Raw genomic sequence first — 72,089 nt, 5'->3', positions numbered from 1 at the left:
TTCTATATTTGGCAGTTGCGAAGTGGTGATGACACCAGTCAACTGGTAGAAAGATGTTAGCAAAATCTCGGATTCTGCAGAGTGTCGTTGGCTATGTCCAATGGTTACACCAGTCGACTGATGTATATATGGACCAGTCGATTGGTGCTGAGATGAGTTGACTTTGTAATCGACTCTTTCCTCTTATTTAAGGGGAGCTTTAGGACATGAAGGAGGTTACTGATGCTCATTGAATAACTCCTAAGTTCTTGTCCAAAGCTCCCAAAAGCCTATACTCTTCTTCCAAAGCTTATTCTCAATCTTGTAAAGAAGAAGAGTATCTTGTGAGAGGTTTTTCTCCATCGAGAAGGAGCTTATCTAGCCAAAGATTGTCGAGGACTAATCCACCGAAGGATTGAATGTTCATCCATCTTAAGGACAAGTCATGGAGTAGAAGCAAGCAATCTCCGAACCATGTAAAAGGAATCGTGTTAGCGTTTGTATTCTTATTTCTTTCATTGTATTTGTATTTATATTTTCACTACGCACTAACCATCTTATAGAAAGAAAATTTAAATTTAGAGGTGACCTAGCTATTTAACCACCTTCTAACCAGCCACCGATTAACAAGAAGTAGTATTAGAGCCAGGTTACCCTTCTACGTGTTAGAGTGTATACTAAAAGCCTAGCTTTTGTAAACATTTATTTAAATAAAAGAATCACATTGGTCAATATCTGCATTTATTTGTTAAATGTAATTGTTCAATTAATTTATATAGTATACAACATGGAGTATGGTGTCACACTCAGAAGATCATATTGTAGGTTCTCTATAAATTATAAATAAGTTGCTCACGACTAAAATGGAAAGGAACAAACCATCAGAATAGTCGTAGTGTAATTAAGTATTAGTTTATCTTGACTAATAAATTACACTGATACACTTTAAGTGTATTGAGTAGGACCATTTAGGTAAGTTTTTTTTGTACTGATTTAGTAAAAGAACTAGACCTTAGTTATTATGGAAGTGTGTGCTCTTAATCCTAATATAATAACAAGCACATATATTTAATATTTATTTCTTTGACTTATCAAAGGGTGAGGTTTAGTTCGATAAATCAATATGTCCGATAAGTTGGGAAATGATATTACTTATAGTGTGTGTTGTTGATTATAGAAGGAATCTGTATCCTAGTTATCTAGGTTGAGAATGTCCCCAAGAGGATCTCATAAGGATTGCCATGTTAAACCCTGCAGGTGGACCTAGTCCGACATGACAATGAAGTTGAGTGGTACTACTCTTGGAGCTAGATATTAATTAAGTGAGTTGTCAGTAACTTAATTAGTGGACATTCGTAATCTTAAACACAGGGAGATTAACACACTCATGATAAGAAGGAGTCTATAATGTAATTTGGGATTGGTGCGGTAGTGCGGTAATAACTCTCTAGTGGAATGAGTTATTATCGATGAACTTGAGTTGTGTGTTTGGGGCGAACATGGGATACTCAAGCTCATCAGAAGGCCAAAACCAATTTCTCCTCTAGGTCCCTGTCGTAGCCTCATTAAAGCCTCAAGTCCATCCAAAGAAAGGCCCGTCTTGGTGTCCAAGAAGGGGGCCGACCCATTGCTTGGTGACCAAGCAATGGCTGGCCACATCTCCTCTTAATAGGGCCGACCCTATTGCTTGGTGACCAAGCATATAGGGGCCGACCACAATTATTTCAAATAGGAGGGGTGTTTTGAATTTTTAAAATCTTCTCTTTGTAGAAAACTATAAGTTTTAAAAGAGAGATTTTAATTTTTAAAACTTTCCTTATTTGAATTAGGCCACATGTTTTAATAGAGAGTTTTAAAAGTTTTAAAATTTTCCTTTTTTAACCATCCGCATGGTTTAAGAAAAAAAGGGAGATAAGTTTTAAAATTAAAATTTTCTATCATCATGTTAAAAAAAGGAAATTTTGTTAAAGAAGTTTTAAATTTTAAAACATGGTTTTAATTTTTAGAACTTTTCTTTTTTTTAACTCCTACTTTAGGAAAGAGAGCTTGTAAATTTTATAAGAGGATTTCTTCTTGTAAAATTTTTAAAAATTATATTTCCTTTATTCCCTTGATGAGGTGGCCGACCACCTTACTTGGTGCCCAAGCAAGGGGCCGACCATAATAAAATAAATTAAAATCATCACAAAATCAAATTTGGTGATTGATTCAATCAAGAGGAAAGAAAAGGAAAAATTAAAAGGGAAAAGGAAAAACTCTTGGATGATTTTATTTTTTGTAAAAAGTTTTTCCTTATTTTCCTTGGGCAAGTAATATAAAAGAAGGGGTGAGGGGGCTTCATGAGACAACAACTCTTATTCTCTTGCTTGGAGATCTCTTGGTGGCCGGCCCTCTCCCTTCTCCCTTTCCCTTTGCTCTCTTCTCCTTGGTGGTGGTGGTGACCGGATTTTAGAGGAAGAGGAAGGAAGCTTTTGGGTGGTGTTCATCTTGGAGGATCGTCGCCCACATGACGTCCAAGGCAAGGTGAGGAATACGACAGAAGATCTTGAGGTCATTAGCTTACAAAGAGAAGGTATAACTAGTAGTTTTCTTCCACATCATACTAGTTATTTTCTTTGTAAGAATTCTAAATACAAGAGGTAATTAGATCTAGTTTATCGAATTTATTTTTCAAGTTTGTGTTTTCTTCTTTTTCGAATTTGTGATTTGATTGTTCTTTTTGGTTAACCTAGAGTTATTTAAGGAAATTAAATATTAGCTTTCCTTAAAAGGCTTTGACTAGGCGGTGGTGGTTGCTCCCATATCCAAGAAGGTCATGTGTCTCGCCATGCAGTCCTGGAAGCCAATTTTTAAAATTAATATTTAATGAAATTAATAACATAGGTGGATTTGAATCAATAGTGTTAAGTTCTACTTGCGATTCAAATCTAAACCATTAAGAACAGATAAGTTAAATTTGAAATCAATGATGTTAAGTTCCGTCTGCGATTCCTAATTTAACTTCTAAAGAACACAATAGGTTATTTAAGGAAAGGTTCGATACTTATACAAAAAATTTTGTACAGTGGAACTAGTACGTTTTCCTAGGACTAACCAACACTACGGACTAATCGCCAAGAAGAGCTTCGTCATCAAAAATGACCGGCTCAAGCATTCATCCACCCAAATTTGAAGGAGACTTCTCTTGGTCAAAAAGGAGGATGGAGGTATTCTTTGATTCCGACTTTGATATTATGCTAATCATGAGAAGCAGTTTTGAAACGCCTAAGGATGAACACAATGAGACAATCGACATAACAAGATGGACCAAGAAGCAAAGGGAAGAGCATTTAGCAAACTCAAAGGCAATGCGTCACCTACTAAATGTGCTTCCCCAACAAGAGTGACTAGGATTGGAAATTACACAAGTGCCAAGGACTTATGGGAAAAGTTAATTGAGCATCATGAAGGGGCAACAGAAGCAAAATTAGCAAGAAGATATCTCCTTTGAACATAACTCAACAATATCAAACTAAAAAAATGAGAAAAGGTATTTATAATTTATGCTAGAATTAAAGAAAGTTTAAATGGACTAACAAGTGTAGGTGAGAAACTTTCCAACCAAGATGTCATAATGAAAGTCATTAATGCTTTTCCAAGAACCATAACATGGATGCCCATTGTAGATTCATTCTACTTCTCAAGGAATCTAGAGAAATCTTCTCTAGATAAATTCTTCTCAACCATGGAGCTTCATGAAACTCAAGTTGAAGGGTTGGATGGAGAAGCACATAGATAAAGAGGAGTAGCCCTTGTGGCAAACAAGGGAAAGGGTAAGAAGAAGAAGTCTTCATCCCCACCATCATTCGACTCTGAAGAATCAAGTGTCTCAATGGATAACGATCAAGAGGCGTATATGGTAAGAAAAATGAGAAGAGCATTTAAGAATTTTTCCACTAATAAATCTTATGCTAGGAGAAGTTCAAGAGGCAAGAGTAGGAGAAGAAGGGCCATTTGCTATAATTGCCAAGAAGAAGGACATATGAGGGATACATGTCCTCTCCTAAAGAGGAAAGAAGAAAAGAAGAAGGAAGAGAAGAAAAGGATAAAAGAAAAGGGGAAGAAGGTAAAAAATCTTAAGGCAACATGGGATGATCCATCATCATCGAAAGAAGAAGAAGAACACCATGTCTCCCATTTTTCCTTAATGGGAATTGATGACATAGCCTCCACTTCATCCGAAAATGAAGAAGGGAAGAGCTCAAGTGAAGAAAAAGAAGGGAGCTCAAATGAAGGGGGAGGATAATTTTCATATTCGGACTTCTCGGTAAGTGATGTCTACAATCTACCTACTCATACCTTAGTTAAGATTATTTCAAGTATAAATGAAGATTTATTAAAGACTAAAAATAAAAATAAAGTTTTAAAACATCATATTTGTATTCTTGAAGAAAAATTAGAATCCATGTCTTCTAAGGTTGATAACTCTAGTATGTATGCTTCTAGTTTAAATGTATCATGTTTAGAAGAAAAAAAAAATAAGAATTTAAGGGACAAGGTAGAATACTTTACCAAAGCCCTTAAAAAATTTGAAGTTGGCTCCAAAACCCTAAACATGATCATTGGGAGCCAAAGGGCAAGTTTCAACAAAAAGAGCTCAGGGTATAAAGAATCCAATAATAACAAGTCCTATCATTGTCTAATTGCTAGGGGCAATCAAAGACAAAGATTATAGATAGGAAATGGATCCCTAAGGAATACTTGGTTAACCTAATTAGGAAGCACTTCTATTGGATACCAAAGTCTGTAACAACCGGCATTCTGAAACCCTAACTTAGGGCACGAACGTTACTCATTTCATACCTTCTAAGGACATTGTTATTTGCACTTCGCTCGATTCAGAAATCTAGTATGAACTTGTTTCGACTGTTAAACCATGGTTTGGAGCGAAGCAGGGCTGTGAGGTACTCTATAGTTGCGGAGGGGTCTAGATCGTGTGACCCTAACCAGCCCTGTGGCCCTACTCGTGAAGGGGCATGCTATGGTCGTGTGGTGATGACCGACCGTGTGGCCTTACCAGACCCAAGTTTTGGCACAACCGTGTGCACCACACGGCCATGTAAGGCGTTCCCTGCTAGAGCAGGGCACGATCGTGTGGCTTCCACACGGCCGTGTCACCTGGAAGTGAGGAAGAGGGGCACGACCGTGTGTCTCACACGACTGTGTCACCTCGGCTGTGACAAAGGGGTGCACGGCCATGTGAAACCACACGGCCGAGTCATCTTACTCGAGAAGAAGAGGTGCACGGTCATGTGCTTTATACGGCCGTGTCACCTTGACTGAGACCAAAAGATATGCACGACCGTGTGAAGCCACATGACCGTGTCACTACGGCCGATAGGAAGAGGTGCACAACCGTGTGAAACCACACGGCCGTAGCACCCTGGCCGAGAGGGAGCAGGTGATGGCCGTGTGAATCCACACGACCATATCACCCTGACCGAGAGGGGGGTAGGTGATGGCCGTGTGAATCCACATGATCGTGTCATGGGCCGTGCAGGGGTCACACACAACACTACAAAGGAGGTTGGTTCTCCCCTTTGTACTCCCTCTTGGCTTACCGTTCTCTCCCATTTCTTTAGGAAGTGTCTTTGACATACTAATTACTAACAAACTGTCAATTTCATCATACACAACTCTTAATAACATTTTTATACTAAGAGGGATAAGACAATAGATCCATCAGTACCAAAATCTAACATATTCCATGCACTAGCAAGTTCCAAGATCACTTCCCACTGTTCCGTCACACACACCAGCAAACATTGCTCCTGCTGCCCCTCCTTACTCGAGCTTTCCTTTACCTTTATCTGTAGTATAAGGAAAAGTAATCTATAAGCAAATGCTTAGTAAGTACCATCTACTCACAAAATAATGCATTCAAAAAGTACATGTTTTTCAAACTGCTTGCGGAAACCAAAACATGCACTTAACAATCATTTATGATAAAATACATAACTCGGAAATATGTATATGACATGCATTTTAAAATTAGTCTATCAGGCAAAATATTCACTTAAAACCATGCAATGAAAAACACAAAATTTGCTATGCTATAGAGATCAAACCCTGCACTCTCTAACTCTAGTTCTCAACTTAATAATGTTTCACTTTAACAAATCAATGAGCTTTGAAAACTTTATCTTACATACTAGTGAAAATAATAATCATTTGCTTTGGGCCCGACATTGTACCACTTTGTGAGCATCCTTAATAAAGTTCGAGGTAGCTAATCCCAAACTTATTAAGGTACTACTAGGCGATCTAGGGGCCTAGGGGCGATCTAGGAGCCCACCCATGGACCTTGTGTCCAGTACATGTCATCTTAAAGTAAAATACTTTCTTTTAATACTTCTTTCTTATACTTGCATTAACTTGTCATTTCAAAAAACACCTTGTGTGTACTTAATCCCTCACACTTATAGGGAAGTACCTTGGAGCACTTGATTATGCTTCTTAGTCCCAAAATTTAATGGGAAGCAAATCAAATACTCTAAACATGCTCTTAATCCCAACCTTTAGAGGGAATCTTACAATCATAACATCTATCACCTTTAACATACATAAAACATATCATGGCATGAATCTTCTTTTAACTTATATAGAAAGATACTACAACATGTATCGACAAAGCAACTTATATCGCAGGTGAGAAGTACTTACATCCTTTCGCTAAATCTTACTAGTATAAGATGTAGGGAAGACTATCTTCTCTTGCCCTCCTTAATTTTCAAGACACCTTCCTGCACGTTCTACTTCCTTGAGAGAGACCCTCCCCTTAGATTCTTCCCTTGAAAAACTTAAAGACTTGAAGCCCTAGGTTTCTTGGCCGAAACTTGAAAGGAGGAAGGAGAGATTTCGACTAGAGAGGAGAAGAGGAAGATGAAAAGCTAGGTTTTCATCTCTTCTTTTCATTTTTATACTAGGTGGAAGTTGAAGCATCATTTCACACAAAATCTACTTATAATCAATTGTTTCCTATTCCCAATGTAATGCTTTACCACCACCCTAATGACAACTTCAACTAATCTTAAATAAAAGGTCTTGGGTTTAATTCTAGCCCAAGGCTATTTATAAATCTATTTTTATTTCTTTTATTGTCTCCTATTTTTTTTGCTCTTTTGACATAGAGGAAATTTATGGCATTATAATTCCCCATATCTTATAAAAAGTTCGTCCTCGAACTTAGAATAATTGTGGATACTTCTGTCTCATATCATCCTCGCGTTCCCATGTTGCTTCTTCATACTGTTGACTTTACGACAACTCTTTTACTAACGGTATCTCTTTATTTCTCAGTTTGTTAACTTCTCGCTCTATTATCTGAATAGGTCGACTTTCATAACTGAGATCCTCTTGAACTTGTACCGTCTGTGGTTCAATCAATTGGTTTACATCGGGAACATGCTTCTTCAGCATGGAGACATGAAATATATTATGAACAACTGACATTTCCTGAGATAGTTCCAACTCATAAGCTACCTTACCAACTCTTTTGGTGATCAAGTATGGCCCCACATATCGTGGACTCAACTTTCCTTTCTTCCCAAACCGCATCACTCCTTTCATAGGAGCTACTTTGAGGAACACTGAGTCCCCAATCTCAAATTCCAGCGGTCTACGGCGCACATTCACATAGCTTTTCTGCCGGCTCTGAGCAGTTTCTATTCTCTGGCGAATGTTCTGAATATCTTTGGTGGTGTCTTCGATGAGGTCTGTCTGGAGTCCCATTTCTTTCTTTTCACCACCTTCATACCAACAAATAGGAGATCTACAGCTCCTCCCATATAGGGCATCATAGGGTGCCATTCCGATAGTAGCTTGATAGCTATTATTGTATACAAATTCTGCTAAGCATAGGTATCGACACTAGCTCCCCTTGAAATCTAAGGCACAAGCCCGTAGCATATCCTCCAAAATTTGGTTCACTCGTTCTGTTTGCCTGCCAGTTTAAGGATGAAATGCAGTGCTGAATCGTAACTTAATGCCAAGAGCTCTCTGAACACACTCCCAGAAGTGTGAAGTAAAACACCATCTCTATCAGAAATTATGGTTTTGGGAACTCCATGCAATCTGATGACCTCTTTCACATACAATTGTGCTAACTGCTCAATAGAGTAGGATGTTCTGATTGCTAGGAAATGAGCAGACTTGGTCAATCTGTCTACTATTACCCAGATAGCATCATAATCATTCGTAGTTCTAGGTAATCTTACTATAAAATCCATAGATATATGCTCCCACTTCCACTCTGGGATCTGGATAGGCTGCAGAACTCCGCCTGGTCTATGATATTCTGTTTTAACTCGTTGACACGTCAGACAGGTACTGATGTATCTAGCAACATCTCTCTTCATTCCAGACCACCAGAAGCATTCCTTTAAATCTTGGTATATCTTGGTGGAACCAGGATGCATTTCATAGGATGTTCTATGGGCTTCATCTAGAATTTTCATTAGCAGTTCTTCTTAATTAGGGTCACAAAGATGATTTCCATAATATAGCATCCCATGGTTTGATATTCGAAACTCCCCATTTTCTCCTTCTTATATTCCCTGCTTGATCTTATGAATATTAGGATCTTCATCCTGCCCTTTCTGTATATCGTCAAGCAAGGTTGACACTAGTGTCAAAGTGGAGAGCTGCCCAGTAATAATTTCTAGCCCAAAATTTACTATTTCCTTCCGTAGGGGTTGGGACATGGCATATAAGGACAATAAAGTTGCGCAAGATTTTCTACTTAGCGCATCTGCCACCTTGTTCGCCTTCCCTGGATGGTAGAGGATTTCACAATCATAGTCTTTGGCTAACTCAAGTCATCTTCATTGTCTCATGTTTAGGTCTTTCTGAGTGAAGAAATACTTCAGACTCTGGTGATCTGTGTAAATCTTGCACAGAGTTCCATATAAGTAGTGCCTCCAGACTTTGAGAGCGAAGACTACTGCTGCTAACTCGAGTTCATGAGTGGGATAGTTCTTCTCATAATCTTTGAGTTGTCTTGCGACGTAGGCAATGACTCTACCATTCTGCATCAGTATAGCTTTGAGTCCCAATTTAGAAGCATCGCTATACATATTGAAGCTCTCGCCTTTTTATGGAAGAGTCAGGATTGGAGTACTGGTCAGTCTCCTTTTTAGTTCAATGAAACTCTTCTCACAATCCTCTGTCCACTCAAATTTTCTATTCTTTATGGTAAGTACTGTCAATGGAGAGGTAATCCTTGAGAAGTTCTCAATAAATTTCCTGTAATAGCCTGCTAATCCAAGGAAACTTCTGATTTCACTGACACTCCTGAGTCTATTCCAGTTACTCACAGCTTTTATTTTTGTCAGGTCTACCATGACCCCATTCTTGGAAATAATGTGACCTAGGAAGGACACTTGATCGAGCCAAAACTCGCACTTGGAGAACTTCGCGTACAACTATCTCTGCTGAAGAATCTGTAATACTATCTTCAGATGTTCAGCATGTTCTTTATGACTTTTGGAGTATATAAGAATATCGTCTATAAAGACGATTACAAACTTATCCAAATACGCTTTGAACACTCTGTTTATCAGATCCATAAACATAGCCGGAGCGTTTGTCACTCCAAAAGGCATGACTACAAACTCGTAGTGTCCATACCTCGTTCAGAATGTCATCTTCGGTACATCATCTACCCTCACTTTCACTTGATGATATCTGGACCGCAAGTCTATCTTGGAAAAGACTGTGGCTCCCTTTAACTAATCAAATAGATCATCAATCCTCGGCAAGGGATACCTGTTCTTGATTGTTACTTTGTTCAGCGCTCGATAGTCCACACACATTCGCATGGACCCGCCCTTTTTTCTTTACGAACAACACCGGAGCTCCCCATGGTGAGTGACTAGTTTGAATGAAACCCTTGTCAAGTATCTCCTATAACTGTCCCTGAAGTTCTTTCAATTCTGCTGGAGCCATGCGGTAGGGTGCTTTTGAGATTGGATGGGTACCAGGGATGAGTTCAATCTCAAATTCAATTTCCTTATCTGGAGCTAAGCCTGGAAATTCATCCGGAAATACTTCCGGGTAGTCACATATAACTCTAACTTCCTCTAACTTTTGGGCTCTCTCTTGCTGGGTGTTAACCACATGAGCTAGAAACCCAGCACATCCATCGGCTAACATCTTCTGAGCTTTCAGGGCTGATAAAAATTTCTGGGTTCTCTTCTTTGAATCTCCGATGAACTCAAACTTAGACTCTGCCTCAGGTTGGAATAGAACCCTTTGATTACGACACTCGATGGAAGCACCATACTTGCTCAGGAAGTCCATCCCAAAAATAACATCATAATCAGACATGTTCAGCAAGATCAGATCGCTGTGCAGTTCTCTGTCTGAAATTTTGACTGACACAACTCGCAGCCAGTGCGTAGATGTCATTATCTCTTCCGAGGGTAGTGTCATCAAGAATTGTCCACTTAGGACCTCCGGGGGTATACCTATTCTTTCCGCAAATACTAGGGACACAAACGAATGGGTTGCCCCAGTATCAAATAGCACAGTTGCATATTGATTAAAAATGCTTATCTGACCTATGACAACGGTGGAGGCATTTGCTACTTCCTCTCTTGTAAGGGAGAAAACTCAAGCATTTGTAGAACTTGGTGGAGCTTCCAGTCTGCCTTGACTAATATGGGGACCCTCCAACGCAGCCTACATCTGGTGTAGATGTGCCTACTTGCCTCCATATTGCACAGGTTGTGCAGGAGGAAGGTTGATCATGGTCAGGCAATTCTTGGCCATATGTCCCTCTTGACCACATGCATAACAGCCAATCGTACCCTTGCGACAGATTCCAGGATATATCTTTTCGCAGGTGGAACATGTGGCATACTTAGGTTGCTTGTTTACGGATCCTCCCTTCTTGTTACTCCACTGCTTCCTCTTGGAGCTTCCTTTTCAGGTTGACCCATGACTTTGGGGTTTCTGAGTGCCAGAACTCCCTTGACCTTTTTTCTCCATCAGTACTGGCTTTTGCTGCTTGATACTATTTAGATAATGCTCCGTGATCAAGGCACTACAAATCTGCTCTTCTGCAGTCTGTGGTTTATTAATTCCGCCAGCTACATTCAGAGCTATCTCTGACCTCAGCATCTTGAGCATTAGTCTTACCCTTTCTCTTTCTGTGCTGACCAGCTCGAGATATAGGCGAGCCAACCTATTGAATTTCTTCACGGCTTCATCTACTGATAAACTTCCTTGTCGGAATTGCGTGAACTCATCATAATGTTTGTTCGTGACTCGCATATGGAAGAACTCTTCGCAGAACTCAGTCTCGAAGTCAAACCAGGTCATTTGATCTACTTTTCATTTTGCCTTGACCCGTTCCCACCACATTCTTACATCCCCAGTGAAGCAGAAGGAGGCACACATAATCTTTTCTACCTCCGACCAGTCCAGTAGCTCCATTATACTCTCTAGGGTTGTGAACCATGCCTGAGCATCCCATGGTTCATTGGTACCAGAGAAATTCTCTAGTTTCAGTTTCTGCCACTGGATGAGGTATGCTTCTTGCCTCACCACCTTTGTTGGGGCTACAGGTGTAACAGATGATACTTCAGCTATAGTAGGTGTTACCGTATTGACTTCCGGTGGGACCACAGGGGAAGCTTGCTGGTTAGCAGTTAGGGCGGCAATTGTTAGGATATATACTACAAGCCTAGCTTTTGGTATAAACATTTATCTAGAAATAAGAATCACATTCGTCAAATGTCTACATTTATAATAAATATAGTTGTTCAATTATTTTATATTGTAGATAACATGGTGTGTGGTGTCACACACAGAGGATCATGTTATTAATACCTTATAAATTATAAACAGTAGCTCACGACCAAGATGGAAAGGAACAAACCATTGGAAGGTCGTAGTGTAATTAGGTATTAGTTTATCTTAACTATATAATTACACTAGTACACTTAGAGTGTATTGAGTAGGACCATTAGAGATCATTTCTTTTATACTGACTTTATAAATGGACAAAGACCTCAGTTATTATGGAAGTGTGTGCTCTTAATCCTAATATAATAACAAGCACATATATTTGATATTTATTTCTTTAATTTATCAATGGGTGAGATTTAGTTCGATAAATCAATAAGCCCGATAAGTTGGGAAATGATATCACTTATAGTGTGTGTTGTTGATTATAGAAGGAAACTGTGTCCTAGTAATCTAGGTTGAGAATATCCCCAAGAGGAGCTCATAAGGATTGTTATATTAAACCCTGCAGGTGGACTTAGTCCGATATGACGATGAGGTTGAGTGGTACTACTCTTGGACTAAGATATTAATTAAGTGAGTTGTCAGTAACTCATTTAATTAGTGGACATTCGACATCTTAAACACAGGGAGACTGGCACACTCATAATAAGAAGGAGCCCAAAATGTAATTTGGGATTGGTGCGGTAGTTCAATAATAGTTCTTTAGTGGAATAAATTATTAATGATGAAATTAAGTTGTGTGTTGGGGGCGAACACGGGATGCTTAATTTCATCGGGAGACCAAAACCAATTCCTCCTCTCGGTCCCTATCGTAACCTCTTGTATATAGAGATTTATCCCCACCACATACCCACCTTCTCACCCATCCAATGGGGTCGGCCAAGCTAGCTTGGAACCCAAGCTAGGGCCGGCCAAGACCAAGTGGATGAGCCAAGTTGGTGGCCGGCCAAAGCTTGGGTCCCAAACTTAGGTGGCCGACCACTAGAATATTAAAAAGGATTTTTATTAAAATTATTTCTTATGTGGATATCATGTTTTAAAAGAGAGTTTAAAAATTAAAAATTTCCTTTTATAGCTTTCTACAAAAGATTAAGAGAAGAGATTAATCTCTTTCCTTATTTGTAGATTAAAAGGATGGTTTTAATTTTTGGTAAAAACTTTCCTTATTTGTAAATCATCTACATGTTTAAAAGAGTTTAAAATTTGAAATCTTTCCTTATTTGTTGATTAAAAGGTGGATTTTAAATTTTAAGAAAACTTTCCTTTTTAATTTCATGATTTAAAAGAGAGTTTAAAAATTAAATATTCTCTTTTATAAGTTTCTACAAAAGATTAAGAAAAGATTTGATATCTTTCCTTATTTGTAGATTAAAAGATATTTTAATTTTTAGAGATAACTTTCTTTTTATCCACATATTTAAAAGAAAGATTTTAATTTATAAAATTTCCTTTTTACTAACCATGAAGGGATTAAAATTATTGGAGAAATTTTTATAAATTTCTAGAGACAAATTAGGAAGTTTTAATTAATTAAAATTCTCCTTGTTTATAGCTTGTGGTGGCCGGCCATATGAATTGAGAAAAGAAAATTGATTTTTAATTAATTAAATTTTCCTTTTCATGGCAAAAGAATTAAGGAAGTTTTTATTAAAATTTCCTTATTTGCCAAGACCAAGGATTATAAAAGAGGGGGTAGAGGTGCCTTCATGAGTGAACGACTCTATTCTATTTTTCCTCTCTTTTCTCCTTGGGTGTGGTCGGCCTCTCCTTTTCCTCTCCTCTCCTTTGTGTGGCCGAAACCTTCTCTTGGTGGAGATAGCTTTAGTGGCCGGATCTAAGAAGGAGAAGAAGGAGAGAAAAGAAGTCTCTTTTCTAGCATCCCTTGGAGCATTGGTGGTGGTTGGATCTCTTCATCCTTGGAGGTGCTCATGTTGTGGCCGAACCTTGCAAGGAGGAGAAGAAGGTGCTTTGGTGGTTTCTCATCTCGGAAGATCGTTGCCCATACAACGTCCGAGGTTAGAAGAGGAATACGGTAGAAGACCTAGAGGTTTTTGCTTGCAAAAGAAAAGGTATACTAGTATTTAATTTTCGCATCATACTAGTTTTATTTCTTTGTAAAAATACCAAATACAAAAGACATGCGATTCTAGTATTTCGAATTAGTTTTCGATGTTGTGTTCTTTTATTTTTCCTTTCCTTGTGATTTGATTGTTCCTTTTGGTTGACCTAAAGTTATTTAAGGAAATTAAATATTAGCTTTCCTTAAAAGGCTTTGTCTAGGTGGTGGTGGTTGTTCCCATATCCAAGAAGGCCATGTGCCTCGCCATGTAGTCCTGGAAGCCAATTTTGGAAATTAATATTTAATAGAATTAATAACCTAGGTGATTTGGATTGAATGTGTTAAGTTCCGCAGGAGATCCAAGTTTAAACCTAAAAGAACAAATAAATTAAACTTAGGATCAAACGTGTTAAGTTCCGCAGGCGATCCGAGTTTAATTTAAAAGAATACATTGTAGCTAGGAAAAGGTCCAGACCTTTGTACAAAATTTTTGTACAGTGGAACCATTAGGTTTTCCGAGTAGCAACCAACAGCAATAACCTGTTGCTGCTCAGTCACTTTTTCTTGCTCGTCTCGAGAAAGTAAATAAAACAAGAAAATAACTAAGAAAGCATTCCCTAGCAATTCTTAATCATACATAGAAAATAGTGAAAAGAGATTATCTAGGATTATCCAATTCAAATGACCAAAGCAATCATGAATTCAATTTATACACTAATTAACAAACATGATAACTTCAATCCACAATGAATATATTGAGAATGATAATAAAATAAACCTCACAAGGTAAAAGATAGTGGCTCTCCTCTCATATACATGTAATAATGGAGCTCACTCAAGCTACTCATGATAAATGCACTACCATATGCTTGCTTTGCTTCTAATCTCCACCGCTATATATATAAGAGTGCACAATAAAATAATGAAGGCATTATTTGAAATATAAGGGAAACATGACTTAAAGCAAATGATAGAATAAGAGAAGAAATGAAGAAGATAAAGCAAGTTATTGGTGGAAGACATAGATATATTGGAATGTTACATAGATGAGTATAAGAAAACAATGCCCAAAAAGATATCTCATCCAAACTTCCAAAATAACTTTCCACAACTCAATAAAACTGTGAACAATCTCTACTCTAGCATTTCAATAAAAATACCACTCATGATATACAATAAAATCTAAATGTTGCTAAAGTAAAGATTATCACTAACAAAAAATTCTATCACTCTTTCAACAATACAATAAAAATGAGAACAACTCCTACTCTAGCATTTCACACTAAAAATCTACACATGATATACAATAATATCTCAATATCGCTAAAGTAAAAATTGTCACTCACAAAAATTCTACCACAAATGAATATAAAATAGCACAACATATCAAAAGCATTTTTCTCTTTTTTTTTCTGTTTCTTTTTTTTCTGTTTTTTATTTGCTTTTTTTCTGATTTTTTTTTTGTTTTTTTTTCATTTTTTTTTTCATTTTTTTCTTTCAACATATTGTGCATCACTATACAACATCATCAATAGCTCAAATAAAAAGATACAAAGTATGGTTTACCTATGGTGATCAAGCATGGTTCACCTATGCTTCCACTAAATTCCACTAAGCTATTTCTCTCCCCCACACTTAAATTTTTGTCCGTCTCGGGCAAAACACTCATCATGTAACATCCAAGATGTCCACATCCCAAGAGAGTAAGAGAGTGAAATAAATGGAAGAGAGAAACAAAAATGATATGATGGATGATATGAATTTTATTCAAAAAAAAAAAACATGTGATAACAAAAGGAATGAATAAAGACAAGTGGGATAGCCTTCATAAAAATCATGCAAATCTATGATAATGTGGTTTTGAAAGAATTAAGCAAGTTCTAGAGTAGCATTAACCACAAGTGCATCACACATCAATAAGAATAATAGGCTAAAAAATATCCTCACTAGGTATATCAAAAATTATCATCTCAATCTACCAATATGAAATCCATCATCAAGTTATAATCACATGCAATCCAAGAATCCAATCATGACAATAAATCATCAAATTCAACAATCAAATTTAACTGGCTTTCACAATTTCTAAGATGATAAAAAGAATGCATAGGAAATTTATTATGAAAACTCGACTAGACAAACTTAATATAAACTACCAAGTAAAAGCAAACCAAGCAAACAAATATATACTAGCAAAAAGGAAAAGAAAAAGATAGATGGAACAGACTCCCCTGAAATTTTGGCGGTCGGAGTCAATTCAGTTCCAGAAGCCATTCTGGAAGTGGGATGAATGCAGGTGAAGTGAAGAATGCTCCCTCCACCTTCGCCTCCTTAAAAATTTTCTCCGGTGGCCGAAGACAGTTCAATTGGAGTGTCCACTCCAGAAGCTTCATTATTGCATAAAATGTTAGGGCTTTCTTCAAATGATAAAATGCATCCTTGCGTGAATGACTGCCAATGAAATATCTGTAGAAATCCTGTACACTAAAAAGAAAAGGATGCATTCCCTGCACGCATGTTGTGTGAGAAGTACTAGAAATATTAACAAAATCAACAAAGCATGAATAACTAGATGTATCACATTCACTACAATCAAAATGAACTACCTCCATAGAATTTCCTAAAGATTCAGAAGAAATATCAACCTTATCATCCTGAAAGATACCTGGAGGCTCTAGTATAGTGAATGTGGCATCATCTTGGTTAGGTGAAAGAACTGGCTCTAGATCAGGTACACCCAATGGAAGTGATTCTTGAGTTTCCCCTACACTTCCATCGTCACTAGGTATAATAAAAAGCTCAACCGGTGGTAGAATAATCGAAGGAAGCGATTCTTGGGTCTCCCCTACACTTCCGTCATCATCAATATCACCTGCAACATCAAGAACATCTAAAACAACAATATCATCTACAACAACATAATCAGAATCAACTACAACATCACGATACAAAATACTAGAAGAAGTATGTAGAGTCGCAGAATCAAGATTAGGCAAATCACAAACTCTACAATCCATCTCCTCAGGAATTGATGCAGTAGGTTGATCTGATAGCAACTATAACTGTGTCGATGAATGTATTCTTGGCTGGAATTGTGTTTCTTGATGTTGACATAATTTTTGTGATTGCTCCCTAAAATCCTGCTCAGGCTGATGATGCTGAAAGTAAGGCTGATAATGCTGGGACCACTCAGAATTCCCTTGTTGTGTGTTCCCATACCTAAATCCTTCAATTAAATTATACCTGTTCTGTTGATGAGTCTGATAATATTGAGGATTAGGTTGGCGGTATTGAGTTCTGGTTGGGAATACACTGGAAAGGAATTAACATCTTCGGTAATCATCGGTCTAGTCTCATACTGCTGATAATTTACAGCCATAATCTCGATAAGTTCTCTGGCCTGAGTAGATGTCTTGTTAACTAGAGCCCCTCCACTAGCTGCATCAACCATACTTCTGTCCATGGGACACAATCCCTCAGAGAAGTACATAATCAGAAGTTGATCGCTTATCTGGTGCTGAGGGCAACTAGCAACAAGTCTTTTAAACCTTTTCCAATATTCTTGAAACAGTCCTCCTGTGAATTGCTGGACTTTACAAATACTCCTCCGAATAGCTGCAATCCTAGAAACAAGAAAGAACCTCGCCAAAAATAATTTCTTCATCTCAGTCCAACTAGAAATTGAATTGGGTGGGAGACAATACAACCAATCTTTTGCTGAATCTGCTACTGAAAATGAGAATGCTCTAAGTCTAACATTTTCTTCTGATATGCCAAGTGGGCTTCATGAAGAACAAATCATCTCCAAATCATGCAGATGTCTGTTGGGATCTTCACCAGATAGTCCATGAAACTTCGGTAATAGATTTACAATTTTCCATAACTCGAAGTCTACCTCCAAATCAGAATATCTGATGCAAAATGAATCAACTAATAAATCTGGTGCCCAAAGCTCTCTGAGAGTCTTTTCAGTGTTCTCCATGTAGCTCATCAAGTCTGAGATTCTGATCACACTGAAATTTTGGAACTACTGATAACACAAAAGAGATTTCCTGGTCTTACCTAAAACACTCATACAAATATTATCAAAAGACACAGGAAATAGACAAGATAGCACACATGCATACAAGAGATGAAATAATTAAACCCTAACAATGTTTTTGAATTTTTGCGACCACAAAAAATAGAAACAAGAAAAGAGAGGAAACAATCCTAAGATTACCAAACACCGCTACTTCTCCTTGGCAACGACGCCAATTTTATTTACGGCCCAATTTTGTCGTGAATTGGGTATCAAACAATGAAGTATCAAATCCCTCCTACACTAATGTAGCATAGGAATGACTCGGGTCATCCGCCAACGAAAGCAACGATAGGATGGTAAACTTAGGATCGTAAGTTATTTCTATTTTTGGGATTTTTAATATGGAATTGGGGTTTGGGTTTTTGAATCTAAATTTAACAAATTAAAAGCAGAACAAGTATAGAAAACTAATCTAGTGCTGAAATGAAATCTAACTAAGTGCGAATAATTAATTCACAACGCATTGTCACTCTACGTTATGGATTAACTATCAACACAACTAAACTAAGAAATGAAATAGCAAAGCATTAAATGAAAACTAATCTAGCAAATGAAAGACAATGCAAGTAAAGAAAATTATGTCTACCCTAACTAACCATTGAAGATTTTCCTACATCGCATTGTCACACTACGATACAAGATTATCTATCAATGGACATAACATGAAGTAAAGCATCAATGAAACTAAGCATTTAACAAAACCTAAGCATGAAACAAATCCTAAACTAATCTATCCTAATTGTAACCAATCAAAACTAGAACCTAATGAAATTGAAAGAACAAGACAAAACAAGAATTAAACAACTTAAAATGCATCAAATTAAACCTAATGACTTAAAGAAACATTTCATCGAACACGTTATATGCATGAAACTATTTAAGCAAAATTAATGCAATTTAAACATGAAAGATCAAATTAGCTACAAGCATTCAACAATAAGCATCAACACAAGCAAATTGACAATAAACATAAGATAAACTAAGCTAATCCAACCACAATTCACACGTCCACTTCCGATTACCGACAACTATCTTCGTCGTCACACGAGGACCCGACTCCGAACCCCGAAAGTCGGTGGACAGCGCACAATCTGCTGGTTGCTGCTAGCTTCAACAACAGTGAGGATGATGAACGAATCCTCCAGCGAGAACCCCTCTGCTGGAAAATGGCTGGAAATGAATGTGGACTGCTGTGAACTGGAACGAACTGCCGCCTGTTGCTCCTTGCTCTGCCGCCTGAACCCCAAGCAGTGGAGCTGCCAGGAAGAAGCTGGACGGTGGAGATCACACCGGAGAACCCCTCCGGCGAGGTGAATTGGGTCGGAGCTCGCTGCCACCACCTGGATCATAGCCTTCATCAATGGGAGATCTGGGCCTACACTCATGGGTGGAAAAATCCTCGTAAAGACCTACTTGATTTATCGCCGCCGTCGCTTGCTGCTACCTGAAGTGTTCTTCTTTGTCATCACCGCTGGAAATCAAGAAGAAGAAGTGTGTTGTGGTTGGTCTGCCGGCGGCGGGGAAGAGAGGAAGAGAGGCCGCCGGCCGGAGGTGAGGAAGAAGGAAGGAAAGGGGCGCTGTGGAGAAGAGTTGACGCGAACCTTAGCCCGTGGGGAAAAAAACGCGCAGAAGAGGATTTTTTGTAGGGGTGGCAATTCGGTTCGGGTTCGGGTTGACAAGTTCGGGTTGGCAGGTTGGCGGGTTGGCAAATGACAACCTGAACCCGACCTGATTATTAATTCGGGTCAAAATATTCAACCTGAACCTGATCTGTTTATTTGCACTTGACCCGAACCCGACCCGAACCCGACCCGTTTGACCCGTTTAACCTGTTTGACCCGTTTAACCCGTTTGACCCGTTCGACCCGTTTGACCCGTTTGACCCGTTTGACCCGAATATGACCTGAATTCATTAAATAAAATTTGTATATTTAATTAAAAATTAAAAATAACATTTATCTACACAAATTGAAAATTCATATCATAAATGATAAGTCATAGCAACATTACAATCAATAGCATAACATATCTCTATGTTTAGGGTTTTTAACTTTTTTAAATTTGTAATTTTAGTTTAAATTTATAATTATTTATAAACGGGTTCGCGGGTTGTAATCGGGTCATTTCAGGTTGACCCGAACCCGATCTGTTTATTAATTGGGTCAAATGGGTCGACCCGATTTCGACCCGAACCCGAAACTACCCAACCCTAACCTGATTTTTTCGTGTTCGGTTCGGGTCGTGTTTTCGTGTCGGGTCAAAAATTGCCACCCCTAATTTTTTGCTACTGTGCATCGCGAGAAGGTAACAAGGAGAAGGGTTTCTTAACGGGTTCATGGGTTTCGGGTTTGGTAAGGAAAGATTTGAGTGATTTAAGTGAGATCCGGATCCATTAATCAATAAGGTTTGAAATTAGGTTAATGGATTGGGCTTTTAGATTGAGCTTGAAGATTGGGTTTGCAGAATGAGTTTGAAGAGTAGGCTTTTGGATTAAATTGGGCTTTTCTCTTAATCCAAATTGGAGATGAATTGGACTTGGATGAGGATGATCTCTATAGACGATCCAGATATCTTTAAATAAGGATGAAGGACTGGATCACTTGATCTGACTGAAGGGGTAGGATCTCATTGGATCTTCATCAACGATCCACACTGATTCAGCTTGATCTCCTCCGTTTTATCTCCAAATCAAGCCAAATTTGATCCGACTCAACCCTAATGCATGACTCTTTGAATTTCCTATAAAACCACATAAACATATGAAATTAAATTTCACAATTTATAGGAAATTTACAATTAAGTCCAAAATTAATTCAACTCACAAAATGTAGTATAAACATAAAATTAAGCATGTGAGAAGATAAGAATGCTAAGTAATAAGAGCCAAAATAATGCACAAAAATACATGTTATCAACTCCCCTACACTTATTCTTGCTCCTCTCGAGCATGTAAATAAAACAAGAAAATAACTAAGATGCATTCCCCGGCAACGACGCCAATTTGATTTAGGCCCAATTTGTCGCGAATTGGGCATCAAACAATGAAATACCAAACCCCTCCTACGCTAATGTAGCATAGGAATGACTCGGGTCGTCCGCCAACGAAAGCAACGATAGGATGGTAATCTAGGATCGTATATTATTTCTATTTTTGGGGGTTTTCAATATGGAAATGGGGTTTTGGATTTTGATTCTAAACCTAACAAATTAAAAGCAAGACAAGTAAGAAATTACTCTAATGCGGAATGAAATCTAACTAAGTGTGAATAATTAATCCACAACGCATTGTCACTCTACGTTATGAATTAACTATCAACACAATTAAACTAAGAAATAGAATGACAAAGCATTAAATGAAACCTAATCTAGTAAATGAAAGACAATGCAAGTAAAGAAAACTATGTCTACCCTAACTAACCATTGAAGATTTTCCTACATCGTATTGTCACACTACGATACAAGATTATCTATCAATGGGCATAACATGAAGTAAAACATTAACGAAACTAAGAATGTAATGAAGCCTAAAACATGTAATGAAAGCATAAATTAATCTATCCTAATTGCAACCAAACAAAACTAGAACTTAACGAAATTGAACAAACAACTCAAAGCAAGAATTAACCAAACTAAAATGCATCAAAATAAACCTAACTATTGGTTGAAGCATTTTATCGAACACATTGTATGCGTGTAACTAGTTAGGCGAGTAATGATGAATGCAGCGACTTCTCTCAGCGAATTCGCAGCGCGACTTAGGTGGCAGCTGATGTGGCCAAGTCCAACTCAGAGTAAAAATCGCAGACTTAGCTCTACTCCTCCTCCTCCGTTTTTTCGCGACCTCTCCTCTGTGCCCTAACGAGTCCTCCTCCTCCTCCTCCTCCATCAGCGAAAAAGCTCTAACTCTACTCTTCCTCCTCCTCCGTTTTTTCGCCTCCATCAGCGATCGTGCCCTAACTCTACTCTTCCTCCTCCGTTTTTTCTCCTCCTCCTCAATTTTTTCTCCTCCTCCTCCTCCGTTTTTTCTCCTCCTCCTCCTTCATTTTTTCTCCTCCTCCTCAATTTTTTCTTCTCCATTAGCGATCATGCCCTAACTCTACTCTTCCTCCCGTGCCCTAACTATACTCCTCAACATCCTCCTCCTCCTGTTCTTTAACGCGACCCCTCCTCCCGTGCCTTAACTCTACTCCTCAACATCCTCCTCCTCCTGTGCTTTAACGCGACCCCTCCTCCCGTGCCCTAACTCAGTTTTGTGGTGATGTGTGAAATCAGGCATTCGAGAAGGATTGTGCTGGAGACCTGGTGCTGGATTAAAGTAGCTCATGAATTTATCTATTATCTTCGTTTAATGGGTGTATACTTAAGCATCTTGATAGTTTCCTTTATGTATACTACTGATAGGTTATATATCGAACATAACCAGTAGCTAATCTTGTGATTTGTTTTCTTTCACAAGGTGCCAACTATCAAGGGCAAGGAGCTTGACCTTCATTGTCTTTTTGTTGAGGTAACATCCCGAGGAGGAGACAACATTAGGTAAAGCGATATTGAATTTTTTTCTCAAGAATTTAAAACTTTATATTGCGTTCTGGTTAACTTATTATTGTTTGCTTGACACTGACAAGCACCATATCATTTCTGTGATGTTCTCTGGAAACTCATAAGAATAGTTGGTAAATTGCTTGAAGGATATATAGAATTGAAATCCTTGTTTAATATATTATGATTAAATTTGACATTAAAAGGGTATATTGAGAGTGAATGATCACTTTCTAGTGTTTGACTAGAATGTATCCACAAGTGCAGGTAAGGCTTGGCCTGCAAATAGAAATGTTGTTTCCATGATTAAATATTTTTTAACATGTAAGTACTCTAGAATTTCGTGTCAAGGACCATGAGCTCAGTTTTGATTTAAACTGTATTATCCTTAATAAGGATGTTATCCCAACTTGCCATTCAACCAATGGGAATAATATAGAATGAGAGGTTGAAAAACTTTGCAGTTTGTTGCTTGTGAACAATTGCAGTAATAAAATACCTCGCAATTGGATATTTAAGTTGGGTCTTAGTTTTCGATATGATAGTTCTGTTGGCTTCATGAGCCTGTTTTAGTTTGACAGATTCACATAACAGAATGAACTACTCTTTCTTTTGTTTTCACATGCTGGCATTGCATTTAAAATTGATGTTAATGAAAATATTTCTTCTCTTTATTGAGAGTTTTTTTGTTAAATTTATTTATTTTTAATCTAAGTGAAGGAAATTTGATTATTAGGTTGTTATTCCATGGCATCCTCAAGTTATAGCAGCATTGACGATACAAGATTTGAACCTGTACCATGTAGGGACTGCGGGCGAAGAACATTTGTGTGCATTTCTAGATCAACCAAGAATCTTGGAAGATACTATTACAAATGTGGCCAACATGGATGACAAAAGTGGGTGACGGCTGATACTAGTTCATCAGGCAAAATTGAGTTAGAGCACAATGCTTCTCATGGACATAATTCGGGAATAATAAATGTACCGAAATTTATTTAGATATTAGTGATGGTGAACTTGATTCTCTTAGCCATAATCCTGATTGAGTTGTTAGTTCATCTAGCAAGTTAGTATTAAGTAGTGTTGGTGTTGTAATGTAACTAGCTTAATATTTGCAATTCTAGACATGTTTGTTAGTTTATATCGTTAACTACTTTTGAATCTTGAATCATGTTGGTGTTGTAATTGTGTTAGGATAATTAGTGTTGAGTACTGTTGGATGATGAGAAACATTTTGTTATATATTATTTTGTTAATTAATTCATCTTGTTAATTAGTATGTTTAACGGCAGATTTAATTGCTGTTGCGTTAACGTTGCGACAGTAGATGTTGGTGCGTTACAAAATGTAGCTATAGAAATGATCAGCTAAAACTGCTTATGGTCCAAAACCGGGCCCTGAATACCAGTGGACAAGATCCCACAAGTTTGTCCTTGAAAACCCCCTGGAACCTTCCTCTTCAGTATTTTTTTTCTTTTTGCAAAAGCTACAGAAAGGTCCAAAATGATTGTGTTGTGAATGCAAAACCATCAAGAAGTCTAGATTGTTGCTATCAAAGGAATGTGTGGATTCAAAATTATACGCTGAAACCAAGCTGCTTATGAACTCATCCCTTAGCGAGTGAGAGGTAGACTACGAGAGGGTGGTACAAGAGTATTACGTGGTTAAGAGTTGATGAAGTCTGAGATACACAAGTAGGGTGTGCCTGAACTGCACAAATAATGGCAGAGTAGAAGATGAGTTCCGATTTGATGGCATCCCTGAAGTAATCGTCAGTGATATCACAAGCCAAATCCATCTCTTTAGTTCCATCGTGTAGTTATTGACAATTTTTTAATGATAATATAACTGGTATCTTGAGAATAAGCAAATCTTTCTATTTTAACAAGGGATCAAAAACAAATTCATTAGTTGATATCAAAAAGTCAAGAGAGTTTCTTTAATCTTTCTACCATTTGAATTTTGAACAATGAATGCACAATGTTTCTAGAAACAATGATTTAAGCCATTAAGTCAAATAGTTTAAGAACCATCACGCAGAACAGAAAGGTCTTATCATCAAAGATTAACTAACATTGATCATAAGCGCAAGAAGCTAACCAGTACTTTTTCCCATTTAAACCATGAACGTAATGAACTAAGGCAACAGTAGGATTTCAACGAAATAATCATGCAAAAGCATTGCCTTAACAGAAGTTGCTTGATGAGAATCCTACAATTGCCAATAAATATTAGTTTTATCGTTATCCACTTCCATCTGGTACTCTAGGATCACTATCCTGCACGCCGTTTGAGGTTGCATCTGTATTCATTGAGCTTGAGGCCTTAGGATGACTAAATATCCAATCTGTAGCTTTCTCTATGTTCCCTCCCTATGGGAATGGACAAAGTTGGAGCTTGTAAAACAACTATATAAGCAAGCATAACAGTAAATTTGGAAATTGTAAATCAAATTATAGTCAATTAAGAACAGAATCAGAAAAGAATATCAACTCTAAAAAGATTTCAAGTTTAAAATCTTACAGATGCCTTTAATGCCTTTCTAGCAACCTCTTCATGGAAGCCAAATGAAATTAAAGTTTCAACACTTGTCTCATCAAGAGATTGAAGTTCCATTGCATGAGAGTTATGTGAAATAGTCTCATCTATATTTGCATTGAAATGTTGAAAATCATACCAATTGAATTATCTTTCCAAATATCTTGTAGATCCTCTATAGATCAAAAGATGAACTTCAATACATATGCTTAGACAAGATGATTGCTTAAAAAAAAGTTCAAAGAGTAGACATAAACCTGGATCATCCATGTGAGAAAGTAACCATGTCATTGCTTCCTCAACTCCAGCATTAGCAGTGTTATGGCAGCCTTTTGACAATGGAGGTAATTGAATCCCATAGCAGCAAGTTTGGAAACTATGTCCTCGCTAGCAACTAGTTGGGTGGATTCAACTTCCCCAGTGGGACCTGCAAAACAGAATGCATCAAACAAGAAAGTACAGGAAAAAACTATAAGAAACACTGCACATTTAGCAGCCACTTTGTTTACTGAATTTGTAGCAAACAGACTATGATTATAAACCTGTTTCTGGAAGTAATTCTTCTCCCGGCTGCTACTATTCCAAAATATTCTACTATTCCAAAACATCTACATAAATATGCTACTATTCCAAAACATCTACATAACATGCTAATATTCGAAAACATCTACATAACTCTCTTCTAGAACAACTCGATGAGAGAATATTTTCTCCATGAATTGACATGACACAAATTTTGTAAACATCCACAAGCATCATAAGATCAAATAAATTTGAGAAGACATTATCCAACACCATGCCGGCGATAGGGGGATCTTCTGCTCCAAAAAGAAGGTTGTTATACCATAAACAAAACTAAGGATAAGTGAATGGCATATGACAACAATAACTATGCAGCAAAAAATGATACCTTGTAATAGCACCTAATATTGATCGCCTCCAAAGTCCAATACAAGAAATGTGTTTATTATAAGTGACCATAGTTATGAGAACATCTTTCTGATATATAAGTCAAAGAAGCCAATAGTCAGTTATTTTAGCAATTGTTTTTATAATTAGGATCCAAAACACTTGAAACATAAACACATTTTTGTACAAATAAGCTAAAGGATAGTATGCTCATTCACCTACTAGTCCTTGCCTGCACTTTTACATGAGTCTTTCACCATCGACTTTCCAATCTTTATTGCTGCAAGATAGATTAGAAAAAATATTTAAACTGTTAGCTTTCACATGAATCTACTTGAACAAAACAATAATACTGGACAATTATTTTAGATATCTATTATATGTATCACTTACCTTCTTTCGGGCCTTTACAACTGATTTCTTCACAATTTGTTCAATCTTATATTGTTTCCTCTTTGTGGGTGGACGACCTCGAGATCTTACTTTTAATGGAGAGTGTATTGCTTTTGAACCAAATGTAGATACTCCTTTCAGTTGTTCAACCCTTGAATGCTCAAGACCATTAACAATTAGTTTTTCCTTCGTGTCTTTCAAGATTTCCACCAACATAGAACAATTGTCATCATTTTTTGCACCAAGTTGTTGAATCTCTTGTATCAATGGAGTGAGAATATTATATCGATGTCTTTCTCCATCACAAACAAAATCATCATAGATGTTACTGATACTTTGATACCTACGCTTAATATCTTTGCGCCATCGGTCCATAATATAATTTATAGGAACCTCAGTCACCTTCATTCTTATCAACACTTTGATCACATGCCTACATAAAATTCCCCGAAACTCAAATAGACGGCACATACATTTCAATTTGCAATCTAACTCCGTATAATGTACCCTAAAGGAAGCTTCCCTTACGGGTTCTCCATTTTTTCCCAAAATAGTTTCTACTACTTCAAATATTAAAGTTGTCCCTTCTTCCTTCAATAATGAGGCATCGCAAAACATCAATCCTCTTATTTCATCTTGGAACAACTTAAATAAGTTGTTAGTGTATGCATTTTGAAATTGTCTTTCAATAGGATGACCAAGAATAAGTGGAATGGTAGAATTAAAAGAAACAAAATCCAAATGTTTTTCATTCTCAATCTTCTTCTTCAAAGCATTATCATATTGCTCAACAAATTACTTCAAAGATGTTTTAGAATGGACGTAGTCATCAAAAAATGCATTCATACTTTCACTTCTTTGAGATGTGGACATACCTGCCCAAAATTTATCTTTAACGTATACAGGTATCCATCTATGTCGTTCTTCATGCAAAGATTTCAACCAATCATTGTTTTCCAAAATTAAACTCCTCAATCATTTTCAACCAATTATCATCACACTCAGCAACTGTAAGTGAGTTATAAACAATGTTCTTCAATTGTTTCTTTATCATTTTGTATTGAGCATGACCACCAAATTTTGTTGAAATTTTTTTCATGATATGCTAAAGACATAGACGATGATGTGAATTCGAAAATACCTCTTCAATTGCAATTGTCATGGCACGACATTGGTCTGTGATTATAGCCTTTGGAGCATGTCCGAGCATACATGTCAACCATGATTTGAACAACCATATGAAAGTTGTTGAGTCTTCGCTTGATAATAATCCACATCCCAGCAAAATAGATTGACCATGATGATTCACCCCAACAAATGGAGAAAATGGTACGTCATAACTATTAGTCAAATAGGTTGTATCAAAAGTCACAACATCAGAAAAGTACTCATACGCAGCTCTACATCTTGCATTTGCCCAAAAAATATTTCTTATTCGAGATTCCCCATCTAAATCAAGCACATAAAAAAAGTTTGAGTTCCTACTTTGCATGAGAACAAAAATAATTACTCAAAGCTTCAGCATCTCCATCCCCTAACCTCAACCTTCTAGCTTCTGAAATATAATTCCTACACTTTCTCTCATCAAATGTCAAATTCTCATAGCCTCCAGCCTCAACTACAAATGATCGAAAACTTTTGCTTAAAGTTATTCCAGCTTGATCATTTAGCTCTAATTTTCTTTTTATAGCTGAATCCAATACTTTATTACATCTAAAATGTCGTGACTTTTCAGGGCTCAAGATATGATTATGTTCAAGACATAGACTAGTTATTACAAAGTTCCCATCATTTCGAATAGCAACATTAATCTTAGCTTTGCAATTCGTCTTAGTAGAAGGTCGAGGGTATAAAATATTTTTTGCTTGAGATACTTTCCCACCATTTTTGACACATTCAATAGAGAAATATTTTTGCTTTCCATCATCTCCATTTCTACCACCTAATTTGCAAATACCGAAACCAACATTCTGAGCATAAGAATTATAAAAAGTACGAACTTCTTCTTCACATGAAAATGTCATTCCAATCTCAGGAATCTTGACTTCATTTACACTAGATGGAGATGGGTCTTGGTCCATAGGGTCATTGTTATCCTTTATCTCAATTAAATCAATTTTTTTTGCTTCCATGACACTTTCTTCACCTACATTTATTTTTAAAAAAATTACAGGACCAAAATTAAATAGAAAACAGAGACATAATAAAAAAAACATGAAACAAAGTCCCTCTAAGACAAAACAAAGCTAAAAAAAGTATACAGACCTAAATGACCATATCATTCTTCACTCGATTCATATAATTTGCAAATAATAGACTAATTGCATGCATACAAACTAATTTACAAACAACAATAAGTCAAGGGCTTTCACACAAACATTCTACATTAGATAAACTGAGCAATGAAAAAGTTATAAGGCGAAGAAAGAAATACTTGCCGGAAAGTAATAATAGCAACATGCCTTGATTGATTAGAATCAGAAACAAAATTCAACAAAAAAAAATCCACATATGAGCATGAACATTGAGGTTGTTTCATTTCCTATCTACATGAGGATCGCTGAAGTGCATAGATGAAAAGAAAAAAGTGGGTTACCAAAATTGCGACCGTCAATGTAGTGCCAAGTCCCGTACTCGATATCGACCTCCTCCCTGGTGTACTCTCCGCACAATCCTTCTCGAACGCCTGATTTCACACACCACCACAAAACTGAGTTAGGGCACGGGAGGAGGGGTCGCGTTAAATCACAGGAGGAGGAGGATGTTGAGGAGTAGAGTTAGGGCACGGGAGGAGGGGTCGCGTTAAAGCACAGGAGGAGGAGGATGTTGAGGAGTATAGTTAGGGCACGGGAGGAAGAGTAGAGTTAGGGCATGATCGCTAATGGAGAAGAAAAAACTGAGGAGGAGGAGAAAAAACGGAGGAGGAGGAGGAGAAAAAATTGAGGAGGAGGAGAAAAAACGGAGGAGGAGGAGGAAGAGTAGAGTTAGGGCACGATCGCTGATGGAGGTGAAAAAATGGAGGAGGAGGAAGAGTAGAGTTAGAGCTTTTTCGCTGATGGAGGAGAAAAAACGGAGGAGGAGGAGGAGGAGGAGGAGGACTCGTTAGGGCACGGAGGAGAGGTCGCGAAAAAATGGAGGAGGAGTAGAGCCAACTCTGCGATTTTTACTCTGAGTTGGACTTGGCCACATCAGCTGCCACCTAAGTCGCGCTACGAATTCGCTGAGAGAAGTCGCTGCATGCATCATTACTCCTAGTTAGGCATAGTAAGTGCAATTTAAACATGGAAAATCATATTCAATACAAGCATTCAATAAAAGAACTTCAACACAAGCAAACATCAACAAATAACATAATTAAACTAAGAAAACTAAACCACAATCCATTCATCCACTTCAAATCTAACGACTACCCTCGTCGTCACACACGAGGACCCGACTCCGGAACCCCCAAGAACCAGTGAACAGTAGCACTCTGCTGGACTTGCTGCTAGCTTCGACACCGATGAGGATGAACGGATCTTCCAACAGAGAACCCTTGGCTGGAAATGGCTGGAAATGGTGGAATACCTACTGCCGCCTCCTCCTTGCTCCACCACTTGAACCCCAAGAAGCGGAGCTACCAGAAGAAAGTCGAATAGTGGAAATCACACCGGAGAACCCCTCCGGTGAGGTGAAGATGATCGGAATCGCTGTCGAAAACCTGCTGCCCGCCGAGAAGACTACCGCTGTCACTTATCGATTGAAATCTAGAAGAGGAATGGACTGTGTTGGCCGGCCGACGGCAAGGGAAGAGAGGCCGCCGGCCGGAGGTGAGGAAGAAGGAAGGAAGGGGCGCTGTGGGAGGAGTCCGCGTGCCCTAGCTCTCTTGCGAGGAAGAGAGGAGCGAACAGAGAGGGATGGATCAAATTCCTGTGTTGTGCGTGAAGAGGTAAGGAGAAGAGGGATTTTTCTTAATGGGTTAATGGGTTTCGGGTTTAGGTAATTAGGTTTTGGGTTAAGGGAAAATCTGGATCCAATAAGAGAGAAGGAAATTGGGTTTTTGAAATTGGGCTTGAAAAGTGGACTTTTGGATTGGGTTTGAAGAGTAGGTTTTTGGATCAAATTTAAATTGGAGCTCCACTTTTTAGATGAACCCTTGGATGCCTTGATCTCGATCAATGGTCCAGATCACTTTAAATCACGATGAAGGGTTGGATCACTTGATCTGACTGAAGGGGTAGGATCTCACTGGATCTGATCAACGGTCCACATTAATTCAGCTTGATCTTCCTCATTTGACCTCCAAATCAAGCCAAATTCGATCCAGTTTGACCCTAATCCATGGCTCTTTGAATTCCCTACAAAATCACATACAAATATGAAATTAAATTCTATAAATTGTAGGAAATTTATAATTAAGTCCAAAATAAGTCCCTATTCTCAAATCATGATATAAACACAACATTAAGCATGCGAGAAGGTAGAAAATGCTAAGTTTAAGAGCCAAAATAATACACAAAAATACCCATTATCACTTAGCCACTTGTCTCTGAAGCTGAGCTACTACTTCTAAAAGGTTGGGCTATGGTGCAGACTCATTTTCCCCTGGTTGAGGTTCATTAACCCTCGACTGTCTAGCTGGTCGTCCTCTTACCATCTACAGATTCATAACCCAACCAATGAGACATACGTCATCCCATCATCATTCTTACTTGTTGCCCTTAATACTTTCATGAATAAGTATGCTTAATCTTATAAATATTTCCTACTAATCATAATAGAAATAAAATGCATAAAAGTTGTGAGAAGGTACTGTCTTACTTGGGAGTTGCAGGATCAATGCTTGATGTGTGTGTGGCGGAAGGGTGGAACTGGCTCCGATACCAAACTGTAACGACCGCCTGACTGAAATCCTAACTTAGGGCATGGGCGTTACTCTTTTCATACCTTCTAAGGACATTATTATTTGCACATCGCTCGATTCAGAAATCTAGTCTGAACTTGTGTCGACTGTTAAACCATGGTTTGGAGTGAAGCAGGGCTGAGAGGTACTCTATAGTTGCGGTCTGGACCGTGTGACCCTAACTAGCCCTGTGTCCCTACCCGTGAAGGGGCATGCTATGGCCATGTGGTGATGACCGACCATGTGGCCTTACCAAACCCAAGTTTGGGCACAGTCGTGTGCGCCACACGGCCGTGTAAGGACTTCCCTGCTGGAGCAGGGCACGATCGTGTGGCTTCCTCATGGCCGTGTCACCTGGCACTGAGGAAGAGGGGCACGACCGTGTGTCTCACACGGTTGTGTCACCTCGATTGTGACAAAGGGGTTCACGGCCGTGTGAAACCACATGGTCGTGCCATCTTACCCGAGAAGAAGAGGTGCACAACCGTGTGCTTCACACGACCGTGTCACCTTGACCGAGACCAAAAGAGATGCACGACCGTGTGAAGCCACACGACCATGTCACTACGACCAATAAGAAGAGGTACATGACCGTGTGAAACCACACGGTCGTAAAACCTTGGCCGAGAGGGAGTAGGTGATGACCGTGTGAATCCACACGACCATGTCACCCTGGTCGAGAGGGGGCAGGTGTAATGACCCACCTTCTACTAACTAAGCTGTAAGGCTGATCGTCACATTATGCTGTGCTAACTATTCCCTGACCATCACTAAATCTGAATACGGAAGCTGTACTAATCAAAATTTTACTAAACTATTGTCATTTCTTTATTCTACATGTGCTAAGGGGTGTAATCTAAGCTATTCATGACATCTATTACATCCCCCAATGGTCAAGGAACTTAACTAAGGGTTTCTTGCTAATATCAGGCCTCCCAATCGATCCACGGATCGATTGGAATGGTCGAATCGATCCAGTGATCTATTCAGCAGGCTACTGTGCTCGGCCGATATTCTGGATCAATCGGCTGATCAATCCAGACTGGTCAATCGATCCAGTGATCGATCCCAGGGCCTTCTATTCACGACCGAATTCGCTGGATCTATCGGCTGATCGATCCAGAGGCCTACTATTCGCGAGACAAGTTGCCCAGTCGATCCTTCGATCGATTGGAAACTCTCGAATCGATCAGCTGATCGATTCGAGTTTCTGATTTCGTGCCAAAGGTCTGATTTCAGCACTGTTTTGTGCCTCAATCACATTACAAGGTCTAAACTAAATGTCAAACATTCTAACGTCACAAGAATAGTGTTCTAAACATGATAGGATGCATGATTAACTAATTCATAACACTTAACATACGAAGGTGCAAAATAACAAAATGCTAAAAGGTTCTAATGCTTAAAAACAAGCTTGCTGAAATTCCCTAAGATCTTTATTCCAAGTTCCATACACACACATCTTCATCGCATTGCCCTCCAGCCTCCGCTAGTCCATCTTTCCTTTACCTTTATCTGCAGTATAAGGAAAAGTATCTGTAAGCTTTCGCTTAGTAAGAAACCATCTACCTCACAAAAACATGCATTCGATGCAATATGCTTTTAAAACATGCTATTTGAAATATGTACTGATTAGGCTAAAACATGGCATACTATCATACATAGAAATCAAATCCAGTCATGGCATGAGATGTGTGACAAAAGCTGAGCATAGAGCTGTCATACATAATCATAGGGGAAAACTGAACTGAAACATTAACTGAGCTAATTCTAACAAATGTTAAAGCTATACTGATTTCACCTAACTATTTTGTGAGAGTTTGAAAACTTAATACATATAATAGGTGAAAATATATAATCATGCTGCTAATGGGCCCGACAACTGTACGTGCTATGCGCGCATCCCTAACTAAACCCGGGTTTGCAAGTCCCGAATTTAGTAGGGCTACTAGGTTATCTGAACCTAGGGACCACTGTGGGAGCCCAACCCAATAGATATCTAATCCAGTACAGTGCCACTGAAAAGTAAAATACTGAACATAAGCTAATAAATTCTTGTCTTGTTTTTACTAGGTTGTCTAAACCTAGAACTAGGTTATCTAAACCTAGAGGCGCCTGTGGGAGCCCACCCATTGGACATCTAGTCCTGTAAAAGTTGGAGCAAGACTAAATAAGCTATAAAATGCTTCTATTGCATTTATCTAAGTTACTAAAATGCCTAAGTTGCATTTTTCTGTGCTAAACATTTAATCGAACACTTGGTATGCGCTAATTCGCATCCTTTGTGTCGATAGTCTACATATTACTAAACTAAGACATGGAGTTCACACGAAAGCTACTTATACTGCAGGTGAGGGGTTTCTTACCTTCTATTCGTAATTTCTTACGATTCAAATCGCTAGGTTTCCGGAGAAGACGATCCTTTCGACGATCTTCCTGCGTCTATGCGTTCCTCTCGCGGAGGGGAGCGTCCTCGTGTCAAAGTCGTCGCCGTAAGGTGTCTTTGGGGCCTAGCCTTGGTGCGCCGAGAGGAAGGGGAGGAAGAGAGGTTGGCGTCGGTGAGGGTTTGGAGAAAAGTGGCGTGAGGTTTTTGTGAGGAGAGGAGTTGCCGAACCAAGTTCTAAAAATAAACCAAACCTCAACTTAAATTTCCTATTTATACTAAGTGGGTAATTTCGGCCCAACTTAAACTTAAATATAAATGTTTCCCTTCTCTTTCAGCACGGCCCTGCTGGGTTCAACCGGTTACTAACATTATCCCTAAACCATAGGTCTCAGGTTCGATTCCCGCCTAAGCTATTTTGTGGTTCTATTTATTTTTGCTGCTTCCGCTACTCGGAAAATTCCGGAAAAATATCTAAAAATTTCAGAAAAATCGTAGAATATTTATAATGCAGTTTCGAGAATTTTCGGGCGTTACAATCCCCCATACCTTATAAAAAGTTCGTCCTCGAACTTAGAACAATTCTGGGTACTTCTGTCTCATGCTGGCTTCTGTGACTGTGTCAAATGACTTTGACTAATGGTACTTCCTTGTTCCGCAATTTCTTAACTGCTCGGTCTATTATCTGAATAGGCCGACTATCATAGCTGAGGTCTTCACGGATCTGTACCGACTGGGGCTCAATCACCTGGGTGGCATCTGGGGTATGCTTCTTCTGTATAGAGACATGGAATACATTGTAGACAGCTGACATTTCCTGGGGTAGCTCTAGCCCATATGCTACCTTGCCCACTCTTCTGCTGATAAGGTATGGTCCCACATATCTGGGACTAAGTTTGCCCTTCTTCCCAAAACGCATTACTCCCTTCATGGGAGCTACTCTAAGGAACGCTGAATCCCCAACTGAAAACTCTAAGTAGCTTTTCTGGCGGCTCTGAGCTGTCTCTATCCTCTGGCGGATCTGCTGTATAGCTGCTGTGGTATCTGCTACTAGATCTGTCTGAAGCTCTAGTTCCTTCTGTTCACCACTCTCATACCAGCAGATTGGAGATCTACACCTCCGCCCATAGAGAGCCTCGTAAGGTGTCATGCCGATAGTGGCCTGATAGCTGTTGTTGTATGCAAATTCTGCTAAGCTCAGATATTTGCACCAACTTCCCTTGAAGTCTAGGGCACATGCTCGGAGCATATCTTCGAGTACCTGATTTACTCGCTCCGTCTGTCCATCTGTCTGAGGATGGAAGGCTGTGCTGAATTTTAACTTCGTGCCCAACGCTGACTGTACACACTCCCAGAAGTGTGATGTGAATCTGCTATCTCTGTCTGATATAATGGTTCGTGGGACTCCATGTAGTCTAACGATCTCCTTGAGATACAACTGAGCTAGCTGCTCCATGGAATAGGATATCCTGATAGCTAAGAAGTGGGCTGATTTAGTCAATCTATCGACTATTACCCAGATGGTATCAAAACCATTCGTGGTTCTGGGTAATCCCACTATGAAATCTATAGAAATGTCTTCCCACTTCCACTCTGGAATCTGGATAGGTTGCAAAACTCCTCCTGGTCTCTGATGTTCCGCCTTAACCCTCTGACAGGTTAGGCAGGTGCTGACATATCGAGCGATGTCTCTCTTCATCCCAGGCCACCAAAAACGTTTCTTCAAGTCCTGGTACATTTTGGTGGAGCCAGGATGCATCGCATAGGGAGTCTTGTGAGCCTCATCTAGAATCTTTCTTCATAGTTCCTCCTGATCTGGAACACATAATCTGTCACCAAAGTACAATACCCCACTATCGAATACTCTGAATTCTCCACCTTCCGATTCTGCTAATCCTTGCTTGATTTTCTGAGTTTCAGGGTCCTATTCCTGAGCTGTCTGAATGTCACCAAGCAAGATAGACTCTAATGTCATAGTAGAGAGCTGTCCGACTATGAGTTTGAGACCGAAATCTGTGATCTCCTTCTGTAGGGGCGGTGACATGGCTGCTAGCGATAATAAGGTAGCACTAGACTTTCTGCTAAGTGTGTCTGCTACCTTATTGGCTTTCCCTGGGTGGTAGAGAATGTCTATATCGTAGTCTTTGACCAGCTCCAGCCATCTGCGTTGTCGCATATTCAGATCCTTCTGAGTGAAGAAATACTTCAGACTCTGGTGATCTGTATACACTCTGCACTGAGCTCCATACAAGTAGTGTCTCTAAATTTTGAGAGCGAACACCACTGCTGCAAGCTCAAGGTCATGAGTGGGGTAATTCCACTCATAATCCTTGAGTTGTCTGGAAGCGTAGACGATTACCTTGCCATCTTGCATCAGCACTGCTCCTAGTCCCAACTTAGAGGCATCACTATATATATCAAAGCTGTCTGTATTTTCTGGTAGAGTCAGAATAGGTGCACTAGTCAATCTTCTTTTCAGCTCGCTGAAACTGTTCTCACAGTCCTTTGTCCACTGATACTTTCTGTTCTTTCTGGTAAGAGCTGTCAGTGGGGAGACTATCCTGGAGAAGTCCTCTACGAATTTCCTGTAGTAACTTGCTAATCCCAGAAAGCTTCTGATCTCACTAGCGTTCTTGGGTCTTTTCCAGTTACTCACAGCTTCTATCTTACTGGGGTCTACCATGATGCCATCCTTTGAGATGATGTGACCCAGGAAGGACACCTGATCTAACCAAAATTCACATTTTGTGAACTTGGCGTACAGCTGGTTCTGCTGAAGGGTCTACAGTACTATTCTCAGGTGCTCTGCGTGTTCTTCCTGAGTTCCTGAATAGATAAGAATGTCATCGATAAACACGATAATGAACTTATCTAAGTATTCTCTGAATACCCTATTCATGAGGTCCATGAAAGTAGTTGGAGCATTTGTCACGCCAAAGGGCATGACTACGAACTCATAATGTCCGTATCTAGTCCTGAATGTTGTCTTGGGTATATCCCCTTCTTTAACTTTCACCTGATGATAACCTGATCTGAGGTCTATCTTAGAGAACACTGCTGCTCCCTTTAACTGGTCGAACAGGTCATCTATTCTGGGAAGAGGATACCTGTTCTTAATCGTGACTTGGTTCAGTGCCCTGTAGTCTATGCATAAGCGCATGCTCCCGTCCTTCTTCTTCACGAACAATACAGGTGCTCCCCATGGTGAGTGACTAGGGCGTATGAAGCCTTTGTCAAGCAGCTCTTGTAGTTACTCATGAAGTTCCTTCAGTTCTGCTGGAGCCATGCGATAAGGCGCTTTGGAGATAGGATTCGTACCGGGAATGAGCTCTATCTCAAAGTCAATCTCCCTGTCTGGTGCTAAGCCTGGTAACTCTTCAGGGAAGACTGCTGGGTAGTCACATACGACTCGAACCTCTCCTAGCTGTTGGTTCTTGTCCTGACTGGCGTTGACTACGTATGCTAGGAATCCTGTACATCCTGAATCCAGTAGCTTCTGTGCTTTCATAGCTGAGAGAAACTTCTTGGCCTTTCTCTTTGGTTCCCCGCTGTATTCAAATTGCACTGCCGCTTCAGGTTGGAAGATGACTTTCTGTTTACGGCACTCTATGGTAGCACCGTACTTGATCAGAAAGTCCATTCCAAAGATAACGTCATAGTCGGTCATCTCTAGCACTATCAGATCACAAAAGAGCTCTCTGTCTGCTATAATGATCGGCACTGCTCTGAGCCAGTGCGTGGATGCCATGATCTCTCCTGAAGGTAGTGGCCACTGAGTACCTCTGAGGGTATTTCTAATTTTCGGAGAACATCCGGCTATATATGAATGGGTTGCCCAGTATCAAATAGAACAGTAGCACTATAATGCTAATCTGACCTGTGACAACTGTCGAGGCATTAGCTACGTCCTCTCCGGTGAGTGAGTAGATCCTCGCATTCGCCATAGCTGGAGGGGCCTGCCCTGGCTGATAAGTGGACCTTCTAGGCGGCTGCATCGATATAAGCGGTGGTGGCTGCATCTTGAATCTGCCGTGGTGAGGAAGACCGGTCTTGTTCAGGCACTGCTTGGCCATGTGCCCTTCTTGTCCACATTCAAAGCATCCTCGTGTGCCCTTGCGACAAACCCCTGGGTGGAATTTCCCACAAGTAGCACACTTTGGATAACTGGGTCGCTTGCTAGATGGTCCTCCTTTTGGGTCACTCCCTGATTTGCGCTTGCTGTTGGAGTTCCCTTTCCAGTTAGAGCTGTGGCCTTGCTGTTTTTGAGTGTGAGAGTTTCCTTGGCCTTTGGACTCTGAGGAGACTTGCTTTTGCTGCTTTATGCTGTTCTGGTAATGCTCTGTGGTCAAGGCACTGCTCACTAACTCCTCTGTGGTTTGTGGCCTATGTATGCCACCAGCCACGTTCACTGCTATCTCTGGCCTCAGCATCTTGAGCATCAACCGGATTCGTTCCTTCTCTGTGCTGACTAGCTCTGGGCATAGACGAGCCAACCTGTTGAATTTCTTCACGGCTTCCTCAACTGATAGGTTGCCCTGACGAAACTCAGTGAACTCGTCGTAGTGGCGGTTTGTAACCCGTATGTGAAAGAACTCCTCGAAGAATTCTTTCTCGAAGTCAGCCCATGACATTTGGTTCACTGGGCGCTTCGTTCTGATTCTTTCCCACCACATGCGTGCGTCTCCTGTCAGGCAGAAGGAGGAACACTTCACCTTCTCGTGTTCTGGCCAGTCCAGAAGCTCCATCGTGCTCTCTAGTGTTTTGAACCAGGCTTGTGCATCGCATGGTTCACTAGTGCCTGAGAAGTTCTCTGGCTTGACCCGCTGCCACTGGATCAGATAGGCTTCCTTTCTTGGCTCAGCTGCTGGGGCTGCGCTGAGCTGGTGGAACCTCTAAGACTACCGGAGTCGTCAAATTCGGTTCCGGGGTGACTGTGGGGGTACTCTGCTGATTAGCCTTTAAGGTGGCTATTTCCTGCTGCTGTTCAGCTAGCTGCTGCTGTAACTGAGCCACTAATGCTGTAAGATCTGGAGGAGGCACTGAATTTCCTGCCTCTTGCTGGGGCTCAGTAGCTAGTGCCCTTCTAGATGGGCGTCCTCGTGCCATTTCTAAAGGCATAGAGAACATAACATAACTAATGTAATCACAGTTATATAACCACTGATGTTATGTTTAAAAACTATCACATACTAACAAGCAGTAGGCATATAAACATGAACTGTAATAACAAAACAAGGAGCATAAATTAAGTAGAGGTATTCTTACTTGGAAGCTGCAGGTACAATGCTGATGTGTGTGTAGGAAGTATGGAAACTGCTCTGATACCACTCTGTAATGACCCACCTTCTACTAACTAAGCTGTAAGGCTGATCGTCACATTATGCTGTGCTAACTATTCCCTGACCATCACTAAATCTGAATACGGAAGCTGTACTAATCAAAATTTTACTAAACTATTGTCATTTCTTTATTCTACATGTGCTAAGGGGTGTAATCTAAGCTATTCATGACATCTATTACATCCCCCAATGGTCAAGGAACTTAACTAAGGGTTTCTTGCTAATATCAGGCCTCCCAATCGATCCACGGATCGATTGGAATGGTCGAATCGATCCAGTGATCTATTCAGCAGGCTACTGTGCTCGGCCGATATTCTGGATCAATCGGCTGATCAATCCAGACTGGTCAATCGATCCAGTGATCGATCCCAGGGCCTTCTATTCACGACCGAATTCGCTGGATCGATCGGCTGATCGATCCAGAGGCCTACTGTTCGCGAGACAAGTTGCCCAGTCGATCCTTCGATTGATTGGAAACTCTCGAATCGATCAGCTGATCGATTCGAGTTTCTGATTTCGTGCCAAAGGTCTGATTTCAGCACTGTTTCGTGCCTCAATCACATTACAAGGTCTAAACTAAATGTCAAACATTCTAACATCACAAGAATAGTATTCTAAACATGATAGGATGCATGATTAACTAATTCATAACACTTAACATACGAAGGTGCAAAATAACAAAATGCTAAAAGGTTCTAATGCTTAAAAACAAGCTTGCTGAAATTCCCTAAGATCTTTATTCCAAGTTCCATACACACACATCTTCATCGCATTGCCCTCCAGCCTCCGCTAGTCCATCTTTCCTTTACCTTTATCTGCAGTATAAGGAAAAGTATCTGTAAGCTTTCGCTTAGTAAGAAACCATCTACCTCACAAAAACATGCATTCGATGCAATATGCTTTTAAAATATGCTATTTGAAATATGTACTGATTAGGCTAAAACATGGCATACTATCATACATAGAAATCAAATCCAGTCATGGCATGCTATCATCCAAAGATGTGTGACAAAAGCTGAGCATAGAGCTATCATACATAATCATAGGGGAAAACTGAACTGAAACATTAACTGAACTAATTCTAATAAATGTTAAAGCTATACTGATTTCACCTAACTATTTTGTGAGAGTTTGAAAACTTAATACATATAATAGGTGAAAATATATAATCATGATGCTAATGGGCCCGGCAACTGTACGTGCTATGCGCGCATCCCTAACTAGACCCGGGTTTGCAAGTCCCGAATTTAGTAGGGCTACTAGATTATCTGAACCTAGGGACGACTGTGGGAGCCCAACCCAATAGATATCTAATCCAGTACAGTGCCACTGAAAAGTAAAATACTGAACATAAGCTAATAAATTCTTGTCTTGTTTTTACTAGGTTGTCTAAACCTAGAACTAGGTTATCTAAACCTAGAGGCGCCTGTGGGAGCCCACCCATTGGACATCTAGTCCTGTAAAAGCTGGAGCAAGACTAAATAAGCTATAAAATGCTTCTATTGCATTTATCTAAGTTACTAAAATGCCTAAGTTGCATTTTTCTGTGCTAAACATTTAATCGAACACTTGGTATGCGCTAATTCGCATCCTTTGTGTCGATAGTCTACATATTACTAAACTAAGACATGGAATTCACACGAAAGCTACTTATACTGCAGGTGAGGGGTTTCTTACCTTCTATTCGTAATTTCTTATGATTCAAATCGCTAGGTTTCCGGAGAAGACGATCCTTTCGACGATCTTCCTGCGTCTATGCGTTCCTCTCGCGGAGGGGAGCGTCCTCGTGTCGAAGTCGTCGCCGGAAGGTGTCTTTGGGGCCTAGCCTTGGTGCGCCGAGAGGAAGGGGAGGAAGAGAGGTTGACGTCGGTGAGGGTTTGGAGAGAAGTGGCGTGAGGTTTTTGTGAGGAGAGGAGTTGCCGAACCAAGTTCTAAAAATAAACCAAACCCCAACTTAAATTTCCTATTTATACTAAGTGGGTAATTTCGGCCCAACTTAAACTTAAATATAAATGTTTCCCTTCTCTTTCAGCACGGCCCTGCTGGGTTCAACCGGTTACTAACATTATCCCTAAACCATAGGTCTCGGGTTCGATTCCCGCCTAAGCTATTTTGCAGTTCTATTTATTTTTGCTGCTTCCGCTACTCGGAAAATTCCGGAAAAATATCTAAAAATTCCAGAAAAATCGTAGAATATTTATAATGCAGTTTCGAGAATTTTCGGGCGTTACAGCAGGTGATGGCCGTGTGAATCCACACGACCATGTCACGTGTAAGGAACTAGGGCGCTAAACACGCGAAAGCACAGCGGAAAACATCTAGTTCCTTTTCAATAGATCCATGCGAAAGAAAAACCATATACTAAGTATTAATTATCTACATGAAAAAGTTATACCTTTGTTGCATGCCCTTCGTAATCCCGATTCCAACGTTTCTTTAGATGCGGATCTTAGCGTGATCAAGTGGCTGTGCCTCTATGGTATCCACACGAACAAGTCTCGTTTGTCTCAAAAACTCACAAGGTGGAGAATGAAATAACCAAAGGTTGTGCTAGCAACCTTTCTTGGAGGTTTCGACCAAGTGGAAAAGAGGAGGAGGAAGAAGAGCTAGAGCACCAAAAACACATCATCAAATAATTCATGAAATCATATAATGAGTCCAACTCATTAATCATTAATCCAATTGATTCAATAAGTCTAATTTGAATTGGACTCAATCCAATAGTTGGATTTAATTGAGTCTTACTTAATGAGTCCAATTTGAATTAGACTTAATCCAATGATTCATTATATGAATCCATCTCCATTGACTTGTTCTTTGTGTGTGACCCAATAGGTTCTCGTAACGTTGGCAATGTATCCAAATCAACATTTAAATACATAAACAATGAGTGGCATCTAGCAAGGCATCATTGCTACCCAAGTGACGAGAATGTCGAGATCCGACTTAACCTTTCCGTGGTTATTATCTTGTATGACTCAATCCTTCTATTCTCGATATCTAGATTGATCAATGAGGCATAGACTGTGTCATCCTCTTATCAATCTTTATGTTTCTTAATCTCTAAGTAGACACTCTCAATTAAATAAGCTCAATATCACATATTGACTTATTTAAGCATGACCATGCATTCTTGTGTCCTACTAATTAAGGGGCCCATAGATATCACTTCCGTCATATGGAAGGGATAGATCCCATCTACATCACTCACATCCCTCCGTATAACTTATTGCATACCCAGTGGTCGACTTTATGGTCCACCCAATTACGGGTGACGTTTGTCGATACTAAAGTATACAACTTCTTATGTAGGGAACCATAGTGACTTCAGGTCTAAGGACTATTCATACCAATAGTCACATGAGAATGTTTATGACACTCATACGACGATCCATGTAACATTCTCATGGCGGGCCATTCAGTATATATTCTCTAATATATACCCATGTGTCAACTTGATATCTCATATCAATGACTTGTGAGATCAAGTCATCCGTTGACTTACATGCTAGTCTCAATGCATTAATATTATCCTTACATATTAATGTTTGACTAGGAATAGTTAAGAGTAGTGTTCTATGTATATCTACAATATCTTACTATCAATTTAACTAATTGATATGTTGTAGATTAGAACCTCCTACTCTAGGACATTATTATACTTATTTATTTGACACTGAATTGAATTAAATATAATAACCAACTTTGCCTTTATTAATAATGAAATATGATACAAAAGGAGCCCTTTACAATCATCTTATAATTGGTACTAGGGTTAATATTAACAATCTCCCACTAGCACTAGTGCCATCACTGAAATATATAATACCCAGTGACCTAGTATGACCATCATGATTCCTTTGTGCCAAAACCTTGGTCATGGGATCCGCAATGTTAGCATCTGTCGGTACTCTACATATATTCACATCTCCTCTATCGATGATCTCTCGAATGAGATGGAATCGATGAGAGCGAGGTTCCTTAGCCTGTGCAATAGCCCCATTATTATCACAATAGAGGTCTATTGGGTTTGCTATACTAGGAACAACACCAAGCTCGGTAATGAACTTCTTGATCCAAACAGCCTCCTTTGCTGCAGCTGAAGCAGCAATGTACTCGGTCTCTGTTGTAGAATCAACTACTGTGTCTTGCTTTGAACTATTCCAGCTCACAACACCACCATTTAAGCAAAATACATACCCTGACTGCGATCTATAATCATCCTTGTCAGTTTAGAAGCTAGCATCGGTGTAACCCTTAATAACAAGCTTTTCATCGCCTCCAAAGATCAAGAAATAATCTTGAGTCCTTCTTAAGTACTTAAGAATATTCTTGACTGCTGTCCAATGACCTTCACCTGGATCTGACTGGTATCTGCTCATCATGCTTAATGCATACGAGACATCTGAGCGAGTATAAAGTATGACACACATGATTGACCCTATTGCAGATACATAAGGAAGTTGATCCATGCGGTCCCTTTCTTCTTTAGAAGAGGAGCATTGAGTTTTCGAAAGACTCACACTATGTGACATAGGTAGGAATCCCTTCTTGGAATTCTCCATGGCAAAACATTTAAGCACCTTGTCAATATCTGTACTTTGGCTTAGATCAAGCAATCTTTTAGATCTATCTCTATAGATCTTAAGACCTAAAATGTAGGCTGCTTCACCTAAGTCTTTCATTGAAAAGCAATTCACAAGCCAAGTCTTCACTGATTGAAGAGTAGGGATATCATTTCCAATGAGAAGTATGTCATCTACATACAATATGAGAAAGATGAATGTGCTCCCACTAACCTTTTTATAGACACAAGGTTCATCTTCATTCTTAATGAAACCAAACGTTTTGATTGCATCATCGAATCGAAGATTCCAGCTTCTAGAAGCTTGCTTTAATCCATAAATGAATCTTTACAACTTACACACCTTTCCAGCATTCTTGGGATCTACAAAACCCTCAGGTTGTGTCATGTACACATCCTTGGGTAGATTTCCATTAAGAAATATAATTTTGACATCCATCTGCCAGATCTCATAATCATAAAAGGCTGCAATAGCAAGCATGATTCGAATGGACTTGAGCATTACAACTGGTGAAAAAGTTTCATCATAGTCTATACCATGAATCTGCTTGAATCCTTTAGCCACCAATCTACCTTTATAGGTATGCATATGACCATCCATGTCTGTCTTCACTTTGAAAACTCACTTACACGTATTGGGTTTGATCCCTTTAGGTGGATCAACGAAAGTCCATACTTGGTTAGTGTACATGGATTCCATTTCGGATCTCATGGCTTCTAGCCATTTCTCATAATCTGGGTCCTATACAGCTTCCTAATACGATATAGGCTCATTGAGACCAATAAGCTCTATATCATCATGGTCAGACAAGAGAAAAGAGCATCTCTCAGGTTGACGATGGGTCCTATCAGATCTGCGTAGAGCTTGTGCTACTTGAACAGGTTGTTGCTCCACAACTTCTTGTGGTGTAACAAAATCATGATCCACAACATCTTGTGGTACCTGTTCAGTTTCCATTAAGGCGTCGGTGCTAGTTTGTGTATCTTGAATTTCTTAAAGTCGACATTACTCCCACTAGTTCTTCTAAAAATAAATTCCCTTTCTAGAAAGACACCAGTTTTGGCAACAAACACTTTGCCTTGTGTTGGATTATAGAAGTAATATCCCTTTGTTTCCTTAGGATATCCTACAAAATAGCACTTGTCTGATTTGGTTCCTAGTTTATCGGAGACTTGTTGTCGAATGTAAGCCTCACATTCCTAAATCTTCATGAAAGATATCTTGGGACTCTTCCTAGTCCATATCGTATATGGTGTCTTTATGACAACCTTAGATGGAACACGGTTAAGTGTGAAAGCGGCCGTCTCTAGAGCATGCCCCCAAAAGGAAGTAGGAAGTTCTGTTTGACTCATCATCGTTCGTACCATATCTAATAAAGTACGATTTCTATGTTCTGATACACCATTCCATTGTGGTGTTCCAGATGTAGTGAGTTGAGATATAATCCCACACTCAACAAGATGGTCATGAAACTCTTGGCTAAGGTATTCTCCACCTCGATCTGATCTAAGCATCTTAATACTCTTACCAAGTTGATTTTGTACTTCATTCTTGAATTCTTTGAACTTTTCAAAGGATTCTGACTTATGTCGCATTAGATACACATAACCATATCTACTGAAATCATCAGTAAAAGTAATGAAGTAATGGTAGCCTCCTTTAGCTGCTATTCTGAAAGGGCCATATACATCTGTACGTATGAGTCCTAACAAGTCATTAGCTCTTTCGCTATGTCCATTAAATGGAGTCTTTGTCATCTTTCCTTGAAGACAAGATTCACATATCTCATATGATTCAAAATCAAATGAGTCCAAAAGTTCATCCTTATGGAGTTGGGATATGCGACTCTCATTTATGTGACCTAAGCGACAATGCCAGAGATATGTTTGGTTCAAATCATTAAACGTGAACCGTTTGATATTTATGTTATAGATTGGGTTGTCAAAGTCTAGAACATAGAGTCCATTCACAAGATGTGCACTACAATAGAACATTTCATTGAAATAAACGGAACAACATTTGTCCTTTATTACAAATAAGAATCCTTTCTTGTCCAAACAAGAAACAGAGATGATGTTCTTAGTTAAGGCAGGCACATAACAACACTCTTCAAGTTTTAATACAAGTCCAGTGGGCAAAGATAAGGAATATGCTCCTACAGCTATAGTAGCAACTCTTGTGTCATTGCCTACTCGTAGGTTCACTTCGCCTTTTATCAATATTCTACTATTTCTCAAGCCCTGCACATTAGTACAAATGTGAGATGCACATCCGGTATCTAATACCCATGAAGAAGAAATAGATAGATTGACTTCTATAACATGTATACCTGAGGCAGAAGTTTCACTTTTATTCCTTTTCACTTCCTCTAGGTATAATTTGCAGTTCCTCTTCCAATGTCCGGTCTCACCACAGTGGAAGCAGGTTCCTTCCTTAGCCACCTCCCTTTGGGTTTCAATGCATGAGTTTTGGCCTTACCTTTGGCTTGAGTCTTACCCTTACCTTTGGGCTTCCATTTGCCTTTACCCTTTGGCACCATGAAAATGGTGCTAGGCTTTGCCTTCTTAAGGTTGAGTTCAGCAGTTCTCAATATGCTTAACATCTCAGGCAATGGTTTGTCAATTTCATTCATGTTATAGTTCATGACAAATTGACTATAGCTTTGGGGCAATAATTACAGAATTAGGTTAATGGCCAATTCTTGGCCTAGTGGAGATCCCAGTCTTTGTAGATTCTCCACATACCCGATCATTTTGAGCACATAAGGCCCTACGGGACTTCCTTCTTGCATTCTACATTAAAATAGAGCTTTACAAATCTCAAATCTCTCATACCTTGCTTGTCCTTGATATAGTTGTCTAAGGTGTTCAACCATATCATAAGCGCCCATGTTCTCATGTTGCTTCTGAAGCTCAGAGTTCATGGTAGCGAGCATAAGGCATGATACATCTAATGCATCATCTTGATGCTGCTTCTTATAAGTATCCTTATCAGCTCTAGTGGTAGTGGTGGTGGGGTGGGGGGGGGGGGGGTGCTTCAGGAATGGGCTACTCTAGGGCATATAATTTTCTTTCTTGCTTGAGAACTATTCTCAAGTTTCTGTACCAGTTTAGGAAGTTAGCTTCATTGAGCTTGTCTTTATCAAGGACAGATCACAGAGAAAGAGTATTTGACGTATTTGACGACATGGTGATCTACAACAATAAAATGTAGAAATAAGTATCATATTTTTAATCATTTAACTAGGCCTTTAATTAAATGATTCTCCCACTAAATTATAAAGCTTTTGGTAGAAGCAAGTCATGGATGTGGTTTTACCCACACTACTAGCTCCAAATCCAATCGCGATAACATTTATGTGGGACAAGATCCATATTATACCGTATCTTGAGTTAGCTTTGGATAATCGCCCAAGACTTAGTATAACTTAGGTAGACAACATTTACCAATTACGTCATATACTCTTGTATCATTGTGTGAACAAGACTATTTGTTCATTTGCCCATCTTATGAAATTCACATTATAACTCATCTTGAGTTAGCTTTGGCTAATCGCCCAAGACTAGTATAATCTTGAATTTCATTGTATGGGATATGCCTCTAAGTTCTTAACTTAGTTAAGTCACACCTAAAGTTTTAGTAGTCGGACATCACAATTGTCCTTCGCACTCTAGCAAGATAAATCGAGTCACTTTGCTTTGGCAAAACCTGACAACAATTGATCGAGCTAGTAGTGAGTACTAAACTTTGGTAGGCATATTTAATAGACGTAATCATGCTTAAACTACATATGCATCACACAAAATCATAGCATATCATGGCATACATCACATACATGCATAAAATTGTGACATGGTTATGGCCCCATTTTCTATGACCCTCTCAAGCCAATGAGAAGATCAAAAGGTCAACCTAAGCAAAAGTATCTTCTCCAAGTGCTTCCTTGGTCGTCATGTGTTGTTATCCTTCTCCCTTTTCACCGTCGTCAAGTAGACTTATTCTTCTCTAATTTGTACATTACAAAGTCTAAAGAGAAACTCGAGTTACATTCGAGTGTAGTCTAAATTTACAACTAGAATAAAAGTGGAGAGGCACGACACGCAGGCCGTATTATGAATTACAACACACACATCCAATCACATCGGGGTTTAAGAGTCATAACCATGCACCATGTCATATAACATTCTCAATCTATTATGATAAAATTTACTATGATTTAAACAACTAATTATGAGCCACAACGCCATGATGGTTTCGCTAAAAACCTCTTGGCTGAAATTTGTTCATAATCATGAAAATCATAATAAACATGTCATGCAATTTCTATATCACATATGAAATTCTACTACAACTTAGTATATGCCTTCGCAAGTGGCTCTGATACCACTGTAAGGAACTAGGGCGCTAAACACATGAAAGCGCAACGGAAAACATCTAGTTCCTTTCCAATAGATTCATGCGAAAAGAAACCATATACTAAGTATTAATTATCTGCATGAGAAAGTTATATCTTTGTTGCGTGCCCTTCGCAATCGCGATTCCAACGTTTCTTTAGATGTGGATCTTAGCGCGATCAAGTGGCCGCGCCTCCATGGTATCCACACGAACAAGTCTCGTTTGTCTCACAAACTTACAAGGTGGAGCATGAAACAACCAAAGGTTGTGCTAGCAACCTTTCTTGGAGGTTTCGGCCAAGTGGAAGAGAGGAGGAGGAAGAAGAGCTAGAACACCATAAACTCATCATCAAATAATTCATGAAATCATATAATGAGTCCAACTCATTAATCATTAATCCAATTGATCCAATGAGTCTAATTTGAATTGGACTCAATCCAATAGTTGGATATAATTGAGTCTTACTTAATGAGTCCAATTTGAATTAGACTTAATCCAATGATTCATCATATGAATCCATCTCCATTGACTTGTTCTTTGTGTGTGACCCAATAGGTTCTCGTAACATTGGCAATGTATCCAAATCAACATTTAAATACATAAACAATGAGTGACATCTAGCAAATCATCATTTCTACCCAAGTGACAAGAATGTCGAGATCCGTCTTAACCTTTTCGTGGCTATTATCTTGTATGACTCAATCTTTCTATGCTCGATATCTAGATTGATCAATGAGGCATAGACTGTGTCATCCTCTTATCAATCTTTATGTTTCTTGATCTCTAAGTAGACACACTCAATTAAATAAGTTCAATATCACATATTGACTTATTTAAGCATGACCATGCATTCTTGTGTCCTACTAATTAAGGGGCCCATAGATATCACTTCCGTCATATGGAAGGGATAGATCCCTTCTACATCACTCACATCTCTCCGTATAACTTATTGCATACCCAGTGGTCGACTTTATGGTCCACCCAATTACGGGTGACGTTTGTCGATACTAAAGTATACAACTTCTTATGTAGGGAACCATAGTGACTTCAGGTCTAAGGACTATTCATACCAATAGTCACATAAGAATTTGTATGACACTCATATGACGATCCATGAAACATTCTCATGGCGGGTCATTCAGTACATATTCTCTAATATATACCCATGTGTTAACCTGATATCTCATATCCATGACTTGTGAGATCAAGTCATCCGTTGACCTACATGCTAGTCTCAATGCATTAATATTGTCCTTGCATATTAATGCTTGACTAGGAATAGTTAAGAGTAGTGTTCTATGTATATCTATAATATCTTACTATCAATTCTACCAATTGATATGTTGTAGATTAGAACCTCCTACTCTAGGACATTATTATACTTATTCATTCGGCACTGAATTGAATTAAATATAATAACCAACTTTACCTTTATTAATAATGAAATATGATACAAAAGGATCCCTTTACAATCATCTCATAATTGGTACTATGGCCAATACTAACATCATGGGCCGTGCAAGGGTCAGAGACAGCACTACAAAGGAGGTTGGTTCTCCCCTTTGTACTCCCTCTTGGCTTATCGTTCTCTCCCATTTCTTTAGGAAGAGTCTTTGACATACTAATTACAAATAAACTGTCAATTTCATCATACACAACTCTTAATAACATTTTTATACTAAGAGGGATAAGACAATAGGTCCATCAATACCAAAATCTAACATATTCCATGCACTAGCAAGTTCTAAGATCACTTCCCACTGTTCCATCACATACACCAGCAAACATTGCTCCTGCTGCCCCTCCTTACTCGAGCTTTCCTTTACCTTTATCTGTAGTATAAGAAAAAGTAATATATAAGCAAATGCTTAGTAAGTACCATCTACTCACAAAACAATGCATTCAAAAAGTACATGTTTTTCAAACTGCTTGAGGAAACCAAAACATGCACTTAACAATCATTTATGCTAAAATACATAACTCGGAAATATGTATATGACATGCATTTTAAAATTAGTCTATCATGCAAAATATCCACTTAAAACTATGTAATGAAAAACATAAAATTTGCTATGCTATAGAGATCAAACCCTGCACTCTCTAACTCTAGTTCTCAACTTAATAATGTTTCACTTTAACAAATCAATGAGCTTTGAAAACTTTATCTTACATACTAGTGAAAATAATAATCACTTGCTTTGGGCCCGACATTGTACCACTTTGTACGCATCCTTAATAAAGTTCGAGGTAGCTAATCCCAAACTTATTAAGGTACTACTAGGCGATCTAGGGGCCTAGGGGTGATCTAGGAGCCCACCCATGGACCTTGTGTCCAGTACATGTCATCTTAAAGTAAAATACTTTCTTTTTAATACTTCTTTCTTATACTTGCACTAACTTGTCATTTCAACAAACACCTTGTGTGTACTTAATCCCTCACACTTATAGGGAAGTACCTTGGGGCACTTGATTATGCTTCTTAGTCCCAAAATTTAATGGGAAGCAAATCAAATACTCTAAACATGCTCTTAATCCCAACCTTTAGAGGGCATCTTACAATCATAACATCTATCACCTTTAACATACATAAAACATATCATGGCATGAATATTCTTTTAACTTATATAGAAAGATACTACAACATGTATCGACAAAGCAACTTATATCGCAGGTGAGAAGTACTTACATCCTTTCGCTAAATCTTACTAGTATAAGATGTAGGGAAGACAATCTTCTCTTGCCCTCCCTAATTTCCCAGACACCTTCCTGCACGTTCTACTTCCTTGGGAGAGACCCTCCCCTTAGATTCTTCTCTTGAAAATCTTAAAGACTTGAAGCCCTAGGTTTCTTGGCCGAAACTTGAAAGGAGGAAGGAGAGATTTCGGATAGAGAGGAGAAGAGGAAGATGAAAAGCTAGGTTTTCATCTCTTCTTTTCCCTTTTATACTAGGTGGAAGTTGAAGCATCTTTTCACTAATCAATTGTTTCCTATTCCCAATGTGATGCTTTACCACCACCCTAATGGTAACTTCAACTAATCTTAAATAAAAGGTCTTGGGTTCAATTCTAGCCCAAGGCTATTTATAAATCTATTTTTATTTCTTTTATTGTCTCCTATTTATTTTTGCTCTTTTGACATAGAGGAAATTTATGGCATTACAAAGTCAATCCTCAAGGGTTAGAGGATTTCTAGGGTTAGTCAAACATTGGATTCATGTTTAAAAATTTTGAAATATGGTTGACTTAAGACCTTAAGGGGGAATACTTAGCCTTGATGGAACTTTATGATAAGAAAGGCTAAGTAAAGGTTACCTTCAGTACATCTCACAATGACTTGTATTATATTTCTAAACATAGAAGTGAGATGGTAGGATGATACTCTTAATTCCCTTATTCTTATGACATATTGTTGAATCATGAAGTGTGTCAAAATAGTGATCATATACCAACTATGGGGAAAGTAAATGTTTAATTAATAGGCATCTTGCCCATAGATTATAATTAGACATTTTAAATGTTTTGAATATAATTTTATATTTTATTTATGGTGGTATACTTATTTTTAAATATATGAATTCAAAACATGTTTTAAAATTGATACAAATTTGAGTGATTTCAAAGCTTTTGGGTTTTAATCAAAACTTTAAAAATATATTGACTTTTCTTGAAAATATATTTTTCCCTAGTTAAAGGACATTAAAAGAAATATGTTTTCAAAATTTCATGATTTTTCAAATTTTTAAAATTTTTTTATATATTTCTACAGCTGGCTTCAGGAAGTTGAAATTAGGATTAGCATTGTACCAGTCGACTACATCAATTACTAGTCGACTGGTAGCTGGTTTCCAACACTTTCAGAAGTTGGTTTTGGGTAACTTAGTCCATATTTGATGCGGTGGTATGCATGATTATTTGGTACAATCTTTTTGATAGTGTCAAAGGGGGAGAAATGAAAAAAGTTTAAGTTAGAAAATTATATTTCCCCATATTTGTGTAAATTACTTGAAAATTAAATTGACAGAGCATATGTTAAGGGGGAGCTTGGATTTATGTTTCATGTTTACATTTTGATTATTATTTTCAAGTTGTTATTTGTGCCTAACTTAAACATATTGCTAGACATCAAAAATGGGGAGATTATTAGTATAATCGACCTAGGTTGATTGGGTATGATCATGGTTTTGATGTATGTGTCAAAAAGTTTAAGTTAGACTTTTATATGTGTTTGATATGTGTTTAAGTCATCCAGGACTTGGTGAAACACATAAGGAACTTGGTGTGACCAAGTTGTAGGAAAAACTCATCCTAGGGTTCGAGTCCTTGAGACGGTGAAGGATGGTGCATTTGAGGGACCACCGGACGATGAGCAATGAAGTGGAGCCGAGGGAAGCGGACTTCAAGGCAACATGAAGGATGGAACTGAGAGGAGCCGCGGGCTCGAGTGCATCTGAGGGACAAAGGCCAAGGAAGAGGGCTTCAAGGGTGATTTTGGAAAGGATGAGTGTGAGTGAATGTAAAGTATTAGTCGACTGGTACTGAGACCAGTCGACTGGTCCTAATTCACGAGAGCACAGAATGGTTCTGTTCCCGACGATTGTGAAGACTAGTTGACTGGTTATGACACCAGTCAACTGATAGAAAGCCGTTAGTAGAATCCCAGATTCTACGAAGTGTCGTTGGCCATATCCAACAGCTACACTAGTCGACTGATGCATGAACTACCTGACTGGTGCTGAGATGAGTTAACTTTGTGTTCAACTCTCTCCTTTTATTTAAGGGGAGCTTTGAGGCATGAAGGAGGTTGCTGATGCTCATTGAATAACTCTTAAGTTCTTGCCCAAAGCTCCAAAAAGCCTACACTCTTCTTCCAAAGCTTATTCTCAATCTTGTAAAGAAGAAGAGTGCCTTGTGAGAGGTTTTGCTCCATCGAGAAGGAGCTCATCTAGCCAGAGATTATCAGGGACTAATCCACTGAAGGATTAAGAGTTAGTCCACCTTAAGGACAAGTCGTGGAATAGGAGCAAGCAGTCTTTGAACCACGTAAAAGGAATCGTGTTAGTATTTATATTCTTATTGCTTTTATTGTATTTGTATTTGTATTTCTGCTATGCACTAACCATATTATAGAAAGAAAGTTTAAATTTGAGGGTGACCTAGCTATTCAACCCCCTTCTAACTAGCCACCGATTACCAACGCTAAGTACATACAGTGCATGGCCAAAGTTCTCATGGAATAGAATACATTTATCCTCTATAGACTAGTCGAGCCAACAATGGTATACAACTAATTCAATCATTTTTACATCTATACAAGTTATGTATTCAAATGTACCTTCTAGACTATCTAACCAGACACGAGTAATCCAAAGATCTAAATCTCCATGAAATAGTGTAAGTTGGTCATCTACTAACTGAGCCAGCAAGAGTAAATTGGTCCTTTACTAACCGAACCAACAAGAGTAAATCGATCCTCTATTAACCAAACTAAAAATGGTATGTGACTCTAACTCTCACCCAACTGGTAGTAGTAGAAGCTAGTACTACTAGTGGTATGGTAGGATCAATCCCCTGAGATTGTAATCCTTGATCTCTAGTAGACCGTGAACAGTGGTTGACCCAAGTTACGTGAGAGTTTTCCATTTTACTTTGTATTGTATTTCTCTTGCACTTTGATTTCCAAACTCATTCATTTAAAGGTTAACTTGTGTTTTAATTTTGACCTTGGTTGGTACTTTCTCTTGGTCATACTACTTGTTATGTTTTAAGTCGCGCCGACATGTAGAGTATTCAATTTACATTTGATTGGATTTTATATGACTTTACATTTGATAGTTAAATATTGTTATTTTTCTTAGTTGTGATTGTACCAATTATGTGGTCTTGTATCATGTTGTATATACCATTGTAACAACGGGGTACTGTTTGTTTGTCGGACAAGTATACCTTCAAGGCATGACAGTAATTAAAAAGTTGAAATATTTTTTTAAAATGCTTTCAAATATGCGATCTTTAAAGAAAATTAAAGGATATGTCTTCTTTTACTAAGGAAAAATCTTTCATCACTGGTGCAAAGAAGTCCTAAGGATTTAAGAAGTCAAAAAGTAGTTAGTATTTTTTTTATGTGTGTCAAAGGTGTTTGAGTGTATACTAAAAGTCTAGCTTTTGTAAACATTTATTTTTAAAATAAAAGAATCACATTGGTCAAATATCTATATTTATTTGTTAAATATAGTTGTTCAATTAATTTATAAAGTAGATAACATGGTGTGTGGTGTCACACACAGAAGATCATGTTATCAGTTCTTTATAAATTATAAACAGTTGCTCACGACTAAGATGGAAAGGAACAAACCATTGGTATAGTCGTAGTGTAATTAGGTATTAGTTTATCTTGACTAATAAATTACACTAGTACACTCTAAGTGCATTGAGTAGGACTATTTTAGGTAAGTTCTTTTTATACTGACTTAATAAAGAAATAGATTTTAGTTATTATGGAAGTGTGTACTCTTAATCCTAATATAATAACAAGCATATATATTTAGTATATATTTCTTTAACTTATCAAAGGGTGAGATTTAGCTTGATAAATCAAAAGGTCCGATAAGTTGGGAAATGATATTACTTATAGTGTGTGTTGTTGATTATAGAAGGAATCTGTGTCCTAGTAATCTAAGTTGAGAATGCCCCTAGGAAGAGCTCATAAGGATTGTCATGTTAAACCCTGCAGGTGGACTTAGTCCGACATGACAATGAAGTTGAGTGGTACTACTCTTGGAGCTAGATATTAATTAAGTGAGTTGTCAGTAACTTACTTAATTAGTGGGCATTCGTTATCTTAAACACAGGGAGACTAACACACTCATGGTAAGAAGGAGCCCATAATGTAATTTGGGATTGGTGCGGTAGTACAACAATAACTCTCTAGTGGAATGAGTTATTGTTGATGAACTTGAGTTGTGTGTTCGGGGCGAACATGGGATACTCAAGCTCATCGGAAGGCCAAAACTAATTTCTCCTCTAGGTCCCTGTCGTAGCCTCATTAGTGCCTTATAAACCACTCATTAAAATCCCATCTTGGTGTCCAAGAGAGGGTCGGCCCAAGGCTTGGTGACCAAGCCAAGGGTCGACCACCATATCCTCTTAAGGGGTCGACCCCTTGCTTGGTGCCCAAGCAAGAGGGGGCCGACCACATTAATTCAAACAAGGAGGGGCGTTTTGAATTTTTAAAATCTTCTCTTTATAGAAAACTATAAGTTTTAAAAGATAATTTAAATTTTAAAAACTTTCCTTATTTGAATTAGGCCACATGGTTTAATAGAAAGTTTTTAAAACTTTCCTTTTTTTAACCATCCTCATGGTTTTAGAAAAAAAGGAAGAGAAGTTTTAAAATTAAAATTTTCTATTTTTTTGTAACCATGTTAAAAAAAGAAATTTTTAGAAGAGAAGTTTTAAATTTTAAAACATGATTTTAATTTTTAAAAACTTTCCTTTTTTAACATCCACTTTAGGAAAGAGAGCATGCAAAATTTTATAGGAGGATTTCTTCTTTTATAAATTTTATAAAAAATTTTCCTTCCCCTTGATGATGTGGCCAACCACCCTTGCTTGGTGCCCAAGCAAGGGGTCAGCGAAAATAAATAAAATAAAATCATCATCCAATTAGTATTTGATGATTGATTCAATCAAGAGGAAAGAAAAGGAAAAATAAAAGGGAAAAGGAAAAATAAGAGGAAGATTTTAACTTTTGTAAAAAGTCTTTCCTTATTTGCCTTGAGCAAATAATATAAAAAAAGGGGTGAGGAGGCCTTATGAGACATTAATTCTTATTCTCTTGGAGGAGTTCCTCTTGGTGGGCGTCCCCTCTCTCCCTCTCTTTTCCCTTTGCTCTCTTTTGCTCCTTGGTGGTGGTGGTGGATGAATTCTAGAGGAGGAGGAAGAAGGCTTTGGGTGGTGTTCATCTTGGAAGATCGTCGCCCACACGACGTCCAAGGCAAGGTGAGGAATACAGCAGAAGATCTTGAGGTTATTAGCTTGCAAAGAAAATGTATAACTAGTAATTTTCTTCCGCAACATGCTAGTTATTTTCTTTGTATGAATTCCAAACACAAGAGGCATTAGATCTAGTTTTTTGAATTAGTAATTCATGTTTGTGTTTTTCTTTGTTTTTTAAATTTGTGATTGGATTGTCCTTTTTGGTTAAACCTAGAGTTATATAAGGAAATTAAATATTAGCTTTCCTTAAAAGGCTTTGTCTAGGTGGTGGTGGATGCTCTCATACCCAAGAAGGTCATGTGCCTCGCCATGTATTCCTAGAAGCTAATTTTGGAAATTAATATTTAATTAAATTTATAACATAGGTGGATTTGGATCAATAGTATTAAGTTCTGCTTGCGATCCAAGTCTAAACCATTAAGAACAGATAAGTTAAATTTGGAATCAATAATGTTAAGTTCCATTTGCGATTCTTAATTTAACTTCTAAAGAACACAATAGGTTGTTTAGGAAATGTTCAACACTTGTACAAAATTTTGTACAGTGGAATCGATACGATCTTCCTAGGACTAACCAACAAAAGGGGAAGAAGAATGATTTAATTTAGCACCCTAGTTCTTTCCATTTGTGCATAAGACTTAATTAGTTGGGTTAAATAATTAGCTAAACTAAACAGATTACCAAACATCAAAAAGGGAGAAATTATTGGTACAATCAACCTCTAGGGTTTTGGTGTTTGTTTGTCAATATATTTAATAGAGTTTGGTCAAGGTTGACCTAGCTAGAGAGAAGTCTAGTCAGGTCAAAGATTAACCAAATGGCTAGAAAGAGAGAAGTCTAGTTAGGTCAAAGGTTGATCGGATGACTAGCAAGAGAAATTTCTGCTAAGTGAAACTAGGTGATGAAGGCTCTAGTGAATGAAGCTGGGTGATGAAAGTCTTGGTGAGTGAAGCTAGGTGATTAAAGTCCAAGTAAGTGAAACTAGGCCCCTAGGGGAGGGAATTCTAGATAGTGAGAAGTATTGAAGGAGTGAATTCCAAGCAAAGGAAAGCCCTGAGGCAGTGAATCCTAGGTAGAGAGAAGTTTTGAAAGAGTGAACTCCAAGCAAAGGAAAATCTTAGGGGATTGAACCCTAGGTAGTGAGAAGTTTTGGAGGAGTGAACCCCAAGCAAATGTGACCTTACTAGTGAATCTTGAATGCTATTAATACTGTTTTACTTTACTTATATATATATATATATATATATATATATATATATATTGTACTAATTCAGTATTGTAGGAAAGTCTTAGTGGATTGGGTCGATCGGACACTAAGAGGACAAATAAAGTTTAAACAGGGCTGGAGGACCAGATGTTTGATGGGTAAGTTGAGGTAAGATCCTAGAGTAGAGTTGTAAGGTTTTGTCCCAATTTAGAACAAACCTTAGGTGATGATCCGACTGAAGAAACCAACGGAGTTTTCAAAGTCGAGATTAGATAGTTCTAACTATCTTATTTATTCATCTCTCTATATTATCTAACTCTATTTTGCAGGATCATTTGACCCCTTGAACTTCAATGGAGTTTTCTAAGTCAATATCAGACAGTTCTAACTGTCTTATTTATACATCTCTCTATATTATCTAACTTTGTTTTATAGGATCATATGACCTTTTGAACTTTAAAAGCTTATAAATTTTGACTCGATCTGTTAGTGACCACACATGTAGATTTAAGAGATTTACAATTTAAAGATCTATATTTGATTAGTTGGCTGAACTAGAGAATTAGTAGACTGATCCAAGTGGATAAGAACAGTAAAGATTCGAGATCTGGCAAAAAAGGCAATAGGGGTTCCATCGATTGATAAATGGTATCAGTCGATTGGTCAACATTTAGTAAGTGATTCTGGATTAGATCAGATTATGTAAAAAAGGTATACTCAGGGTTTCGTCGATTGATTATCTTTATTAGTCGTCATATAGTGAAAATCAAGGGATTGAGTAGATCAGATTGGGGCAAACAAGGAAGGGCGTAGAGATCAGTTGACGGATAAGATGTTTAGTCCATAGATTGGTTCAATCGATGCATCATGTTTCTAGTAAACGAAACTGTACCTTTAAAAAAAACCTTCAAGATCTGAGATGAAGAATAATCTTCTCTCTATGCTCAATCTCATTTCTTGCATTCATTTGAGGTGTTAGTAGGTTGTTACTATTCACCTTCATTATTATACAATTTTACTTCTTCGAAAGAACTATATTAGTTTACCCATCAAAAATGATTAAGGATCATTGGCCTCCCCCTTCTATCTTAGATAAAAAAATAAGACTACCTATCTCTTTTAAATTAGAATCCTTTTCACCTCCTTAGTTGTTGCACCAACACTCAGTGTTTTAATTTTTAATTTTTAATCTCTACCTTTTTAAAAGATATCATTTTTCCATTTAAAAAAATTTTTTTTTTTCAAAAATATTGTTAAAAACATTTTATTGAAGAAGTAATTTTTGATATATTGATTTTGAAAATAATCTCCCCCTTTCATTATAATGAAAGAATTTCTAAATTCAAAAAAATATAGATTTTTTTTTCAAAATATTTTCAAAGAGGGATTTTTAAAATATTTTTAAAATACTTTTCAAACAATATCTTTGAAATATTTTCAAACATTTGAAACTATTTTCATGGAATTTTCTATAAAAATTCTAAAATATTTTTAAAGATATTTTCAATAAATTTCCAAGTTGAATTTGAAAACTCCCCTTAAACAATGTTATGTTTATAAGAAGTTGAGCTCCACATAACTCTGACCCTCCCTATAGTCCATGGAGATTGAGAAGAATGATTTAGAACATCTAAGAGACCATATGATGAGGAGCATTGTAATAACAATAATGGAAATAATCTCTAATTGATTTCAATCAATTGAGATTTATTATATTTGGCACACAATCTAGATCGACATGAATCAAATAGAAAAATAATATTTCTAATTCTATTATATTTCTATGTTTATAATTATTATAAGTGTATGTCTTATTTAATCTTTTCATTATTATTTTGGACAATATGTATAAATAAGTCTATTGACTTTAGTAATAAGATGATCATCAAAAAGCTTTATATTATTTTTTCCCTACCTATTATTTTCAACATGGTATCAGAGCCATGATCCTTAATTTTTTTTTCTTTTCTACTGTCTGTCGTCTTTTCTCTCTATTTCTCTATTTCTCTTTACTTTTCTCCCCCACGTCTTTTTCATCAATAATTTTCCCCCTCTATTTTCTCTCTTTTACTGTTGAATTTATTTTTGGTGTCAACGGAAGCTCCTCACGGCGCCAAGCAGTGCACATGATGATTCCCATCACCGATTTTGGCGCAAATGTTCTTTATTGCTGATTTTGGCACTAGCGCCCTTTGCTGTTGATTTCGGTGTAGACATCCTTTGCTGTCGATTTTGACGCCGACATTCTTTTCTACTGATTTCAGCACAGACGTTCTTTGCTGTCGATTTCGATGTTGACGTCCTTTACAGTTGATTTTGGCACCGACAACCCGGAGGTTCTATCACTGCTACTTTTCATCCTTTTCGATGTCAAATACTCAACGACATCACGATGGCCAAAAGTAAAGTTTAGACCGATGTCAAATTTGTCATATCGTTGGTCATACTGGTATTCATTACTCTAGAAGATTTAATTGGTCTTATAGTCGGAGAAGATGTCAAATTTGTTTCAGCATTGGACATATTAGTATTCAATGTCCAAAAAGATTTGACTCAAATTTTGCTGGTGGTCCTCCAACATTGAGGCAACCAGCTATTTCACAAGGAGAGCATGCATCTTTAAATCAACCACCACCTTCTTGGCATTCTACAACCCAGTTATCTCATTCTAGAGCATTCTCACATTCTATCTCTCCTAATATAGTTTCATCGACTCTTGAGAACCCATGATGACATCAGGATTCTAGAGCAACTCATCATGTTACATCGGAATATAATATTCTCATAGAAGCTTCACTTTATGATGGACCCGACATGGTACAAATAGGTAATGGCTCAGGTTTACAAATTACTCACATTGGAAACACATCTTTTCACTCATGCGGTTTTACTTTTCACATGCACAACACTCTTCATGTTCCTTCTATTACTAAAAATTTACTTTCCATCCATTAGTTTGCTCTTGATAATAATGTTTCCTTTAAATTTCATCCTCATCATTATCTTGTGAGGATCCCACAATAGGAAATATTCTTCTTTCAGAAAATATTAAAGATGGTCTTTATCATCTTCAGCCCACCTATGCTAATGTGTTTATTGGAGAACGCATAGATGAATTCTCTTGACACACACATCTTGGTCATTCGTCTCTACGTGTTGTTCAGAATATTATTATCTAGTATGGTTTACCAATTTCTTTAGCCTCCTCTTCTCATTTATGTGAAGTTTGTATGAAAGCAAAATCTTATAAATTACCTTTTGTGTTTTCTTCTCGCACTTCTAGTTTTCCTTTAGAAATTATTCACTCTGATGTGTGGGGTCCTGCTCCTATTCTATCTAATCAAGATTTTCTTTATTATGTTATTTTTATTGATAATTTCAGCAAGTTTACTTGGGTTTTTCCTATGAAAAGAAAGTCTGATCTCTTTGATATTTTTGTTGCTTTCAAAAACAAGTTGAGCGCTATTTGAATCATAAAATTCTCTCCCTTCATTCTGATTGAGGTGGAGAGTATCAAACGCTTCATCGTCATCTTACTTCCTCTGGCATCATCCATCAAGTCTCTTGTCCCCACACTCCTAAACAAAATGAATCCGCCGAGAGAAAACATCATCATGCGGTTGAAACTTCCTTAGCTCTTCTTAATCATGCCTCGGTTCCTCTTAAATTTTGGGATGATGTCGTCCAAACCATAGTCTATCTTATCAATCATTTACCCACTCCACTACTTCAAAATAAGTGTCCCTTGAAAGACTTTATAATTGTCTTCTAGATTACTCCTTCTTTCGTATCTTTGGTTGCACATGTTATCCTTGGCTACGACCTTACTCTAAGCACAAGTTAAACCCTCACTCTTTACAATGTGTTTTTCTTGGTTATAGTAATTTGCATCATGGGTACCATTGCCTCCATATTTCGACCGATCGGATATATATTTCTCGATATGTTACTTTTGATGAATCTCTATTTTCGTTTGTAGTTGCTACCTCATATCCTCCTTCAGATAATCAAGGCAACTATCTAATATCACCAAGAAATATACTAGAAGCCCCACATATTGATTCATCAGGACATATTGAAAGTACAAGGGGGGATGGTATCTTGGGTCCTACTCCATCTCCACAAGTTTATGTAGACTCGGCGGCTAGTGGTGATCCACTCTCTAGTTCTGATTCTCATCCGTCTAACTACTCATCTCCGAGTAGCTCTGATAATGATATTCCTCAGCGGATTCTTCCTCTAAGTGATATTTATACACGATGTCAACCAGTTTTCACTCGTTATCCTCTTCCACGTGTTCTTATTAGTTCTTCAAATTTTGTTGAACCTTCTAGTTTTACACAAGCAGTCAAAGATCCAAATTGACATGCTGTGATGGATACAGAATTTGATGCTCTTCTTCATAATGCAACCTGGAACTTAGTCTCTCGTACCCCATCTATGGATATTGTGGGCTCTAAATGGATTTATCGAATTAAGTATCATACAGATGGTTATATTGAATGTTACATAGCTTGCCTTGTTGCTAAAGGCTTTAATCAACAGCCAGGTATTGACTTCAATGATACTTTTAGTCCAGTCATCAAAATTACAACTATCAGATTGCTACTATCTATAACTGTAAGTTCCAATTGGCCAATATCCAATTAGATGTTTCCAGTGCTTTCCTTCATGAACACCTTGAAGAACCTATTTATATGGAGCAACCTCTTGTGTAATGTCCTAAACTAAAATTGTTTTAATTAAAAGAAATTATTTAATTAGTTCAGGTATAGTTAGAATGGAGTTTAAGTTAAGTGGCTAGCTTTAATTATGTTTAATCAAATAGGTTATAGTATATCCGAGCTTAAATAAATTGCATGACCCAAATATGCATAAAAGTTAAAAAAAACAAGGGGACTTGATGAGGTAAATTATAACCTTTGTACGGCTTGGAGGAGTATAAAATAAATACATAAGGTTATTAGTTACCAAAATATGGATAATGATGTAAATAATTAAAATCTAATCTAATTAGATTATTTTAAGGAAAAATAGATATGTTTTCATGGATGATTTATCATGAATTAAATTGATATGAATTTATAGAGTTTACTAAAATTTTTATGAATTTTTAGGGAATTATTTTAGATTTTAAGGGGTATAATTGGGTATGAGAAAGTATGTTTAAGAATACCCAATTAAGTTAGGAGTTGATTCAACTCAATTACCTAAGATTAGGATTTAATTGACCTAGGCCTTACCCGTTTCTCACGCACCCTTTATCAAATTCGCCGGCTCCACGCTTCGCACGACGATCTACGACGGAACTCTCCACCGAGGATCGGGACTGCGGCCAAGCAGCTCCTCACGTCGGCGAGCTTGCGGGGAACGACAAGCGGGCTCGTAGACTACAACCTACATATCTGCGGCGCAGCTACGGTAGGGTGAGGGCTTCAATAGAGGGACGCGGGATGATATGGGATCGGTGAGGTAAGGGATGGGTAGCTAGGTAGGTTGATAAATTGCCAACAAAGTTCGATTGATGGTTTTTGTTATGGATCGATTTCTTTTCCGCGATGTTCTTGTTTCGACTTGAGGCTTTTGTGATGTTCTTGTCGCGGTTTGTGTTTTTCCTTGAGGTTCTTGCTTTGATATGTGATCTCTATGACGTTCTTGTTCCAGATGATTGCTTCTATGGGATTTCGGCAAGATTTTGGGGCTTTTGATTGAATTCGACGTTGCTTTGCTTCGAAACGCTGCAGATTTGGGTGTTTCAGTGCTTTCCTGAATTTACCTTGCAAGTGCATTTCCTTTGTGATGGTATGGATTCAATGAGGTGAGGGCTAAGTGTTGCATTTTGATTTTCGTTGATGTTGATGCTTCATTTGGCGAGTCTTTGTGGTTTCCTGCTACGGATTTGAGGTGTTTGAAATCAAGTTTGATGCTGCCCTATTTTTCTCAGGTTGGTTTTGAGTTTCTCGACAAAACTCTTATGGAATTCGTGCAGCTTTGATGATGTTTTACCCCTTTCTATCTCTGCCAAGGGTCTGGATAGATTTATAGGTAGTTAAGCTTTTGAATGAAGATGCTCTCGTTTCTTTCTACCATTTACGAAATCCTATACATATTTATTGGGTTTAGTTCGGAGGAGTTTGATCTTATTCTTAAGGAGGTATAGATTTCCAGAACTGAATTTTGGTAGTGGTGATTTGATTTCGATACGTGTTCGTTTCTTCGATATTGATTGAATGTTATGAACGGATTTATGTGCTTGTTGCTCCACAGCTGACTGAATGTTATGGACAGATCTGCGTGTTTCTATATTGCTTTCAATGCGTGATTGATTCTCCACTGTCGGCTAATTTTTCTGGACAGATTTGCATGTTATCGATTCGATTTCAATGTGTGTTCATTCCTCAGTGTTGGCTGATTACTTGGACAGATTCGAGTGCTTTCATTTGATTCCAATGTTGTGTTGTTTCTTCATGTTGGCTAAATTCTCTAAACAGATTTAGTGGGTTATAGGAGGTTTTCAATGTTGGTTTATTACTTCTTGTTAAACAAATTATGGAACTGATATAGTGATTTGTGAATGGGTTTTTGATAACTTGGCTGCTATCTCCTAACGGCTGGATTTTTTTGGGCCAGATATGTTGGATTGAAATTTGGGTAATTGATCTATTGCTACATCTTCATGTTCATAGCTCTATACTCCTGGACTGTGTAGTATGATGGAAATAGGTTAGGTCCTCTTATGTAGCTTTGTTCCTTGCTTTGGCTGCTGGTTTTATTTCTGTAGAGAGGTAGCACGATCGTGAATTTAGTTTGGTGATGTTGAAAGCTTTTGCCATTCTTTATTCGTTAAGCATGATTTAGGTTCTGGTTCTCGGATATTTTTATGATATGCAAGAATTGGTTGCGGAAAGGATCTTGTGAATTGGAATGCTTACCGAATGCAGGGCATGTGCTATTGATAAGAATATAATGTAGATAGATTATGCTTTCCTATGTAACTAATTGGATGAGTATGAGCATATGTGGTGACAGTACGGGTTGGTGCCTCGGGATGAGCTCTGGGGAGGGCCCTTCCAAACATGACTAATACTATAATTTATGACTGATACTGTAATTTATTGTTAGCTTCGGCTATATGACTGCATGTTCTCTAGGAGGTACCTCTAGGGTCATGGGACTGTTGACTGGCTCAAATAGTGGTTACCGGATATGTGACATATTCACCTAATTAGCTATATAGGGTCACCTGTGCAATGTATATCTTTCTTTGCTATACTATATTTGGGTTACGTTTTCTGTTGGCTTTTAGTTGCTATTTCTGCTACTTCATGGATGCCCTTTTGTTCATATTGGTTTGTTCTTGCTGGGCCGTAGACTCATGATGTCTACATTACAGGTTAGGATGACTCTCAGGATATGATATGGAGTAGACGATGAGGCGAGATGGACGCATGGTATTGTCCGAATGTCTAGAAGTGCAGAGCATACTGGTTTCATTGTGAGAGATTTTTTTTTTATTATATGTAAAGAGGGATGTTTGGGGATTATTGTCCTTATTCATTAAACTCCTAATCGATGTAGTCATTTCCCTTGGTTAAGATAGTACTTCTTGATGAGCTTGTACTGTGGCTAACTACACAGCAGATGATGAGAGGATCGTTAAAAAAAAAATTAAATTAAAAAAAATGTGAGGGATAAACTCAGGATGTTTCAGTTGGTATCAGAGCAGTCACTCCTAAAGGACAGTGTGTGCACGCCATCTCGTCAGGAACTCGGCTACTTCTGCCTTCAGGTCTATAAGAATGAAATTTATTGTCATAAATGTAGCTATGTTTATGTACATACTTGAGATAATGGAGTAGGTTAAAGATTATATGGATGCAATTATAGTAAGAGGACTAGTGTATTAAGATTAAAGTTATATACAAACTAGTTTAAAATTTTATACAAACTAGTTTTAGGATTTACTGAGTTGGGCAAGTTTCTTCCCTTGTAGATGATAATAGAATCTAGGTATGATGATTTTCGATTTTGAATATGCATCGAAGGTGATTTCTGGAGGTTCGGTGGTTTAGATTTGATAGCAAGTAAACGATCCAAGGATTTTTGCGGTATTTTGATGATTTCTGTTTTATGGAGCACGGATTTCTTTTGAAGATTGATTTATTATGTTCTCTAATTTTTTTTTTCTCTCAAGTCGAAAACTTAGTCTCTGCTAACGTTTTCTGGTGGATTCGATGAAGCATATGGCTTATTTTCACATTGGTATGAATTGAAGATTTATTAAAGAATCTAGGGGTATTTCGTTCTATTCTTGTGTGAACTATTTCGTTCTGGTGTCGCTTGAGTGGATCTTGAGGTGGATTCTGGGAATGTGTGGTCATATGTAGCTATGTTGTGTGAACTATTTCGTTCTTGTGGGAACTATTTCGTTCTGGGAATGTTTTCTGCATGTAATATCTTGTGAATTTCAGATTGTTCTTCGTTGAATTGGTACAGGGTCTTCCTGATTGTTAATTTGGTAATTCAATTTATACTGGTTTTTCTTTTATATGATTGTAGTTACGTTTCTGATGGGTAGAAAGACTGAATGAAGGAGATGTGCTTCTCAGAATTTGGAAATTTAGGATTTGGTTATAAGGATTAGGCTAGTATTATACTGTTTCAATCTGTATAATAATTCTTTTGAACCCAGTAAATGATAGATTGGTAGAAACTAACTATAGAACCTTGTAAACGGTTAAATAAGATTTTAGATTTTGGTTTTGTAGGGAATGGGTAAGATTTCTGTTGTTTACAGTTTGTTGGAAAGGTGCAAGACACTCATACAAGATTAGCTTGATAGGATTATATTCCAATTGTTTAGTTTATGGAAGTGGTAAATGAAATTCTGTTTCTATACTTGATGCATATGTTGATCTCTAGAATATACCTATGTTTGTCCTGCACATGTATAATTTAGGTTAGTCATTTCAATAAATGCTTAAGTTATAGATGCTGGTTTGCTTAGTTTGAATTTAATATAAATGTGTTGAGATTTAATGGAGAATCATGTTGTTGTTCAGTATAAACTAAGGAGGTTTGATTTGAAGTTTGGGTTATAATGTTTAATAACTAGTTGAGTTTATTTTCAGTGTTCATTTAAAAATTGTGAAAGCAGTTCATTGTTGATACAGTCTGACCTGGATGTTGTTTTGCTGTTGACACTGATTTAAATTTGTATCAGATAATTAACTCAGATTAATTACTAATCCAGGTTGACTAGGTTGACCTGAGTGAAGCTAGGTGCAAGTCCTGGTGAGTGAAGCCAGGTGAAAACCCTAGTGAGTGAAGCTAGGTGCAAGTCCTGGTGAGTGAAGCCAGGTGAAAACCCTAGTGAGTGAAGCTAGGTGCAAGTCCTGGTGAGTGAAGCCGGGCAAGGGAAAATCCAGATGGATCAAGGGTGATCGGACATCTGGTGTTGAAAAGTCCAAGAAGGAAACTTGGCATGCGGAGTCAGAGAGGGTTCGGTAGCTCGTTCTCTAGGACCAGATAAAGTCGGAAAGGGCTAGGGAGCTCATTTTTCCGGACTAGGTCAGAGAGGGCTCGACCCGGACTGAGTCGAGAAGCTGGATCGGTCGGCAGACCGATCCAGTGAAACCTTGACACCTGATCGGTTTGCCGACCGATCGTGAATTGACGATGGCTACCGAGCGATCGACGGCCCGCATCGATCGTAAATCGATCGAGCCCATCAGAAGTATCGATCGGCCCGAGACCGATCAGAGGCCGTAAGCGTTGGGAAGAACGCCATCGATCGGTCTCGGACCGATCAGATTAATACGCTGATCGGTCCGCATCACCGATCGCGCGTATTTGGAAGCGCCATCCGATCGGCGGGGACCGATCGATTAGTGCTCGATCGGTCCGCATCGGCGATGATTCAGGCGTGGATCGGTCTGGCCGATCCACGGTATTGTTTATTTTACATGTACTTTTTCGATTGCGTATTTGTCTTCACCATCTGTTTTTAACCATCTGCTGTGAGTCTTTTGAGCTTGCAGGTTGCAGGTCACATTCTCATGGTTGAATTCAAATTGAGCTTCATTAAGAGAAGAAGACAAGTGCTCTTTACACTGTGATTTGCTGCAACAGATGCATTTGAGGCATCAACGCTTACTGCTGTGATCTGACTGCGATCTGCTTGACTCCGGGGATTGGTTCGAGCTCGGAAGACGCCAGGGAGAAAGACGGATTGGCTGCAGCGCTGATTTGCGCAGTTTTGACCAGATCTGTGACAGCAGAGATCAGATTTGAGAAGCAGTAAAAACAGCGAGAGGGGAACAAGAACAAGAAAACAAAAAAAGCTTGAGAAAAAAGTCTGTGTTGTTGTGCGAAGTTCTTGAGCTCTCGGGTGAACTGCGATCTCTGTTTTTTGCTACTGATACTCGCGTGGTTGTAAGCATTTCTATTCTCCTTTGCCACCGAGTTTCTGTAAGTCTCGTGCTTTAATTTAGATCTTTCTTGAGACTCTGTTGAGAGGTTGCTCCACCGAGAAGGAGACATCTTTAGCCGGAAGTTATCCGGGGTGCGATCTACCGAAGATCAAGGAGTCGTCCACCTTATGGACACGCCGAGGAGTAGGGGCAAGTTATCCCCGAACCTCGTATATCTTTGTGTCATGTTTGTGTGTTGTTTTTCCTTTCGTTTTAGTTTTCCATTCCACTGCGCTAACTAGTTTTGTGTAGAACTCTCTGCCTAAGTTTTTAAAGAGGCTATTCACCCCCCCTCTAGCCATCTAAGATCCCAACAAGTGGTATCAGAGCCTGGTGCTCTTCATCTGGACTAACATTCCAAGGAGCAACAAGATGGCCATGAAGGAAGGATTCAGCACCAACAGACCACCCTTCTTCGATGGAGCAGATTTCCAGTATTGGAAGAGCCGCATGGAGTATTACCTCAAGACTGATATCTCCATGTGGTTCTCGGTCAAGGAAGGCTTCACACCACCGAAGGATGAAGAAGGTAAGGAACTCGATTCATCAAGGTGGTCTACTGAACAAACTCGTAAAGGGCAAGCCGATGCCAAGGCGGTTGTCACCTTACAATGTGGGATTGCCAAGGACCAACTCGTCAAGGTAGGTCCATTCTCGAGTGCAAAAGATTTATGGAACAAGCTTATCGAGCTCCAAGAAGGAACTCGAGATTCTCGGATAGCCAAGAGGGACCTATTCTTGAATCAACTACAAAATCTCACCATGAAGGAAAATGAAACGGTAAGTGAACTACATGGGAGGTTCAAGGAAATCATCAATGGTTTACATTCCGTGGATGAACGCGTGGAGAATCGCGACCTAGTAAGGTACGCTCTTAAATCCTTTCCAAGGAATGCCTTGTGGTCATCTATGGTAGATGCCTACAAGGTTTCCAAGGATCTTTCCATTGTTAAATTAGACGAATTCTTTTGTGAAATGGAACTTCATGAACTTGCTAACAAAGGTCAAAAGGAGAAAGGTATAGCTTTGGTTGCAGGAGAAAAGAGCAAGGATGGGAGAAGAAGGAGAGAAAAGAAGAAGGAGAAAGAGATTCCTTCATCTTCATCCTCCTCCGAGTCCGATGATGAAGGTGGATCATCATCAAGCGAGATGGCAAATTTTGTGAGGAGGATCATGAGAAGAAGCAGGAGATATAAAGGAAAAGGTAAATCTAATGATCAAAATATCGATAAGACTAATGTTACATGTTATGAGTGTAGCAAGAAAGGCCACTACCGGAGTGAGTGTCCAAAACTCAAGAAGGAGGAACGGGCCAAAAAGAAGGAGGAAAGAGCCAAGAAGAAGAAAGCTCTCAAGGCCACTTGGGATGCATCATCCACAAGCTCCTCGGCAGAGGAAGAGAGGAAGGAGACGAGTACTCGGCAATTGGCACTCATGGCAAGGGAGGAGTCCGAATCCGAGAGTGATGACTCAAGCACATCAGCCGTGGCTTCATCATCTTCGGATGATGAAGAGGTAACCTCTTCTCACTTAGAAAAATGCTATAAGACTATTACACATTTGTCTACCTTGCTTAAAAAATCAAAAACAGAAAATAAATCATTAAAAGAAGAAGTAGAGAACTTGAGAGCTCTTAGGGAAGATGAGGTTGATGACCTACATCTAGAGCTCCTTGAAGATGAAAACAAAGCCTTGAAGGGTGAGGTTGAGAAACTCAAGAAAATGCTTGAGAAATTCTCAACTAGCTCCAAGACATTAGACATGATTCTAAATGCCCAAAGGGCGGTCTACAACAAGGCTGGATTAGGATACCAACCTAAGGAGTCTAGCTTTATTTCTTTAGTGTCAAGAACCCAATTTCATAGATCGCATGTTTCTAGGGTTCATGAGACTAGGAAGAAGGTAACAAAGGCATGGGTGCCTAAGTCTTTCATTGTAGATGCATTAGGTCCCAAGACTTGGGTACCTAAAACATCTATCTTTCGTGTCATGTAGGCATTGGTAAAGGGGGAGCGTCTATCAACTTGGTTTGTTGATAGTGGATGCTCCAAGCACATGACCGGGGACAAGTCACTATTTTCTACCATTCAAAACAAAAATAGAGGTAATGTGTCATTTGGTAACAATGGTAGTCTGAAGGTTGTAGGAGTTAGAGACATTCATATATCCGAATGTCTCCATATCAAGAATGTCCTTCTAGTCAAGGGGATGCCTTTTAATCTCCTAAGTGTCAGTCAATTGTGTGATACGGGTTACACAATTGAATTTCATTCAAGTCAATGTTTGGTTAAACACATTGACACACTTGACACGGTACTAGTAGGCACAAGGGTTGATAATATTTATCAAGTATCGTTTAAAAGTGCTACTAATGCTTTGATTAAGTGTTTTATGTCAAAAGAAGAAGAGTCTTGGCTATGACATAGAAGGTTGGCACATGTAAACATGAAGAACATCCGGAAGTTGGCCAACCAAGGATTAGTGCGAGACTTACCCAGCATCAAGTACCACAAGACCAAACTATGTGATGCATGTCAAAAGGGTAAGCAAACAAAAGGTGTTCATAAAGGTAAAAGCATTGTAAGTACATCTACTGCTTTAGATTTATTGCACATGGACCTATTTGATTGCAGTAGTGTAATATCATTGAATGGAAGTAGATATTGCTTGGTAATCGTTGATGATTTTACTAGATACACATGGACCTTCTTTTTGAAACATAAGGACCAAACTATAGATATTTTATTTCCTTTTGTAGAAGAACTGAAAATGAAAAATCGACAACAATTAAAACCATTAGAAGTGATCATGGTGGGAAATTTCAAAATCATAGGTTTTAGAGTTTTGTCAAGAGAAGGATATAGGCATGAGTTCTCTACTCCAAGGACCCCACAAAAAAATGGGGTTGTGGAGAGAAAGAACCGAGTCTTACAAGAGGTTGCACGAAGTATGCTCAATGAGTACTGAGCTACTTATGGGCTGAAGCTGTGAATACAGCTTGCTATGTGCAAAATCGAGTTTTAATACATAGGTTTTTAGGAAAGACTCCCCATGAACTTTGGTTTGGGAAACCACCTACAATTAAACATCTTAGGGTGTTTGGTTGTAAGGTGTTTATTTTGAACACCAAGGACCATCTGGGGAAGTTCACGGCTAAGGCTGATCAAGGGATACTGGTCGGGTATTCTCTTACCAGCAAAGCCTATCGAGTCTACAACAATAGGACCAAATTGATTGAAGAGTCCTCTGATGTAGCCTTTGAAGAAATCCCTAACTTAAATGATCAACCAAGGGATGTAGGAGAAATTCAATTTGAACTTAGAAATCTAAGTTTGAATGATCAAAATGAAGAACGAGTCGAAGTTGACTCTGATGTTGATGAGCAAAGGCAACAAAGAACTCAATTTGATCCTTTGCCTGATATCGAGTCCTCGCCTGTGCCGAGTGAGACCATTCATGAGGCACCACCAACACCAAGACAATCTAGGATAGCCACTAGTCATCTCCAAGACCAAATTGTGGGAGATATCCAATAAGGGGTTAGGACTAGATCATTCTTTAGAAATGAGTCTAGTGAAGTCGCATTGATTTCAGAGATTGAACCAAAATTAGTTGATGAGGTATTGCGCGATCCTGATTGGATCATAGCTATGCAAGACGAATTAGGTCAATTTGAAAGGAGCCAAGTGTGGGACTTGGTTCCTAGACCGAAAAAGACCACCATTATTGGAACTAAATGGGTCTTCAAAAATAAGTTAAATCAAAAGGGAGAAGTTGTAAGAAACAAGGCAAGACTTGTAGCCAAGGGCTATAGTCAAGTCGAAGGTCTCGATTATGATGAGACTTATGTTCCCGTGGCACGATTAGAGTCCATTCGTTTGATGCTAGCTTTTGCTGCACATAGAGGTTTCAAACTCTATCAAATGGATATTAAATCTGCCTTCTTAAATGGTTTTATTAAAGAAGAAGTCTATGTTGAACAACCACCGGGGTTTGTGAATACCGAAGCTCCAAACCACGTGTACAAGCTCAAGAAAGCACTTTATGGGCTTAAACAAGCACCATGAGCTTGGTACGAAAGGTTGTCAACATATTTACTAGAAAAGGGTTTTGTGAGAGGCCAAATAGACCCAACACTATTTCTGCGTAGAGATGGTGAAAATATTTTTGTAGCCCAAGTATATGTCGATGACATAATTTGTGGCTCAAATAACAAGGGCTATTTGAATGAATTTATTTCTCACATGGAAAGTGAGTTTGAGATGAGTCTAGTAGGAGAATTGACATTCTTCCTTGGACTTGAAATCAAACAAACTCGAGATGACATTTATGTCCATCAGACGAAATACACTCAAGAGATGCTTAGAAAATTCAATATGAGTGACTCTAAGGAAGTGTCCACTCCAATGGCGACAAACACTCGCCTTGACAATGATGAGAGTGGGAAACCAATTGATCTAACGCAATATAGAAGCATGATTGGTAGTCTTCTATATCTCACAGCTAGTAGGCCTGACATACTTTTTGCTATGGGCAT

General features: G+C 38.5%; 1 long non-coding RNA gene across 1 annotated transcript; it reads left to right on the top strand.

Moving 5' to 3' along the window:
- Positions 1-62,294: 62,294 nt before the first annotated feature.
- On the top strand, positions 62,295-64,696 carry LOC121980435. The gene is made up of 2 exons (XR_006111533.1): positions 62,295-63,125; positions 64,474-64,696. It is a non-coding gene; the product is annotated as an uncharacterized LOC121980435 (long non-coding RNA).
- The last annotated feature ends 7,393 nt before the right edge of the window (positions 64,697-72,089 follow it).

This window comes from Zingiber officinale, chromosome 5A (genome assembly GCF_018446385.1).
Source record: "Zingiber officinale cultivar Zhangliang chromosome 5A, Zo_v1.1, whole genome shotgun sequence".
Classification (NCBI taxonomy): domain Eukaryota; kingdom Viridiplantae; phylum Streptophyta; class Magnoliopsida; order Zingiberales; family Zingiberaceae; genus Zingiber; species Zingiber officinale.
This window is presented reverse-complemented; position numbering and strand designations above follow the sequence as displayed.